Source organism: Thermothelomyces thermophilus, chromosome 3 (assembly GCF_000226095.1).
Source record: "Thermothelomyces thermophilus ATCC 42464 chromosome 3, complete sequence".
Lineage (NCBI taxonomy): Eukaryota > Fungi > Ascomycota > Sordariomycetes > Sordariales > Chaetomiaceae > Thermothelomyces > Thermothelomyces thermophilus.
Window position 1 is genome coordinate 271,983 of NC_016474.1, and position 60,948 is coordinate 332,930.

The window sequence follows — 60,948 nt, forward strand, 5'->3', positions numbered from 1 at the left end:
TAGGACTTAAACCTTAAAAAGAAAGTTATAGAGGCTAATGGCCCTTATATAGGCCTATACTAGTAGGGAGCTCTAGGTCTTTATTAGGCCCTAGTATCTTTATAGGCCCTCCCCTATAAAAACTAGGCATAGGGGGTCCTTATCCGACATATGCTATATCCTCCTACCGGCTTAGTTAACCCTCTAACGATTACTCTAGCTAGCTACTATAGCTAGCTCTATAGCCTATAGCCTCTTCTACTACGTCTATAGGGACGGTAGACCCCCTTTATAGCCCTCCTAAACCTACTACTAGACTATCGATCTTACTATCTCTAGGGCTATAGGCTTTGGCTCCTAGCCCCTTGCCCTAGTCCTTCTCTTCCGGAACCTCTAGCTTAGCCTATTATAGGCCTATTAGATAAGAGCCCTTATAGGGACCTAGGAAGCCCTTAGGCCTGCCCTAGTTTATAGGAGTAGCTAGTTAAGTTTAGCCTTAAAGTCGGCTAGCCTTTTATTAAGATAGAGATTAAGAGGTAAAACCTAGGCTTCTATTTCAAGGCACCGGATAAGGGTAGCTGTTATAGAAATATACATATAGGACGCCGCCTAAGCTGCCTCCCTAACAGGCCAATAAGATAACAGGAATAATAGGCTAATTAGAATAGGATTACACTTAGCAAGAAATGATCCTAGCAGAGGATTACTAGCTTACAATATAAGCTAGGTAAGCCAATATAGAGGATTACCATAACTATTAGTAATCCTAGGATTATATATACATATAGATAGTCACTCGTTATAATAGACTCTAGGAGTTTACTAGTAATAGTAACCTACAATTATAGTACTCCTACCAAGCATCGCTAACTACTATAAGAGATAACTCTAGTATTATTATAAACCCTTTAGCTTTACCAAATCCCTTAGACAACCTATACACTTGTCCCACTTAATTTATCTCCATCTAAACCCTTTTAGAAGAAGTCTAAGTTAGGTTCGTTATACGTTGCTATCACTCCCTTTGTTCTATTATAGCTTAGAATAGAGGTAATTTCGACCTCGACATTGACATAACTACTAACGTTATAGCCGAATAGCTACTTGCCTAGCTTGGTCAACTCTAGCAGCGGATCTAGGAGTTAGACTAGAGAGATAAGGTTGCTTAAGCTCGGATCAAGGAACTCGAGAACGGCGAAAAGCACTTATAGAAGCTGGTTAACGAGGCCTATACCAAAATCAAGGCACTCGAAGGCGCCAAAGTAAGCTATATCAAGATCGAACTACCTGGCAAATACGGAGGAACTAAGGAGGATCTTGTAGGATTCCTAACGAACCTCTGATCCTACTTCTGGCTTAATGACGACAAGTTTCTAGATAATAAAGCTAAAGTCCTCTATATAGCTATAAGACTAGAGGGCAAGGCATTTAGATAGTTTGAGCCTATATAGAATGATTATCTTATCAAGGAAGACAAAGATAACTAAGATGTATTTATATAAGTAGTCTTTCGATCTTATAACCGTTTTAAAGAAGAGCTTTAGAAGGTTTTTAGTGATAAAGATAAGAAGATTTATATATAAGAAAGACTTACTAGTCTCTAATGGACTAAGTTAATGACCTCTTATACTATATAGTTTAGATAGGATATACTTAAGTCTTAGTTTAATGATAAGGCGTTAATGTAACTATTCTATAATAGCTTAAAGAAAAAGGTTAAAGACAAGCTATATAAGTATAACTAGCTTAAGACCCTAGACGAATATATTATATAGGCTATTAGAATTGATAATCGACTTTATATACGAGAGTAGTAGAAACGAGGTCGGATAAATAGAACTATAGCTAAGGCTAATAATAAGAAAAAACAAATATACGTTAGTACCTCGTATAAGATATATCCTAGAGCTATAGATATAGATATAGCATAGAAGCAGGACCAAAAGAAGATAACTAAAGATAAGTCTAATATTACCTACTATAACTATAGAAAGAAAGGGTATTATAAGTAAGAATGTCAAAGCCCAAAGAAAGACTAGAAACTAGTCCCTAGAAAGGAAATTATAGCTATTAACAAAACTACTAAGGATATTATCAAAGTAGTGGCTATAAGCTACAAAAACAGGGATAGTGATACAGATAGTCTTAGATACAATAGCGATAGTAGAGACGAACAAGCACTATACTCCGAACTAGTCACTATAGACCTAGAGATAGGTCTTGCCAAATAGGATATAGCAGGAGAGTATATACTACTAATTTCGATTCTCCTAGCCTTAAGGCAGTAGGGTTTTATAGTTATATAGAGGCGGGATAGATCGTAGACGACCGATACCTAAGGAATCGAGAGATCCGGACCTAATGTTCTATTTCTCTAGGAACAAATCGAATAGTACCGTAACAAAGTTTTCCGGCTTAATATAGAACTGTACGAATAGGATAGACGCTTGACTCGACTTACCTAGTAGAGCGATAAGATAAGGGACGAGATAAGGGAACTCTAACATATCGTAGAAACTATTAAAGGGGAATAGCCTATGATATATAATAGGCCTGATAGTTACACCAAGTATTTTGACGATTAGCAACTTAGCTATAACGTACGGAACCCCGAGTACTAGTTTATATATACGAACTGTAGAAAAGACAAACGTATATAGGAAAACTACTAGAAGAAATACTCCTATCTTAGTATTGGAGTGCCTATAGTCTATATATAGTGGGAAGGATTTAGAAAAGAATTCTAATACCTTCTAAGTAACGCTATATAACTATACCTATAATATAAGGTATATATATAAATGCCTTGGTTCTAGTATATGTTATATAAATGCCGATACTACTTTCGCGACAAATTCGAAAACAATTACTAGCTAACCCGATAAAGAAATGAAGATAGAAGCCTCTACCCTATAAAATAGGTCTATAATATAGGAAATAGAGCGGCCGAATTGCTCTAGAAGATTAAAGCTTGCGATCTAGAAGGCATTACGGTAGTACTAAAACGAGCCTAGCCTAGGTACTATAGAATAGGACGAGACATATAGGACTTGTACTAGAGTAATGACTACGTCTACTACGCGGACGAAAAGAAATTGCGGATCTAGGAGCTTTAGATGAAGCTATGGCACGTATAATAGAAAGCAAAACAGACCTAACGATAGGAAGCTATAAGTACTTAATAGTTTATGGAAATGAATATAATCGACAAAGCTACTATTAGCTAAATAACTAAAGAGGTTAGCACTAACCTAGGAAACGGGTTAGAGCCCTTTGAAGGGCCTAAAAACCATTAACGCCTGTATAGTAGCAAGTGGTAGTATAATATAGGAGGAACTAGCGCAAGAGACCACTATATCGAGACCTCCCGGCAGAAACATAAGAAATCGCCGTAATCTTTAGACGATGGTAGTAAGACAAGCAATTATAGATAATAGTATAATAGAAATAGCATGAAATGCTTGTATTAGTAGATAGTAGAGCAGAGATAAACCTGATTTCGCCGACACTTGTAAATTAGCTACAGATACCTTAGAGAATGAAGTAGAAGTATAGCATAGTCAAAGGGCTATTTTCGATATAATAGGTATATAGGGAGACTAAACCGATTAATATCACTATAGTAGGGAAGACTATAGTAGTTATATTTAGTATCGTAAATATAGGTAATAATAAAGATATAATATTAGGGTTATTATAGTATAAAGATTATAACCTAGATATTAGCTAAAAGAATAGTAGCTACCTATGACCCCGAATAGAGTTATATTTAACTAGCGAGATAGGAAGCGTACAAGGATCGCGAGCAGACGATACTCAAGGGAAGGCATATCCTATAGATCTACTACAAGAGACAGACAATAGTAGGCAGACCAATATAGACTCTAGAAGAAGCGGTATAACGATACTAATGTTATAACAAGAGGAACGAGCTAAACCGCCGATAGCTATTCTCTCTATTAATAAATGTAGAACACTATAACTAGAGTAGTAGGTTAAGATGGAAGAAATTACTAGCATTGCTATAGATAGAACCAAGTTTATATACTATTAGAGAACTAAGAGACGAGATAAGACTAGGAAAGTACTAGAGGAATACGAAGGACACCTAACATTCGAACCGAAGCATCTAGAAGGATTACCGGAACACGGCCTATAGGATTACGAGATTAAGCTTAAGGAAAGAGTATAACTAAAGTTCTTTAAGATTTACTATATAAGCTAGATATAGAATAAAGAACTTAAGCGATACTTAAAGGAGAACCTTTAAAGAGAATATATCTACCTGTCGACATTGCTAGCAGGCTACCTAATCCTATTTATACCTAAGAAAGACAGAAAGCTATAATTATATGTCGATTATTAGTAACTTAATAAACAAACTATGAAAAACCAATACCTATTACTACTAATCTTATAGCTCTAAGATTAGTTAGCAGGAGCCTAATATTTTATATATCTTAACTTGCTATCGGCCTATAACTATATACAGATCAAAGAAGGCGACGAGTGGAAAACAGCCTTTAGGACACCCTATAGTCATTACAAGTACCTTATTATACCATTTGGACTTACAAACACGCTAGCAATGTTCTAAGCCCTAATTAATCAAGCTATTTAACCCTTTCTTAATAAATTTACAGTATGTTATCTCGATAATATACTTATCTTCTCTAAGACGATAGACAAATACTAGAAGTATGTAAAAGTAGTGCTAGACGTATTATATATATATAAGGTATTAGGTAACAAGGAAAAAAGTAAATTCTACGTTAGGAAAATAGTATTTTTAGGATACGAAATATCCCTAGGACAAATCCGGATAGAACCCTTAAAGGTTAAAGCTATTAAGGATTAGCTATAACTAACGTTAGTTATAGAAGTACGAAGTTTTATTAGGTTTACAAACTTCTACCAGATGTTTATTAGGAACTTTAGAGCGATCGTATAACCTTTATACGAATTTACCAAGAAGAACACTAAATTCTAATAGGAAGAGCAATACAAGCAAGCATTTACGTAGATCTATAACGCCATTACTAAAGATCTAGTACTAGTATTGCCAGACCCTAAAAAGCCATTCGAGGTAGAGATAGACGCTTCAGACTATGCTATCGGAGGATAGTTAGAATAACAAGACAAACAAAGGAAGCTATATCCTATAGCCTTCTTTTTAAAGAAGCTCGACAGACTACATCTTAATTATCCGATCTACAATAAAGAACTACTTACGATTGTCGAAGCTTTTAAGGAATGGTAACTATACCTTAATGGTATAATTAAACTAGTATAAGTATATACAGATTATAAGAATTTACGGTACTTTATAATAACAAAGGAGCTTAATAGATAACAAATATAATAGGCAGAATTCCTTATGGAATTTAATTTTAAGATCCGCTATAAGAAAGGTAAAGAGAATGTATAAGTAGATACCTTAAGCTGATAAATAGATCGTATAGAAGAATAAACGGAAATAACATTACCATTATTTAAGGAACAAATAAATAGAACGCTATATTACGAAACGTAGACACCTATAGAAGATAATCTACTTGACTCGTTCCTAGAATATTATATAATCTTTTAAAAAGAAAGGATTAACGAGGTATAGTATTAAGTAGTACCTAGACTAGTAATACCTAATGGAGTGGAAGAAAAAGATAGGAAACTCTAGTACCGAGGTAGAGCGTATATCTATAACAAAGATCAATAACTATAAATGATTTAAGAACTCTACGAGTCGAAACTCGGAGGACACAAAGGAGTTACAAAGACTATCGCATAAGTCAAGAAACACTATAACTTTCCATAGTTAACGGTACAAGTTAAGGAAGTCGTACGGAGCTACGACATCTGTAATCGAAGCAAAACGGTATAATACAAGCTATATAGGCTACTTTAGCTACTGCTAATAGCTAACAAACTATAGAGTTTAGTTACGATAGACTTTATTACAAAACTGCTAGAATCTAAGGATATAGCTATAGGAGTAATCTATAATAGTATTCTTACTATAATAGATCACCTAACTAAATAGGTATATTTCTTTCCCTATAAGGAGTCCTAGATAGCTAAACAGCTAGTAGACGTAATCTATCGGCAAGTCGTATTAATATACGCTTAGCTATAAGAATAGATTACCGATAGAGATACTAAGTTCATATCGAAGTTCTAGTAAGCGTTAATATAACAATTAGGCGTTAATAGTAAGCTATTAACGGTATATTACCTATAAACCAATAGATAAACGGAGCGACTAAACTAAGTTATTAAACAATACCTCCGTTCTTACGTTAACTACTAACAAGACGACTAGGTTATACTATTACTAATAGTATAACTTACCTATAATATAATACTAATAGAAACGACTAAAGTTATACTATTCTTTATAAACTATAGATACAAAGTAGACCTTAGGTAAGGACTAGAGGTTATAGTGCCGAGAGCAGTAGTCAAAGTAGAACAAATGTATATACTATATAAGAAGCTTAAAAAAGAACTTAAGTTTATTAGAACTAGAATAAAGAACTACTATAATAAATATAGGCTTAAGGGACCTTGCCTAGAGAAGGGAGATAAAGTCTACCTAATTATACGAAACTTACAAACTAAACGACTAAGTATAAAGCTAGACTTTAAGAAGGTCAGACCCTTTATTATTAAAGAACGAATCTCGACATTTAACTACCGACTATCGTTACCATCATCTATACGACTACAGATAGATGTTTTTCATATTTTACTTCTCGAACTAGCACTAAAGAACGCCAAGGTTGCTATGTATATTAAAGTAGAAGACAAAAAGGAAGAATAGGACGTTAAAGAAATCCTAGATTTATATATTATTAATAGAGAACTATAGTACCTAGTTAAATAGCTTGATTTTAGACTAGAAGATAACTTATAGGAACTAGTTAAGAACCTAAGTTACCCTAAGAAACTAGAGTAGTTCTACTAGTAGAATCCTAACTAGCTATAAGAATCGGCTCTAAAGCCTATTCCCTAATAGAGAAAGAAGGGAACCTGCTAGAATTAGGACCGGGATCTAACCCGATCGACTCCTAATCGAGCATATCAAAAGCACCTAACGCCTAAGCCTAACCCGCGAGGGTCTATATCTCTAATATTAGTAGAGGAGTATCTAGTTCTTCCTCCTCCTCTAAATGAGCTACGCTACGACGAAAAACTTCGGTACCACAATTGTATAGAGATTGCTATAAACGACGTAATCGACTTAAACGGCTTAGCGTCTAAGCGAGAAGCGCCTTAGTCTTAGTAATCTCTTTCAAAACCTTCTCCTGCTCTAATAAATTTAAAAGAACTAAGATAGTTAGTAACCTAAGACTATAAAGGAAAATAATAAAGAACCTATAGGTATCTATAATGTTTAGGCTATTATACTTCTTACTTATATAAATGTAGTTCTAATACTTGTTTAAACTCTCTATTATTATATAATGCTTTTATAGCTTTATATTCTAATAATGCTTATAAGGTATAGTAACCTTATAACCTTTTTATTTAATCTTAATCGTAATAATATATTATTTACGCTTAGAATCGTAATAGTTCCTAGAAATATAATTAGCTATAGCAGAAGGAAGCTAGTAGAAGAAGGATATTACCTATAGGGGAAAAAGGGGTATTAGTAATATTTAAAACAAGTCATAAGAAGCTTTTAGGTCAAAAGCCCTAAAGAGGGGGTATCATGTCACGAGCCAACTATATACCGCGACCCGGTAGGGTATAGCAGGCTAAACAAGCTACCAATCAAGAAGGGCACAGAGCAAGGCTAATACGGGATCACTAGGGAGCACGGGCTACCATAGGCGAACAATTACTAAAAGGGAAAGATAACGGAGGATAGCCAGCTACCAAAGGCAATCCTAAGGCAGGCTAGAAGGGGACTATAAGCAACTAACAAAAGTATATATACATGTAAATAATCACTCGTTATAGTAGACTTTAGGAGTTTACTAGTGATAGCAACCTACAATTACAGTACTTATACCAAGCATCGCTGGCTACTATGAGAGGCAACTCTAGTATTGTTGTAAACCCTTTGGCTTCACCGAATCCCTTAGACGACCTGTACGCTTGTCCCGCTTAATTTACCTTCGTCTGAACCCTTTTAGAAGAAGTCTAAGCTGGGTTTGTTACACCTAGCCTCTTCTCTAAAGGCTATAGCTACCTATTACTTATTAGCTAAATACTAATCCTTAGTAGCCTTATCCTTAAAGACTATTACTATATCCTTGCTTAGGAGCTTCCTAGCCGTAATAGCTCCCTAGCGATTAGAGGCCCTATTAATTACTTAGACTATCTTGGCTAGGGTTTAGGCTTTAAGGTCTTCCTATAGGCTTACATTCTATATTATAACCTCTTATAAGGCCTATAATGGCACTGCCTTAGCCGATAGTAGGCCTCCTTAAGGGCCTATTACCTCCTATTATAAGCTTATAACTACCTATACCTAGGTAGGGTAAGGGGTAGCCTTAAGGGCTTCTTTAAGCCCCTTTTTGACTTCCTTAGCTATAAGTTCCTATAGGTTTAGAACTAGGCCTATAATAATAGTTATAAAGCCCTATAAGAGCCTATTAGCAAGGTCCTATACTTTGCCCTATTTAGGGCTTAGCACTAGGTCGACTAGTTATATAACAAGACCCCTTAGTTCTTTAATATCTAAGGTAAGGTAGGCCTATAATAGGCCCCCCTTTAATTAGTTTAAAGCTATAAGCCTCCTTACTTAGTGGCTTGGCGGTAGGCTTTAAATTAACGTTACGTTTAGGGGCGCTAGGTGGTCTATACGGTAAAAATTTTGACGGGCGTACGAGGTAAGGTCGGATTACGGTTGGGTCCGGTTCCAGCGCTTGCGATGCCTGTTGTACACCCGCACCGGCTCGCGCGCGGTTGAAAGTGGTACCGTTAGATAGCGCTTTTCAAGAGCTTTCTAGCGATGGTAGTTTCGTGAGTTTTGGTAAGGTATTCGTAACGATGCAAGAGAGCCTCTTTTTTTTCTTTCTATTATAATATTATTATAAAACAAGGTACGTTTCAGAGCTATTTATAGCTATAGTATAGGCATTGCATTTTTCCTTCTAGGTAAGGGACTTGATATAGTACATTATCTATAGATATGTCTATCGTATAAGGTTAGATAAGATAAGCCCTATAGATTCTAGAAAACGGGCTGGCAAACAGAGGGTTCTTTGTTCCTATCCTCTACTTATATAGAGCTATAGGGCCAGTAAACGTAGGAAGAAGACATCGTGCTTTTGAACTATTTATAATACTACAACCTTTTCTTCTATCTATTGGAACCATCTTCTATCACTAGCCTTGGCATAGGATTGCAAAGTCTTCCCAGACCAACCTCCGTATAAAATACATGTGTTCTATGGACAAGACACGTGCGACCTGCTAGAATGCCCTCTAGAGCCCCCTCCCCACCGTCTAGAACAGCCTCGAGGCCAGCTCCTCTGCCTTCTCCTTGGACATGGGCCTGGCCTTTGGAGCCTCGGTGCCAGGAACCTTGAAGAACAAGCTGGGCGACTCGCCCGGCTTCAGGGTGTGGCTTAGGTAGCCTCTGTGCGCAGGATCGCGGTAGTACTCGATGTCGTCACGGCTCGTCGGGTCGGGCAGGCGATAGTAGTGTTTTTTGCTCGTCCGGACCTGCTCCAGCACGCTCTCGACGTGCTCCGGCCCCACGGGAAGCGGCTTGTCCGTGTTGATGCTCTGCCCTTTGACCAGCCGCTTAAGCGACTCCTTGGTGTAGAACCGCGTCACAATCTTACCGCCGGCGGCCTCGACCGCCTTGATCGCGGCGGCGGATGCGCGGGACACAAAGATGTCGACGGGTGTCTTTAATTTGTCTCCGCCGCGGGCCAGTATTTTGATCCCGTCCTTGATCGTGCTTCCTACAATGCCCGACTTGATGAGCTCGCGGGGGGTTATGGGCTTCGTCGGATCGAGGCGGCCGTTATCGATCCAGGTTTGGAGCTGGTCGATGTTGAATTCCATCATCTCGGGCGCACGGCTGTATTGTGTGAGCAGAGGCAGGCACGTGCGCTTGTAGTGAGGGCCCGAGACGGAAGACCTACTGGTTGACGAAGCCGTGACGGCCATGGCTGACGATGAGTGGTGTCTGGCCGCCCTGGAACCACGGCTTGATTCTAGAGTGCTGACCGGTACCCTTGTGACCGCGGCCGGCCGTCTTGCCGTAGCCGGACGAGGGACCACGGCCTCTGCGAATGCGCTTGTGGTAGGCGCCCTTGTTGTCCGAGAGGTTCGCGAGGATCGATGCGCTCCGTGTCTGTACTGAGAGGGCGGCAAAGAGGGAGACCAGGCTCGGTTGCCTCGCGGGGGCCTTAATCGCTGCAGCGCAGCATCGCGCCGCCTGCGCAAACGGTATCGGTGGCATGGTCGGCTTTGTGGTCGTGGCAGAGAGAGTGCTAAGGCTGCTACATCAAAAATTACGGAAGTCGCTATCACCATAATCCGCTCACCGCCTTCCATATACTGCCTGGCAGAATCGGCTAATTTAGACATGCAGGCCCGTGCCAAGGCTTGTCATATGACAACGTGTGAAGTGTACCAATGATCCTATTTGTACTGTGTGGTGGATCGGGCCCCACTAGGGTTCCCAACCCCACCAGGGTTGCAGCCACCCACATCTTCCTGCAGGATGGCCCTGGTCAGCATCGCGCCGCCTGCGCAAACGGTATCGGTGGCATGGTCGGCTTTGCGGTCGTGGCAGAGAGAGTGCTAAGGCTGCTTCTTCAAAAGTTATAGAAGTTGCTACCACCATAATGCGAAGTGTACCGATGATCCTATTTGTACTGTGTGGTGGACCGGGCCCCACTAGGGTTCCCGGCCCCACCAGGGTTGCAGCCACCCACATCTTCCTGCAGGGTGGCCCTCGTTAGCATCGCGCCGCCTGCGCAAACGGTAGTCTCGGTGGCATGGTCGGCTTTGCGGTCGTGGCAGAGAGAGTGCTAAGGCTGCTTCTTCAAAAGAGGCGGCCTCTTCGGACCGTACCACCTGGTCCCGCCGGACCGTACCACGTGACCCCGCCCACATATAACCCCAACCCTGACCAATCCCTTTTTTTTCACACTTTCGCAGACTAGCTCTCTGGCTCTCTAGCTCTCTGGCACTGGAACTGGCTGAATTGCTCAAAAACGCAATCAAATGAAGAGAGCCAAATCTTGTTTTTTCTGACTAAGCAATGCTGACTAAGCTGCGGCCTCTGCGCCCTTCCCATCGCCCTATATGGCGCCCTGCGTGGCGCGCGAGCCTCTAGCCGCCCTGCTTACGCGTGGCGTTCTAGTTATACTACCCTGCCCCGGGTGCCTGCATGCGAGCCTCTGGTAGTCCTGGCCCCCCTGGTCCCTATGCGCGAACCTCTTCCTCCCTAGGTAATAGGCTAGCTATTAGAGATGACCTCGTTATCATCTAACTAGCCTAGGTTATGACACCTCCTCCTATGCCGACAGGTGGTTATAGTGGATAGACGGCTGTAGCCCTGTCACGTACGTAGGCTAGGACCCTGGAACAATAGCTTGCGTGACGACTAAGCCTGGCATGGTGATTCTAACTACGAATTCATACGTAGCTAACTTTATAGATATAGAAGATTGAGAAATTAGGTAGATTAGTAAAGTGGTTGCATTGATAGATCAATTGAACTATAGAAAAAAAGGTATGGGGGTGGCCAGGGTTGGGGTTATATGTGGGTGGTGTCACGTGGTACGGTCCGGCGGGACGAGGTGGTACGGTCCGAAGAGGCCGCCTCCTCTTAGACACAAATGTATGGGAAATTTGGTGATGATATGTCTTAGCATGTCTGGGGGTTTTGGCCCAACCTGTCGAACAGGTGGGGGTACTTAACTAATTAGTCAGCCCCAACTCCACTGTTGTTTGATGGATTTCCTTCTCGAAACCTAACCCAAACCAAGATCAGGGCCGTGGACTTGGCCTCCTCCGTCAGGACGGATTGTGAGAAGCCTTCTCGCTCTCTTTCCACGCTTCCCTCACCGCGCCTTGGGGATACTGCGTCATGTCTCGTGAAGGCCTCCAAGAGACCCATGACCCTTGCCCTTCGAACGCTCGCCATTTAGGATCAAATGGCGAACGACCACTTCCAAGCTGGTGATACGAAGTGATGGTAATAAACCAATACTCCGTTACCAGCTTTCGCTCCCCATACTTGATCTCGGTAGATCGCCGTTCCACTGTCGTGTCGTAATCCGTGAGACACTGGTTGCACGATCCGATAGCGCCCCGGCATGGTACGATGAGGCAGGCAGAAGGAGAATCGGTGTGAAGCGCGCTAACGGTAAGCTTTGCAGACTTGTTCGTAGCGACGTGGGTACAAATGGAGTATAGGCAGTTATCAAGGTTGTCTCGTAGTGCTTGATCGGTTCCATGGAGCCAACTAAGGGTCCGCGTGCCAGATAAGAATAGCTCGTCCTTGAGTATCTTGGCCGACCACTTTTCTCTCCAGCGGAGGCTGGAATAGGAAGTGTTCTTGACTTCGAACTTATCCAGTGGCAGGCCGTTTGGTGGACCGAGAAAGTGTCGATTCATGACAAGGCGGACATGACGATAACGGACCCGAAAACTAGTTCCGGAGAGATAAGCAAATTCACGCCGGCAACTTTTCTCCCAAACTCTAACACAAAAGGTGCAGTTAATCGTGTGCTCTGAGGACCAGAACCGATGCAGAACAGAGCAGGTGTGGCAATAGTATCGATTGTGTCCAACATCCTTCTCAAGAAGAAGCAGAAAAGCCTCGCGGTCCGGGTCGTTGAGGCGCATTTTTGCCTTCGAAAATAGGAGGTCGAATAAGCTCTTGCATGTCAGCGAAAGCGCCAGGGCCGACTCCGGTGGTAGGTGTTCTCGGCAGAGGTAGACGATAATATCGGCCGGGTATTGCAAAATGAGGGATGGTGATCTGGCCTTGTGTCGACCTGCCTTCTGTCGACCTGCCAAGCGTGATAGCGAGCTACCCATTTGGCCCATTGTCAGCCACTCGAGTTTGTGCTTGGAAACCGTCAGATGGTGGTGGTTTGGGGGGGTGGGGGGGAGAAACTGCGGTTGCAGGTCGGAAGGACCAATTTATATTGAAGGGGCCGGATAACAGGTGCACGATGTAGAATGCGCGTGTGCTGGGTTGTGCCGCGTAATGGTCGTGCGGGCGAATCTCTGCATCACTGTACATACAAGGGGACCGAGGGTACTGTGTAGAAAGGAGTAATTAAACCTTGTGATAGCTGAAATGGGGTATTTTTGTGTGACGCAAGTGTGTTTGGGCCCGGCGTTCCGGCTCCTTGGGTCTTCGGCCGGCTACCCGAGCTCTAGGGGACTGACTGGCCCTGGGGCCTGGGGCTGGGTCTTTTCACCCCCCCTGGCCCAACGGTTAGTTGTTTGTTCATTGTTGCGTCAGTTGCGTCAGGCTGCCGGGTGACGAACGGATAATTATAGTGAAACTGCGGACAGGCCTTGGAAACCGACTTATACATACCTTCGCCACCTTCGCTAGCCGACGAAGAGCTTCATTCGTGGCTCATCCCCGTATACGCATTTAACTTCGCTCCATCTAACCTCTCCCTCTAGGTCGGGAGGAGGGCCAGGGCTCCTCCCGATTACGAAGCGATAGCTCGTGATCAGTCTCAGGTCCCTTGTTCGGAACTCGCGCTTGACGCCCTCGATCAGCAGCTGGACCTGCTCCCGAGGCCAAGCGAAGACCCTTGTGAAGAGGGCCGGGGCGTGCGAGGCGACCGACATCTGCATGTGCAGCTGCTCGAAGCGGCCTAGCTCCTTGAGTGTAGGGTCCTTGGCCCAGGGACCGATTGGAATCTGTCCGGACACGGTGAGCCTCTGATCTCCCTCCTCTGGCAAGTCTGTAATAACATACAACAGGCAATACGCTACCCGCCGACGAATTTGGCAGGAAATGGTGCATTGTCCGTCGGGTCTCTCTCGCGATGTTTTTTTTTTTTTTTTTTTTTTTTTTTTTTGCAGCAGGAGAACTCTTTGTTTGCTTTTGTGCGGAGGGATTTGAAAGTTCATGGGGGAACGGGACGTACGTCAACCTGCAGGGGAACGGGGACCTCGTCCCCTGCTTCCTGTTCGTGTACTTCATGTTCGTCTGCGTCATGCTCCTCTGCTCCCTTCTGCTATGTTGGATCCCGCGGCCGCTCCTCCTGTTGTTCCTGTTCTTGCTCCTGCGCAGCTGCTGCCTCCGGCGCTGGCGACATCGTACGAAGAGCTTGGCTCCCCGTCGAGGCAAGTTCAGAGAACGCCACGCTCTGATTCTTTCCTTGCCCGTCTTTTCTGCGTCTTAGCTAATCGCTCCCCTCCCCTTTTCTCTCACCCTTTCTACCAACCCCGGTTCCTGCCCCGGCACTCGGGGCAATCGGGAAAGGTACCCGCGGATTCGGGGAAGCGATTACAAGAGAACTGGAAATTCTGATGGCTGTATGGAGCTTCAGGGCCAATCGCACTACTCATTTAGATAATTAGTGTGAATGAATAATACGTATTCGGAGCGCAGGGAGAGGGTGACGAGATTACAGTAACTATGTTGATAACCGTGGGCCCGACTCCTCTGCACTGCGGTGGCTACACCAAAACCCGAGACCAAGTCCCTGGGCTACGCTAGTTTTGGGTGGGATGCCAAGGGGCTTGCTTTAGTTAACGAGTGTAAAACCATGTCGTCCCCGCGTCCCGAGGCCCGATCAACTGTCTTACCCGCCATTCCTGGACGAGACAACTATTGCAGGCCCGCTCGCAACACTGCTTCTTAGGTCTTATAATAAGTATTCACGGGACACCATGGGGAACACAGCAGGGGAACGTACCCGTTCCCGTACTCTTGTGGCACTCTGTGCTAAGGCGATCTCTGCCCGGACGAAGCAAAACTAGGCGGTTTCCGCGTTCTTGATGCGGTGCTCTCCCGGCCGGCTTCACGATCATTACGCCATTGAAAGAGTCGGGAAACGAAAAATACCCGGCGAATGCATGCATGTTTCAACGTTGCCAAGTTGAATTGAGACATAAGTTGGGTAAGCAGTGTACTCCGTGACCGAGGAACATCATGGTGTCAGAAGAGGGCAACACTATGGACAATACCGCTGCCGCCGTGGCGGAGTCGCTCGACGACAACGGCCTCCTGGCGTCGACGCTGAGCCACGCGGCCAAGTGCAGCGGCGGCAAGCTCAAGGACCTGTACCACTTCGACGCAAAGGCCGACGTCTTCCCCGACTACGTCGCCGCCGCACACCCGAAGCTCGCGGCTAAGATGTCGTGCATCCACACCGGCTTCTTCACGACAAGCCACCGGATCCTCCCGAGCGCCTACTTCAGCAAGGTCAGTCATCCGTGTTTGCGGAACCAATGTCTCCAATTAGGGGGAAAGAACAAAGGGCAAGAAGGATAAAGAAGAGGAGAGAAAAGGAGAGAGGAAAAAAAGAAAAAAAATGGGAAGGGGTTGATGCCGCCTCCGCTGTTTTTGATCGATGTGACAAAAAGGGGGATGGGGGGTGGGGGGTGGGAGAGAGGGAGAAAAGGGAAAACAAAAAAAAAAAAAAATAAATAACCACTTGGCCACAGCTCCCCAATGGGACGTTCGAGATGCGGCTTCCCATGCAGTCCCGATAAGCCGGTCCCGCACCTGGATGTCAACGCCGACACGGGCAGCTTCGTCTGCGCCGTCCACCAGATGCCACCCGGCGGGGCGTACATACATGGCGGCGGGCGAGTATACCTCAGCTGGCCCGAGTTCGCGGCGGCCTGGGCGCGCGTCACGGGCGCCGCGATCCGCTACCGGGAGATCAGCGTCGCCGAGATGGTCGACCATCTGATCCCCCACCCGGACCTCGGCCTCGAGGTCGCCCTGATGTTCGCCTACTCATCCGAGCCGGGCTACGACGGCGGGATGCGGCTGCTCCGGGCCGGGGACCTGCGAAAGGGGAGAGAGAGAGAGAGAGAGAGAGAGAGAAGCTCAAAACACGTCTGCTTTTCCCGAAGTCCACCCCTAAACCCCCCACCCCTTTTTTTTTTCGTCTTTTAAACGACATCACGGATATCGTAGGATTGTATTAATGCGACTTCTGCTGACTGGTTGACCTTACTTCCCTTTCTCCCTCTATTTCCAGGCGGACATCGACTGCCTAATGCTAACCGTGGAGGAGTCGCTGGCGCGGCAGGAGTGGGCTGCTGTGCTGGGCCAGCAATGATGGCTGGTTCATGCATAATTACTGAACCTAATCTCCACGCAAGTTGCCTTTTTTTCAGCCTACCTTACTTACCTTTATTAGGTGCTCATGATAATGTGTTGGCTTTGATGACCCGGGTTCGACAAGTTGTCATATTATGAAAGGGGTTTAATTAGCGAAGTCTCTCTTGACATGCCAGTTACAAAGGGGGGGCCCACTGTGTCCGTCCGTATTCTTTCGTACTTGCGATAGTAACAATAGTCAATGAAAATTATTAATTAGTTGATTAAGCGGGGATTCGAGACGGGTATACACAGCTAGGCCATTAAGAAACGTTGATAGGCAATCGTCGGACAACGCCGGCGATCTCGGGGTGAGTGACACTTGGCATTCAGCGCTTCTTTTCCAGCTCCTGTTTGATTCGGGCCTCGGCCCGCTTGAACCCGGGCTCTTCCTCGAGCCGCTTCAGGTAGGCCCAGACCTTTGGGAAGTTGTCTCCTAACGTCCCCTTGCCCTTGCCGGCGGTGACCTGGGCGAATCTCTGCTTGGCGGCCTGCAGGGGGTAGCTCATGAGGATGTCGGCCGCCGTCAGGCTGGGTCCGCAGAGGTACTGGCCGTTTCCGGGAGACGTCTCGAGCTGGGACTCGAGGAAAGCCAGGTGGTTGGCTATCTCTGGCCCTAGGTAGACGGCAAACAGCTTGTCCACCACGCTCGACGTGATGGGGCGGATGAAGAAGGGGACCTTAGGGCCGTGCAAGACTGGATAGGTAAGGAAGACACACGAGTTAGCAGGCCACTTTCTTCTCTCAAGAAGATCACGCCAAAACTCAAAAGAAGTTTTTTTTTTGGTGGGGGAGGGGAGACCCCCTTCTGGCAAAAGAAAAGAAAGAAAGAGAGCGGAATCGACTTACTACGCATGACGAGGCCCAGCACCAGCGGCGGCATCAGACTGCCCTCGGGGTAGTGCAGGTAGTACTGGTAGCGCATCCACTCGTCCGTCTCGCCGCCGAGCTGGCCCTCGCGCCCGTCGCGGTAGCGCTTCGGGGCGAGAGAGGTGTCGCGGCCCAGGTGCTCGGTGAGGTACTGGACGATGAGGCCGCTCTCGGCCAGCACAAGATGTTTCTCCTGCTTGGCCGGGTCCGCCGGGTGGTCGTCCGGGAGAGCGATGCTGACGAGGGGGGACTTTCCTAGGGGATGAACCTTCCGAAGCTCGTCAGGAGCCAGCATGTCGGCGTCACGGTAGAAGACCTTGACGTTGTACTCGAGGCCAAGCTCCTCCAACAGCCAGGCGATGCGTTGAGCACGTGAATCATTGAGCCTGCCATGTCAGTCAGGATGATGTTTCTTCTTATTATTCATAAAATTTTATCTGTGTTTTTTCTATTATGTTGAGTAAGGATATTATTCCTTCCACCCTTATTATTTTCTCCAGTGTGCGATCGGCTCTTGACTCTTACCAGTATAGCGTGATTTTAGGTTGCGCTGATGTTGCCTGGGATACCATGGTGCTGATGTTTTACGGGCACTTGGTTATTGATATTCACTCCTTCGATCGAGTTGCGGTTCAACGGGGTGGTAATAGTTATTAAATAAGTAATAGGGAATAGGTAGGCTCGGATGTTGTCGTGCGGTAACTATTATTCTTCACGCGGGATCATTTCGTTTCTTTTATATAATTACCTAGGCAGCTACCTAGGCAGGTGTAGGTAATTATACGAAGCAGTGAAGAGCAGTCCACACGACTCGGCTGACGTTGGGCCAGAGTGTGTCCGGTCTGCCACGATGGGAAGAAATCCCGGACTCGCACTCGCTTTGCTGACGTTGGCTTCTAGTGCTGGTCTGTACCCGTAAGCAGGGCACCCTGATTGGTGACCCAACCGGAGCATGGTCCTTTTGCAGCCCGACGCGTCAGATTGCCGCCAAAAAGACCTAATTATCATACTGGATCGAAGCAACCTAATTACTCCGTTCTCCGTGCTCCGTGCTCGTCCGGGAATTATGAGTGAACACCACGAATAATACGTGATCTCTGTTCACTCGCATCTAGAGTGTACCTTTCTGGCTCCGAAGGCGGCATTTTTATTTTTGTCTTATTTTTTTTTTCCGTAAGGCCCGCATTTTTTGAGCATTTTATTCTAACTGCGCGCCGAGCACGACCCCAACCCTGATGCTGTGCCTTGTGGTTTGACCTGGGAAAGACCACTCCCAGCGTGCAACTAGGTACAGAATTGGGCCCTGAGCTTCCTCCGTTCCTGAGGCATCATCATCTTTTCACCGTTTCTGCTGGTTCTATCCATACCTTAGCCATCAGGTCCCGCCGTGCCCACCATCGATCAAATCATTCGTTTCCGGCTGCAGGCTTCCCCTGCCATTTCTTGTCCGGGACTCCAACGAGTTGACATCTGGCAACTGCTCTGTTTAAGTAAATCAGATTGATGTCATCCTCTCCTTTCCATACTTAAAGGGCGGCTTTCTACCTGCCAAAGATTTCTCATTTTTTCCCTACAAGTTTGCCTTCCTCTCCATCGGACGGGCGCCGCTCCGCGCGACCCAACCTTGGCGCAGTTCCCGTGTCTTAACGGCTCATTCTGTAAAGACTCTGAGCTCGACTCTGCCGTCAGCGGTCACTATCGTGTTCAGGATCGCGGCAAACACCGAAACTCGAAAATATACGAGAGCAGAACGGGCGGCGATGGCAGCTAGCCGCTCTGTAGCGCGCATGGCCCTCTTCCGGGAGACCCTTTCCACGTCCATGCTGCATCATACGGGCAAGAGCCATAGTCATGACCCTTAAATTTCAGAGCACCTGAGATTCAGATACAGACCGAGTTTCCCTCTGATTCATCGTCCCACCCCCCACGCGGCCACTGAGCTAGGGTAGGTGTGGAGGTGGGTCACCTGTGAGGTATGCGCTCCGTTGGTGCCCTTCTTTTAGGTTACCCGCGCACGACCGCGGCGACGGTGCGGTCAGGTAATTAATCATGGTCACTATGAGCGTCATTTGAAATATTCTCGAGAGGGCATCAAGGTGCGTTCGATAACTTTCCACGGCTGTTTACTTGTAGAAATCGCGCGATGGAGAGATACCGCACTACGAGTGGATGTACTGACAGGGGAGTGCCACGAGGTTGGTTATCATAGATATCAAAAGGGTCAACAGTTCCTTGATTGACACGGGCCGCCAAGTCTCGGACGGATCGAGCACGATGCGCCTCTCGAGCGCTATCTGTTCAGCTGGGCCCGCACCCAGCTGCCAAGGTGCATACCAAGCCGCGGGGCCGCACCAATCATGCATTCTTGGCCCCCTGACCGGGAGCAGGATCCAGCTTCCTACTGGAACCCTCCAAACCGGAACAGGCTCCGTGGGGGGTTCCAGAGGCCAGGCCTGCCACCCCTGAACCAGTCTGGCTCGCGTCTGGGCGGTTGCCATTGCGCAAGGCAGCGACAGGGAGGCCCGAGAGCATTGCAGGCGGGGGTTGCCGCTGCTCCTCGAATACATACAAGTCCCCGCGGTCGGGTGGTGGTTGCTGCTGCAAGTCGATATGCTCTCACATCGGAGTAAGGAACGGAGTGAGTGCGTGTGGCGTCTGTTTGCATGCGTGTGTCAGGAGGCATAATCTGCATGTAAACACAGGTGCATGCGCTGTTCCTTTGGACACGCTCAACTACGGCGCTCTTCGCCCCATCATCACCACCCACCATGTTTGGGAAGAAAGTGCGGCGGAAACAGCAGTACCACCTGCTCCGCATTCCCGGCGAGATCCGCAACCAGATCTACTCGGACCTCCTCCTCTCCTCTCCACACGCTGTCCCGATCTACCGAGGCGGCGGCAAAAAGGCCGCGGCCCCGGGGACGGCAACCAGGACGACCGACGAGGTACTCTCGGCGCTGACGGTGCTGACGGCGCTGCTGCGCACCTGCCGCCAGATCCACCGCGAGGCCGGCACGCTCTTTTACTCGCGCGCCCGCTTCGCCCTGCCCCCGGACGCCTCGCGCGCCCCGCACCAGGCGCAGGTCAACCTCCTCTTCCGCGCCTTCCTCGACCGCATTGGTCCCCGCAACGCCGCCCTCATCCGCCACCTCGCCATCCCCTTCCCGGTCGACCCGGACCTCTTCCTCCAGCACGCCTCCCTCTTCCCTCGAAGGCGGCCGCCGGGGGGACAGGAGGGAAGGAGAGAGCCGGCGAGCGGACATACTGATGAGCAGCGGAGAGACGAGGATGAGTACGGCAATGAGTACGGCGATGAGTACGACGGTGACGACGACGACGAAGACGCGGCGTTGTTGCTGATCACAGCGCTGCGGCGGCGTTGCCCCGCCCTCGAGACGCTCACGTTCGACCTGCGGTGCAACAACAGCTGGGCGCGGCGGTTGCTGCTGCTGTTGAACGTGATGACGGAGGCGGCAACTAGGAAGACAACAAAGACAACAACAACGATGATAAGTATGACAACGACGGCGCAGGTGACGGGCGCCGCGCAGGCGGCAGCGCTGCGACTGTTTGGCCCGGTCGACTCCCTGCTTCGGGCGGCATTCCCGCGCCTCAAGCGCGTGGACCTGCTGCTGGGCGCCGGGGTGTACCGGAACCCCTGGGCGGATCCGATCACGCCGGCCGAGGCGGCATGGCTGCAGGCGGTGCTAGGGAGTGAAATGGAGGGGAAGGAGAAGGAGGACAAGCAGAAGATGATGATGAAGGAGAGGAAGAAGAAGGATAAGCGGGGGTTCAGTGCCAAGTGGGACGTGACGGTCGAGGATGGGAACAAGGAGGAAAGGGGGGGGAGCAATGCCGAAGCGGCAGGCAGCAGCTCCGCGAACAACTGGCGCTCCGGGGGGGGATGGGAATGGTGGGGGGTGGGCAAGTGGTACGGGACGCCACGGAGACCGCGGCACGCGATCGAGGTGCTCTACGGCCCGCCCGCGCACGCCGTCCGGTCCGAGATGCACGACCAGTGGACCAGCCTGGACGTGGGGCTAGCCTACCTCCGGCTTGCCATCGCCTGGCTGCGGTCGCCCACCCGGGCCGTCCTCGACCGGGAGGAGGCCGTCGAGTGGAAGCGCTGGAGGCGGGCCATGCTCGCCAACGCCGCCCCCCGCGGCCGCGGGACCCTCTCGCTCAAGAGTTTGCGAGTTGGCGGGGGGTCCGGGAGGCGGAGCCTGCGCTCACTGATATGTCGGAAACAGACCTAAGAGTGGCGGGGTCGTCATGCTGTTCTTCGCAATTGGGGTGTTTCCTTGGTTCAGGGCGTTTGAGGAGTCTTGCTCGCAGTATGCATGCATACCTAAGGGTTCTTTTTTTGTTCTCGTCTTGCTTCTTTTCTTTCTTTCTTTCTAAGGTTGGGGGCGTTTCTGGCCCAGAATTCGGACGTCTGTTCCGTCCACTTCATGATACTCATCCTCCCGTTTTCGGAGGTCTCTTGGCTTGTGTCACTTCTGGTTCCTTTTTTTTTTTTGTTTGTTTTCCTTGATGAGTTGTGAGTGCCACACCCGAGACGCTCTTCGGCTGCTACGTATGTTTGTATGTACAAGTCCCTAAATGGGACTCGGCCAGGAATTGCAAGTGCATCCGGTGAGCGTTCAGAAGGATCAAACTTGGGGGCCCCCCTTTGTGGATCTGATACCACTTGCTGTAGGATGTGGAGGGATCATAGCCGGGAGGTTGAAGTTGGACCTATGCTCTCCTTGTCGTGTCGAAACACTAGGTATGCCTTTCTGTATGTGCACAAACAAATCCGAACCGACAAGGGGGCGAGGGGTGAGAGGGGGGTTGAGTGTAGCTAGCTGTTAAGTCTAAGGAGAGTGCAGCTAGCTACTGATGAACTAAACTATACACTCACGGATTATATCCATTCACATTTACAAAATTGGAACAGTAAACTGGTACGGGTTAGAGAGGTTCATATGTGTCAATTCCCGCTGACTTCGGCGCCACATCTCGGGGTAGTACTAATAGAGTTACAAGTCCAAACCAGCACAAACCAATTGTACATACGGGGTAAAGTCGATAACCCACTGATTAGGTCTTTAGCCATCACAAGCGGGGCAGGCAGTGAGTGGTTGGCTGATGTCGGCCGTCGATGACGAGAGCGTCGTCCAGGTGACATCATATCTTCTTCAATATATAATTGTTGGTATTGATGAAATACCGTGAGGGAACAGAGGCATACACATGATCTGGTCTGATATTTGTCGCGTTGGTTGTCGTTAATTATCAAGCAAAAAGACCAGAGTTTCGGTGCTCAGCAGCCTGATAATGCCTCTATTGCATCTCTCCCAAGGACATTTCTCTCTGCAAATGTAACGAAACATAATTAACGGTCGCATCAGCACCGCCAGAAAATGGCCGCCAGGCTCGTCTCCCATCCGGCCCCGAAGCCGCACTCGATCTACGAGTACGCCGGGCTCGCGAGACCGCCCCATCTCGGCCGTCTCGAGAGGGCCACGCACAAGAGCGGCGTGGTCGAGTCGCTCAGCATCGGCGTCGACGACGAGGACGACGGGTACGTCCCTGGCTTCTTGCACCTCCCGCCCGACATTTTCACCACCGACGCTCCGCCGCCCTCCGCCGCTGCTGTTTCGACCAAGTCATCCGACCAAGAAGAAGAAGGAGGAGGAGGAGGAGGAGGACCGGGAGCCCCGACGGCCGAGCAGACGAGCCAACAACAAGAACAACAACAACAGGAACAGCAGCAGCAGCAGCATTATCAGCGGCCGGCCACCGCGCAGCCGCCGCACCACCACCGCACGGCCGCGATCCTGCTGTCGGGGGCGGGAGGCGGGGTGACGGGGCCGAGCTCGATGTACCTGTCGCTGGCGTGCAAGCTGGCGACGCTGGGGCGGGGGATCCCGACGCTGCGGCTGGACTACCGGGCGGCCGGGCGGCGGGAATCGTGCGCGGCCGACGCGCGCGCCGGCATGGCCTACCTGCGGGACCTGTACGGGCTCGACCGGTTCGTGCTGGTGGGCTGGTCGCTCGGGGGCGCCGTCGCCCTCTCGGCCGCCGCCGACGACCCGCGCGTGGTCGGTTGCGCCGCCGTGGCCAGCCAGATGCCGCTGCCGGTGCCGCTGCCCGGTACCGAGGGCGAGGGTACCCTCGCCCTCGACCTCGCCCTCACCGACGCCGACGCCGATGCCGTCGCCGCCTGCCTGCCGCCCCGACCGCTGCTGTTGCTGCACGGCAGCGACGACAGCACGGTCGGGGTCGAGTGCTCGCGGCGCCTATTCGACGCATACGGGACCCGAGACGGGGCCGGGGCGGGCGACCGGGCGCTCGAGATCTTCGAGGGCGACAACCACGCGCTGAGTGGCAACGCGGAGCGCGCCGAGGAGCTGCTGTGCGAGTTCGTCGCCCGGTGCGCCGGCGTCCGCGTCGGCCCGCGCGAGAGGGAGGACGTGGTGGCGGCCGAGCTGGTCGAGGGCGGGGAGCGCCACGCGCTCATGGAGCGGGGAGGGGATCTCCGGCAGCCGGAGCGCGAGGACTAATTATTATTAATAATCCAAAAAAAAAAAAAAAAACAAGAAACCAAGAAAACAGAGAATCGGCAGATCTGCAACTGACACACCAAAATGGCCACAGGTAACGCAGTAGACTAGCGCGCCTGCTTGCCTATCGTTTAGGGGGTTTACCAAGGCGTGACTTAGTTTCATCATGTATATATATATATATATATATCTTTCACCAGTTGCGGGGGGAAGGGGGGGGGGAGAAGGGGATGGGCAAGTTGCCATGTTTTTCGGGTCAGGGGTAATCAATTAATTAGGTATTAATTAATTACCTACATCTGAGCAAGCTATCTTGCATTACCTAAAATAACATCGAGAAAGTGCCCACTTGTAGCAGTTGTTTATAACCCCTTTTTCTGTTTTCTTTCTTCTTTTCGAGTCCTGACTAGTTCGAACGAACGCACTTCCGGGGAATAAGTAAACCCACCGTTCCGAAGCCGAAGCCGAAGCCGAAGCCGACTCTGACGCCAACGAAGGAGCTGCGGGGAAATGGAGCCGGAGCATCTTCCGGTCCCACTTCCCCAGCCCTACCACCCAGTCTACACTACGCTCCCTTTTGGCTGGCCGAGAGACGGGGGTAGACCCCAGACATCGTGGAACGGGACCAAGAGATGAAAAGTAAGGACGATTTGTGATTCTGCCTTCCGGGGAGGCCCCTGGACGCCAGTTCGCGGTCCCGGCAAACAAACCGCGAGTTGCGATGGTCATGTCTAATTAATGTAGCTTCATGTGCTAAGTATTATGTATGGCATATTACTCTACAAATGTTTCCTCGACATCTCAGAGCGTAACCGATCCAGTTCCGACCCCGCCGTTGGCGTTCGTCACTAACAAACCATTCCCCCCCTCTCCGCCCCCTTCCCCAAACCTTCTCCACGCCCCGAGGTTTGTGGGGTATAATGATCTAATTAGTATCATTCCCACCCGTACCTTAACAACGTCGAGTTTGCTTTCTTTGAACGGCTGCAGTCGGAGACGACGGTACAAGTATGACGACGACGGAAGCCGAGAAGGTGGACGTGCTCATCTGCGGCAGCGGGTCGGCCGGGCTGTGCGCGGCCGTGTGGCTCGCCCGGTTCGGCGTCAACTACCGGATCCTCGAGCGGCGGGACGGGCCGCTGAAGACGGGGCAGGCCGACGGGGTGCAGACGCGGACGGTCGAGATTTTCGACAGCTTCGGCATTGCCGAGGAGCTGCTCCGGGAGGCCTACCACGTCCTCGAGGTCGCCTTCTGGGCGCCGGACCCGCGCGACCCCGGCGAGATCGCCCGGACGCGGTACGCCGCCGACAAGGAGACGGCCATCAGCCACCAGCCCCACGTGATCCTCAACCAGGCCCGCCTGAATGCGCTCATGACGGGGCTGTTGGGGCCGGAGCCGCCGGTCGAGTACGGCTGCGAGGTGAGGGAGGTCCGGGTCGACGACGGGGCCGCCGCCGAGGACCCGGACGCGTACGCCGTGACGGTGACGGCGGTCAAGGACGGGGTAGAGAGGACCTACAGGGCCAAATACGTCCTGGTAAGACACAATCACCGACATTTTCTTTGCCTTCCCCTGACTGGATCTACAAATAATAAACATAGCACTCGATGTTTCCTATATATGTATATATCTGTATATATATATATATGTAGACAGACAGATACTACCTAATTATTCATTATATTTCTCGATACGCATCAGCTAACGGGTTGACTCCCAGGGCTGCGACGGGGCGCACAGCACGGTCCGGCGGTCGCTCGGGTTCAAGATGGTGGGCGACAGCAGCGACGCGGTCTGGGGCGTCATGGACGTGTACCCGCGGACGGATTTCCCCGACATCCGCAAGAAGTGCGTCATCAACTCGGCGGCCGGCAGCATCCTCGTGGTGCCGCGCGAGGGCGACGCGCTGGTCCGCCTCTACACGGAGCTGCCGGCGGGCACGCGCGTGGCCGACGTGAGCCTCGAGGGCCTGCAGGCGCACGCGCGCCGCGTCTTTGGCGGCCGCTACCCGCTCGACTTTGCCGAGACGGCCTGGTGGTCGGCCTACTCCATCGGCCAGCGCCTCGCCGACCGCTTCCACCGCGCCCACCGCGTCTTCCTCACCGGCGACGCCTGCCACACCCACTCGCCCAAGGCCGGCCAGGGCATGAACGTCAGCCTGCAGGACGGCCACAACGTCGGCTGGAAGCTCGGAATGGTCCTGCGCCGCCTCGCCCGCCCGGACGTCCTGCTGCCCACGTACGTGCTCGAGCGCGAGCGCACCGCCGCCGATCTCATCGACTTCGACCGCGCCTTTGCCCGCCTCTTCGACTCGCGCTACCGCCGAGAGAACCACGTGTCGCCCCGGGACGTCGCCGACCACTTCGTCCGCGCCGGCCGCTACACCGCGGGGCAGGCCGTCCGCTACGACCCCTCCGTCATCACGGCCGCCACCCCTTCCTCTTCTTCTTCTTCTTCTTCTGTAGCCTCGGGCCTCACCGTCGGCATGGCCTTCCGCAGCGCCCAGGTCGTCCGCTTCTGCGACGCCAAGGCCATGCAGCTCGTCAAGGGCATGCCCGCCAACGGCCAGTGGTACCTCGTCGTCTTTGCCGGCGACCTGGCCCGGCCCGAGTCCGCGGCGCGCCTGAGAGAGGTTAGTAGTCTGTTCTCTTTTTTTTTTTCCTTCTTCTTCTTCTTCTTTTTTCCCCCTTATCTCTATCTCTACTTCAAAACGAGCTTCCTCCACTGACATCTTCTTATTTCTGTCTACAGGTCACCCGCTCGCTCGAGCGCATCGCCTACCGCTTCACCCCGCCGGGGGCCGACCCGGACAGCGTCATCGACCGGATCTTGGTCCTCGCGTCCGACCGGAAAACGGTCGAGCAGGACGAGATCCCTGCATTCTTCACCCCCGTGACGGGCAAACGGGGCATGAAATGTGCGTCTTGTTGCGCCCCCCCCCCCCTTCTCCCCGGGTCCTCCCTTCTCCTCACCGAGAGCCTCACCGCTGACTTGGGCAATCAGGCCTGACCAAGGTGTTTGCCGACGAGGAGAGCTACAACTCGGGACACGGGCACGCATACGAGGCGTACGGGGTCCATCCCGAGAGAGGAGCGCTGGTGGTCGTGCGGCCGGATCACTGTAAGTTCCCCCCCCCCCCCCCCAACCCCTTCTTATTAAATAACATGATGCTCCTACTTCTCGGGGAAACCGGTGGTTACTAACTCGGTTCGTGAAATAGACGTGTCCAAGATCGCTTCCCTGGACGAGGCCGACTCGTTAGAGCAGTTTTTCGAAGGGTTTATGATTCCGCAGCGGACCTGAGCTGTCATCGTTTGTTTAAATATTTAATTAATTGGTATTTTCCTACTTACAATATTATGTCCATGGTCCAACGGCACCAAGCATCGACAAAAGTGTCGAGGAGAGAGAGAGAGAGAGAGCACTTACAAATATATGAGCACTAAGAATACCAGAAACCTAAGTCTCGTCTCATGATGCTGCTCTGCTCTGCGCTGCGTAAAGAGGGTGATTAAAGGACGTCACGGACAAGGCGTCAGGGGGAAGATTACAGGGATCCAGAGATGATGGTATCCGGTCCAGATAATCTGGGATACTTCAATATTTCTTTTTTAGAATCATCCCATCTGACTCCCTGGGCTGCCGCTCCCGTCCTTGCCGCCGTCGATGTCGTGATTGGCTCAGGGGGCGGCACAGGGAAACTACGGAAGTATTGTATTGTATGTATGTAATACATGATAAGGTAGTATTGTATTGTATGTATGTCCAAGAACATAGGCGCGTAGTTACCTGTAGGCCTCCGTGCAGGGTGCACACAGGAAAGGACGCTCGGTTGTCTGCCGTGGGCCTCAATTTCTGGCCAAACCGGGGGGGAAGCCTCGTTAGGTGGTTGGGTCTGGGCAGCGGCCGCTGAGGTCGCCTGCCGAGTGCCGACCAACCGACCAAATTCGATTTGCGCGCGCAGGCCTCATATGAAGTTCAGCTCAGCCCGACCGTGGTTGTTGTTGGGTCTGCCGCGTACGGAGGCATCCGATTGAGGCAGGCTCTCACAACATGGAGGCAGCACTGTGGGAGGGCTTTGAGCCTGCCCGTTGGGTGCAAAGTGGCCCGTCTGTCACGTCGAAACAGGCTCAGAACCCAGGGGGATGACAACAAAAAGCCGACCGTCACCCCAGCTTGAGGATTAATTAATTATTTACGAGACAACGAGCATCATATTTAGTTTTTGTTTTCCTATTTTAATTAACTCCTCGAGCACATGAATATCGAAACTTATTGGAAATTTTTAACTCTTAATTACTAATTACCTATCGAGTATTCTACAACTGGCTCACCTTGCCATGTCGCGCAAAGTCTACGTGTGCCCGTTTCTGATCAACGGCCGACCATGCCTAGACAAGACCAGGGGCTGCCCGTGCTCGCACAAGGGGGCCGACATTCGGGAGTGGAAGGAGACCCGCAGGCAGACACCCTGCGACCACGGCCGGAGATGCCGCTATCTCGATACCGACACCTGCCTCTGGTATCCACCCACCGGAACACCGACAACGGGTGCACCGACGGCGGGCCGAGCGGGTTGCTGCCGTGTTCCGCGGGCTCGAGGACCGGGAGGCCGTGGCCGTCGAGTCTTTCGAAGCCCCCGCTGGGCCGGTCACCATCACGGGCGTCCAAGCCCTCGCGAGCTTCAACAAGGTCTCGGACGGCGAAATAGCTGTTCCAGGTTCGCAGTTTTTTTTTTTTTTTTTTTTTTTTTTTTTTTTTTTTTTTTTTTTTTTTTTTTTTTTCCCTTTCTTTCTTCGTTCTTTCTTCCTCTCGTTATTGTTTCTTCAGAGATACGCCCATAACCATAACCAGGTCATTTCTCAGCTCTACCCCTAATTTTTTCCCCTAATTATCACATCACTAAACGCCCTCCGTCCGATCGCAGGTGCTCCTCCAAGGCTATACCCACTGACGTAGCCGCTGAGGATCGCGGCCAAGTCCGAAAAGAACGGGCCCGGCGACGGCGGCGATAACGATAACGACGACGCCCGGTACCCGCAGTACGCGCACATCTTCGACTGCGGCACCCGCTTCGAGCGCGCGACGTGCCGCCACGACCCGGGCGACAGCGCGGCGTCGGCAGGGTGAGCCTGGTCTGCGAGTCGGATGGGTCCGGTAGGGACGAGGGGATCAAGCTGAGGCTGTGTGAGCGGGTGCGGGAGGGGATGGGGGAGGAGGAGGAAGGGGAGGACGGAAGGTGGTTGTTGTTGTTGCCGCCTTGTTTGTGTTTGCAGGGCTCTGGCAATCTCTGCAACAGGGGATTCTGAGAAAGCGTTGCGGGTAGGAACAGGGCCCATAAGTCATGTAGGAATAATAACCAACAGAGTCATACGGTAGATTAATGCTTCCTTTCCCGGCCCCACGCCCCCTCCCCCCAATTCTAGATATAATATATAACCAAAGACACTGCCTACTATAGCGCAGTAGGAGATCATAGCGGCCTTGCCGACCCACTTGTTGCCGCCCTCGATGCACTCCTCAAACAGCCACTTCCCCACGTCCTCGCGGCTGATGGTGTAGCCGGGGGCAGCCGCCACCTCGACGACGCGGCGGACGGGGTCCTCCATACCCGCGCGGACGCGGCCCTCGGTGGCCGGGCCGTCCGTGTACAGGCTGCCGCGCACCAGCGTCCAGTCGGCCAGCTCGCCCGCCTCCTGCACCACCAGCCGCTCCATCGCCCGCTTGTCCCGGTGCGGCGCCGACAGCATCGCCCAGTACAGCGGCATCATCACCAGCGGCACGTCGCGCTCCGCCTCGGAGATGCCCGTCGTGCTGACCACCACGAGCCGCGGTTTTTTCCCCTCGCCTCTTCCTCTTTCTTGTCGGGTTCGGATTTCTTCCTCCCCTCGTTCCGTCGTCGTAGCCGAGGCTGCCGCCTCTCTCTTGGCTTTGGTCTCGCGGAGGGCGGCCAGCAGCGTCGCCATGCCGCGCTCGCACACCTGCGGCTCCGACAGGCCGCGCAGGGTCGGGCGGCCGCCGAGGGAGAAGACGATGGCGTCGACGGGGCGGGCGAGGCAGCGGGCCAGCGCGGCGGCGTCGTGCGCGTCGCCCTGCACGATGTCCAGGTTGGGCGGGACGGTCCCGCTGCCGCCGTCGGGCTGCTGCAGCTGCGAGGTGAGCTTGGAGGGGGTCCGGCAGAGGGCGATGCAGCTGTGGCCGGCCGCGAGGGAGCGCCGGAGGGCCGAGAGCCCGACGCCGCCGGTGGCGCCGAGGAAGAGAATCGTCTTGGTATCGGTCTTGGCGGGAGGGGAAGACATTGTCAGGGTGTTTTGTGTATTATATTGATGTCTGTTGCTGTGGATCAAAATGATGATGATGCGCTCCTGGATTAATAAATAAATAATCAATAAATCCAATCCAACAAAGGGATCGCCTCGACCGCCTTGACAAGACGCTGCTTTCTCAAGGCTTTCCTCTGCTTTGCTTTGTTTGCTTTAAGTAGTTTGTCTGCGCACAGCGAATGATGCCTCGAGCCATCGTAAGCGGCCTCGTTTTAAGGCCTCTCTTGAGGAGCCCATGTTGATTGCTATCGTCATCAGAAGGATTCATCGCTGACGACGCCGGTGACGAAAGCTTTGGAGCCACGTTCACAGACAAGATTGGGTCTCTGGATCAAAGCCACCGAGTATTTGGTTGCCTGACCAAGCCCCGCCTTAAGCGAGCGTTACGTAATACGCATCCATACAATCTGAAATATATAATCCTATAATCTTATTATAAATTAAGAATGGTATTTACTTTTAATATAAAATCTTAAGCTAAAAATACTTAAAAAGTTAAGTTTTAAATTTATTAGTCTATTTTAAGTACTTAAGGTATGGTGGTAACATGTAGACCCACTGGACCTCTTTTGTCATCACCGCCTCACACCGTCATCCTCCTTCTGAATCCTAGCGTGGTACGTGGGTCCTGCGCCAAAAAAGCCACTTGCGGCAAGTACCGCGCTAGGATTCAGAATCCTGGAGGAGGGTGTATTGTCGTCTTTCTCTTGATGGTTGTCCTGCGGAAGCGAAGGCCCTTTGCCAAGCGAAGTTCCCCGATTAGGTACCCCGCAGAGCCCATCGTGGCGCTCTGGGAGTGCGACCATTGGGCGCCATACGGTAGTCTTCCCGGGCCCGACTTGGCGCACGCCGCGGCTCAGGCCACGCGGGCCATTAATCCGACCAGGGAAGGAGGTGGCCCCCAAATGGCCCCAAATCGTTTGATCTCGAAAACCTCTTATAGTGAATGTACAGTATGTATGTACGGATTACTATGTACATACTCCGTACACTACAACTGAATGCTTGCGGTTGGGTCTGCACCAGGTTACACGTGTATATACACACAAAATAAAGTGCATGGCGGGAAACAAGGATTATGGATTACACAGGGCATTTTGCATGTATGGAATAAGTCCACTGTATACGGATTACTATATATAAACGGAACCCGGACGTCACACGTACACTCATTGAGGACTACTGAAATTTTACTCTCCGACCGCCCCCCCCCCCCCCCTTTCTCTCGGTCAGGTAACACGAAACAACCCTCCTAAACGCCCAGCGCGCTCTTCCCTTCAATACGGAGTACATACTTGCCATCAAAAACGTTTCGTGTCGGCGGGCCAAGATGGAACTGCTTGCAGGAACTTACCGCTGTATTGCATTCTGCGATTACCACGTCAGGGAGCATCAGGGAGCGCAGCTGAGCTGCGGGAGAAATCTCCTTTCCCTGGTTCTGTCGGTCTTGTGGACACTGATTCGCTGCTCGAGACCCTGCATGGAGACATTGAGCCGCCTTGACATGGTCCATCCCCGGAAAAATCGGAACTTGTGAGATGCCTTTGGCAGCCCTACTAACGTAAGCAGCAAAGTGGATTGCCTCTTTGGATTCCCTGCAGAGGCCCCTGCATCGTGCAAAATCCACTATGGGCCATTATCGAGCAAGTGCAAGCATTCAAGGGAAGGGAGAGGAGCTGGCAGGTGCTCATGATGACTCCGTCTATCATGGCTTCCTTTTCCTGTCACCGTCGGTTACACAGGTGCAACTGCATACAGCGTGTAGCGTACCCGTACATACTAGTACATGTACATACATACATACCTGCAGCCAAAGTCATTCAACATGCCTGGCATACCACTTAACTACTCCGTACCTTACCCAATATACGCTGCTTTGTGCTACATACACAAGTGTTTGCACAAGGAAGGATAACCCAGCTTCGGCCAGTCAGATAAGATGGGCTTTTGCGGCACAAGCCCGTAATAACTAACGAGCCCCGCCAAATGAGCCGATGGAACCCACTGACCACGCGTCGCCATTTTCGAAGAGTACCTGGAAAGCTAAACGCGAACGTGGGCGAACCGACCTACTACACATTTCGTACATAATGTATGGTGTATGGCATCTGCGACCTGCTCGTTTGTGTTGCTGTCTGTTTGTCTGCATTCATGTTCATACATTCGGTATGTACAGTACGAATTACCTACCCTACGCACATACGTACACTACATACAATACCTCCATATCATCCGTATACAGTACATACATACACACACACACACACACACACCCCACACACACACACACACGCACACACACACACACACACGCACATACATATTCGAGCGGACCCAGCTGTATGTTGTATGTACATACATACGGTACATACAGAACATAAAAGAACGGGAACCTTATCGGCTTCAGCGCTCTCCTGTACAACACAATTATAGAGTGAGCTGAAGCAGAGGGCAAATCACGTCACCCGTCAGCTCAGCCCCCCAACCCTGTTGTCCACAGGGGAAGGGAAGGGCAAGAGGTCAAGTGAGTTAATAGTTGTAACTCCACACAGAAACAAACGGAAAAAAAAGGTAGGAATAATTACAATAAGTTGCATAATTAAGAAGAGCCGCTGACGCCACTGCCCTGTTCGGTTTACAGGAACACCACAGCTCGCTCATTCTAGGTAACTTTGCCTGACCCAACTGATTCCCCAGTGACCTCGTGTCTTCCACATGTACATACATACACGCCTGCGAGTAATACAATGAGACGGGTAAGCAGCCAAGGCAAAAGGTGCAGTCCGGATTCCGCACCCTGCAGATATCTACCGCGACGTTGCCAGAACCGGTGTTGTCTGCATACAAAAGGTAGTACGTAGCGGCCGGTTGGTTCCATGTTAGGTCCGGGTGCAAGTCCGAGTATATCATCCTCCACATGCATACAACAATTGGGGCGAAGCTTGGGGTCTCGAACGTTCAGTCACGCCTCCCAACCCTCCCCGTCTGCCAATCACTGCGCTAGGGGCCGCTGCCGGAGAAATTGCCAATTTCGATCGCTGGAGAATTTACCACTCCAACGGGTCCAGCCCACCCAACATCGCAGTGCCGTGTTGTCTGTGTTAATGTAGTGGATGTATGTCCACATCACGCATCATCCCGTGGGGGGGGGGGGGGGAAAAGATGATGGGGTGAGAAAGAGAGAGCGGGAGGGTCAGGGAGGGGGGGTGAGGAGACCAACAACGGCGCCCGAGCATGCCGTGACCATCCTGGTGCTGCCATCCCGTTGGATGACGGCGACGGGAATCTTTGTTTGTACAACACCAAGTCCCACGCCAAGGTTCACACGCTACACTTGCACTACTAGCATCTTCGTTTTTTTGTTTTTTTTGTTTCCCTTCCTTGTGCCGTACCCATGCATCTTAGAGGCATGGCTTCATTTTCTTCAATCTCCTCCTTCTCCTCCTCCACCACCACCACCGTCTTCTTTTTCTACTTTTTCCATCTTCTCTCGTCCTCGGTCTTAGTACTTGAAAAACCAGCAAGACCGCCCAAGCCCACAAAGGGGAGGGGGGCGGCAGGCTCCATGGCAATGGTGGCATCTTTTCCTGCCATTCCTCCCAAACCACCACAGCTTCACAAGGCCTCGGGGTCCGGCTATTATTTAAAATGTCAGTCACCGTGCTCACCTCGCCGCCGCCCCCGCCGGTGCGCTACCCTTCGCTGGCCTGGCCCGAGATACCGCCACTACGACAGATCCCCGGCCTTGCAAGTGCCAAATCCTCTCCCGCGGCCTTCAGCGCGCCTGACGAGAACCGGATCAAACCGCATCATACGACTGCTGCTGTTTCTGCTGCTACCACTACTGCTGCTACTACTACTACTGCTACCACTACGCGAGGCGCCAGCATGCGGCTGACACGCCCGTCAGAGAGCAGGAGCTTCGGCCTGCTGCACATTGCGGGGGAGGCCCAGGTCGTAGACCTCGACGCTCCCGGTCCCCAGGGCGGCCGGAGCCAGGGCCACGGCGGGGTGAGCGGCCAGACGGAGGCGGGCGGGACGGCGACGGTGTGCTGCTCGCGAGAGGCCCTCGACGCCGTCCTGTCCGACATGGTCATCGTGGTCCCCTGCAAGGACGAGGAGCTGGCCGTCATCCGGGGCGTCATCTCGGCCATCCCGGCCCTCTGCCTCGTCATCCTCGTCTCCAACTGCGCCAGGGGCGAGGGAGACGAGTACGCGCAGCAGGTCGCCATGGCCAGGGCCTTCGGCCGGGCGGGGAGGCAGGTTCTCACCGTCCACCAGAGGGATCCCGCCGCCGCGGCCGCGTTGCGGGCGGCGGGAATGGAGGAGCTCTGCGAGTCGGGCGCCGACGGCGGTGGCGCCGTCATCCGCAACGGCAAGGGCGAGGGCATGGTGCTCGGCATCGCGCTGGCGGCCGCCTTCTGCCCGGGGCGGCGGTACATAGGCTTCGTCGACGCCGACAACCTCTGCGCCGCCTCCGTGACCGAGTACTGCCGCGTCTTCGCCGCCGGGTTCGCCATGTCTCCGCCCCCCGAACGGGGGGACTGCATGGTCCGGCTCCGGTGGCGGTCCAAGCCCAAGGTGCGCAACGGGCGCGTCGAGTTCGTCAGCGAGGGCAGGTGCTCCAGGGTCGTCAACTCGTGGCTCAGCAGGCTGTTCGCCGCGCCGGCGACGAAGGAGGACAACAATACTGATAATAACAGCAACAGCAACAGCAACAGCAACAATAACAACAACAATAACAACAACAATAACAACAACAATAACAACAACAATAACAATAACAATAACAATAACAATAACAGCAACAGCACTATGAAGAATATGAGAGCGGCGCCCGGCACGGGGCCCGATACCCACTTCATAACGACGGGAAACGCCGGCGAGCACGCCATGACCATCGGCCTCGCCCTGAAGCTCCGGATGGCGGCCGGCTACGCGATCGAGCCCTTCCACTTTGTCGACCTGCTGGAGCGCGCCCACCTCTCGGCTCCCTCGGGTGGTGGTAGCAAGGCCTCGGAGGAGACTCCGGGGGGCCGTAATGATAAGAACAACAACAACAACAACGGCAGCGGCAGCGACGGCAGCAGCAATGGCAACAACAACTCGCGGAGCCACCCCCACCCCCATCCACGGAAGCCGCTGAGCCGGCCGGTGCGGGTGCTGCAGATCCGCACGCTGAGCCCGCACTACCACCGGCCGTCGGACGGCGAGCACATCCGGCGCATGTGGGCGGCCGGGCTGGGGTCGGTCTTCCACGGGCTGGCGGCGCACGCGGGGGGGGAGCTGCTGCCCGGGCCGGACGGGGCGCCGGACGGGGCGGCGGACGGGGCGGCCATGGCCATCTCGGAGCTGCGGCGCGACATGCACGACTTCGCCGTCCGCCAGGCCAACGTCGACCGCGCCACCGGCGAGCTGCCATGCCCCCGGACCTACCCGGCCCTCGAGACCATCGACTTGGACAAGTTCCGCGACCTCATGCTGCGCCACAGCCTCGGCCGCGGCTCCCTCCGCTCCTTTGGTTGGCCCGCCGACAAGGACCACCCGGCCTGGGCTCAATCTTGATTTATTATTACGATATTAGAGGTTTGCATTGGGCCGCCGGTTGGCTTTTGCTATTCTTTTTTCCCCTTCTTTACTTCGCTCTTCTCCTCGCTTTGTTCTTTTTTTTTTTTTTTTTTTTCACACTCGTCCTGCATCATAGATAAGAGAGACGGTGTCGCAAGACCTCCCTGGGGTGCCTTCAACAGATATCCGGTAGACAGCTACTTACTTATTAGTCCCTAATTAATGGATAATCAGGGATCACACAAGCGAACTAGGAGCAGCGGTGCAGTGATGGATGCTATGATAACGAAACTGTCTGATTTTTTCTCATTTTTCATTTTTCTTTTTTTTCTACTTTGCAACCACGAGTTCATGTCAACGGATTCTTCTATTTCATACGAAGTCGATTACCAGTGTGTTCATTCATCGGAGGCCCCGTGAACAGATACAATAGAGTCTGTAGCAACCGAAATACTCTCAACGACTCTCCCCGACTAATTTCCTCGATGTGAGAACTGCCCTGTTACAGCATCGAAACAGAACACGAACCAGTGCCCCGAGAGCTGAATGAATCAGAACTCAAAACTTGCTCACCAACGCCGACTAATTATTAGCAGTTGGTTGGTGCATGCGGCCGCGGGCGGGCAGTGCAATCGATCATCAGCCTCCAACATAATTATGTGTCTTCGATGTGCTCAATAGTCTCCTCCCGATACCACTATGATGTCTCGCATTTCTAAGTGCATTAGTTGGTTGTTGAACTCTCATCAAGATAGGCAAGTACCAGAGTAATTAATACTATTATCCAAATACGTTAGTCTACATTAGCATTATTCACACCACACCCGCATTATTATGGGGAAATGCTCCTATTTGCATCTCTTCCCTCTTCTCTCCTCTGTAATTCACTAGGTACTTACGATCACTGCCTGACTGTAGCCGGCCCAAACCAAGCCCTACACCACTCCACGTCTTCTTTCGTGCGCTCATAACCCCGCTAACCCCGCTGAGTGAGTACTTTACATACTCGGGTCTCACCGTGGGCCCCGGGGTTGCCGGGAGCTTAGGGGTTCCGGGAGCAGAGCACACAGTGTCGCTGGAAAACCCGGCAGTCAGGCCGGAGATGGTTTGCAGCGTGAAGGGTGCTGTTGGTGGCGTCGGTGCCTGAGAACCGAGCTAAGGTATGAACCTAGGCATGTAGGTATATAGTGCATAGATTGTAATTATTCCGTACTTACGTAGACTGCATGTACTGTACTGTATGTACGTGCTGCTGCAGGGCGGAAGTAGCTCCCCCGCTCCCCTACTGCTAACCCGCGGGGGCCACCGTGTTGATGCCTTCGCCCTGCAGAGAGGGGCCTTCGTTCTTCCAGCCAACCTTTCTCGAATGTTTCTAACTAGTGTCCGTCGAGGTCTCCTGCACCTCGTCCCTCCCGCCGTTCCTCGTCAATTCCTGACATATGTGCATATGACTGATGATTGTATTATCTGACGGATGTATGTACGCCTCTCAGACCTTGGAGACCCGAATACCCTTTTGGGGTTGTAAAACGGAGTCTAGCCCATCGGGTAGAAGGCGGTGCACAGAGACCATCTGCCTTGTTGACGCAGTGCATTGCATCGACGGCCGGTTCGGCCGCGCTTTACGGCACCTGTCACAGCGGTCTGGGGACGCCACAGCCCGTCTGGGGTTTGTTTGAGGAGGGTTCGTGGACTTCTGGAAGGTTGCCTCTTGCAGACGCCTGCATCATTCCAAATACACACAAACACACACACAAACAAACGCACGCACGCACACACCCCCAAGTATAGGGTACCGACATGCTGTAGCGAATAGGGTTAGCACTCGAACCAGGAGTTATTGTTTCGGCCTTTCACCGATTTTTTGTCTTGTCGTACGGCCTTCTTGCTCTCCTCTTCCTCCCCGATCATTAATTATTGACTCGTATATTTGTATTTCTATTTATCTTCTTCTATCTTCTCTAGGTTTTCTTTCTCTTCTTGTTTTCCTTGTTTCTTGCTTTTTTTTTTTCGGTGCGTCCGTTTCTGCGGCAGAACGGGAGGTGCAGCCGATCGCAAGCCACCGGCAGTTGCAAGTGCTGTCGGTGTCGCATGGGCATCGCTCCTGGTTGGTGGGTTGGCGGCAAATGGACCAATCCGGTGCCTCGAAAACAGCGACTGACCTCCAGGGTCGGCCTTCCGAGCGAAGTTGCCCAAGGTTAGTCATAGCACTTTCTGCCTAATTCTTGAGAGATCAATCTGGGAAAACCAACAGTGAACCTCGTTTGACTGAGAGGTCAGTCGAGGAGCGGCGCCGGAGGGAGCTCATCGCGATCACATTTCTTTTCTTTTCGAAAAAATTTTTTTTGCCTACAGGTTCGCCAAAAGTGACAATGTTCACTGTACGAGCTGCACAGCCACGCCATCGATTGGTAGCAAAGTGTTTGGACGAGATATGCGGCCGAAACGGAGGCCCGGCCGGCAGGCTTAGATGGTTATAAAGTATACGGCACCCACACCAGAGCAAGCTGGCACCTCGCTCCAACCTAGCCGGACGCTGGTTATCTAACAAGATCTATGCCGGGGGTGGCACCGCCGTGGCGTGTAGGTGCACAGGCACAGCCCGACTGACGCGATCTCGAAATGCAGGAGCACCAACAGTTCTCACAGTGTCTGGGTGGGAGAAAGCCTACTCAGGTAGGGCTATACACAGACTTGGGCGGGGCCTGCCATCAAACCATCATCGGGTCCCGGGGCCGTTTGCTTTGCCGGACTGCGGGTTGAGTTCCTTGGAAGACTCTCGGCCAGAATACGGGTGGAGGTGTCATGAGATCCCGCATGCATCGGTCGACTCCGAATCTGACTTGTGCGTAAGTATCGGCAATCAGCCAGAGTCTGCGCCATTGATTTTCCATCACCGGTTCAGTTCGGACTTATCCGCGAGCCATGCGATGCACTTGGGACATGGGTACCTACCTCCAGGTATCTAAACTGAATCTGGTTGTCTACCTACCGATGTACTATTTAATACACATCCGTTGCTGACTGTATGGCCATACCTACCCAGAGACGTGGAGCGAGCTGCTGAGCCAAAACGGCGAACAGCTTATTAGAGTGATAATTTCAAGCGGCTCTGCCCATTGGTCTGTCTCGTCATCTCGTCTCGTCTTTCTGTGCTACGTTGACTAATTCATGATAACACATCGCACAGAATCCAAAGATCATGGGGCTGAACACTTTGACCGATCTAATCGCAACGGGACTCGAGAGTAACACGGCAGTTAGGCATCACCGGGTATACCCGGTTCTTGGCCAGTTCAAATGTCTAAGGCATTTCAATAAGGCAGTGCGGGTCGTGTGGCCTGGAATTGAGTAAGTCATCCGCGGCCGACGAGTACAGTCACGGCGGGAACGATAAACATTGTTGGCTGCAGGTGGTCCGCCGCGGTCATCGGTCACGGGCAAACCAAAAAAAAAAATAAAAAAAAAAAAAAAACATGACATGCAAGTTCGTCGGCATTGACCGCAGAAACAGCCTGATTGTCCAACAATCGAGCAGTGTTGTTGCAGTGTTCTTGTCGTTTCTTTCCTTCGTTTGTGTAGAACCCCTCCCACTTTGCTCGTCCCGGTAGTCGGGAACGATGTGCTGCAAGGGTCGAAAACCGGCTGCGTGCCAATCAGGGGCCCACAAACCAGCCGGCGCTTAAACGCGTTTAATCTGATACGTACCCAGAGTACCTTACAGTTCGCCTGCTCGGCCGTCGCCCGGCCGGCCAATGGGATCGAGGGCGCAGTCGGTCTACATATGTATGTACATACATTGGACTAGGTCGGCAGCCGGCAGGCCGTCCTCCCCCAACATTGCGGCTGCCATGAGTACGTACAGTACACTATTTCGGCCTAACATTCTCTGGCCCCAACGGCGCACCGCCCCCCTCTGCTCCCGCCGTAGCAGGGTGTGCGGCCCGGCGGTGGCGGAGAGGTTTGTGAAGGAGACCGTACCACACACTGCGTAGCTTAGTGCCGTTGTCTTTCCCTCCGATCTCCCTGGTGGTTTTGGCACAAAAAGATGGATGGGATACCCCACCCTCCCTCTTTGTCCCCCCTCCAATTCGCCTTTCGACCCAACAGTCTGGTTTTCACCGGCCAGGGGGGCTCTGCTGCTGCATGCTGCATGCTGCATAAAGGACCATCAAACTTGACCACCCACGGCTCTATAGGAGTCACCTGCCCCAGGTCGATGCCGGTTACTGCTCTCTGGTAACATGGCCTAGGCGGTCATCTCCTTTATTCCTCGCCGTGTCGTGCAGGCCGAGGCACCCTTGGGTTCTCTTCCCGCCCTCCCCTTGAGCCAGAAGACATCTGGCCAACGTCGAGACTTTCCTATAAAGGACATTCAGACCTCGACGGAGCATCCCATCTCCAAATCACAAAAGCACAAACAACGCACACAACATCAGACGAGCGAGCAATCGCCCTCGGCAGACTAAAAAGCGAGCAGCCCCGACACCACACAGGCGCTCTTTAGCACTAACCACTCCCTCCACACGACCTCTCGCCGACGCCTCGAGCGGGCCCGGTTCGACAATGTGCCAGTGGGAGGAGATCATCTATGCCTGCGACAGCAGCCAGCACTACGGCCGAAAAGTCCAGAAGATGGCCTACTCCTGCGACATCTACAGACGCCACGTCTACGGACCCTGCCGGTACGATAAGCGGTACGACCGGCCCATGACTCTGGTCTACAGCGACGAGTACTGCGACGAGTGCCAGAGGATGTTCGAGTACATCAACTACCACTAGCAATCGCCAGCTCGTCTCATCCTAAGGACTTGTACATAGGACCCCAAGGTAAGTTGGTTCCTGCTCTGTTAGAATCGCTCTTTGCTAACTTAACTGGCACAGGATACATCTTTTTTTCTTCTCTGATTCATACTTCTCTTCCCGTTCTCTTATTTCTTCTTCCGTTCGGGTTTCGCATTTCAAGCCACAAACCACAGCGAGGAGCAGAGTTTTTGTCTCTCGGCATCTTAGAAGGATAAACTGGACTGGTGTTACATTCTTTTTGGGACGGCTCATCACATACAAGGGTTGGATTACACGGGGATATCAGACGGGATTTTGGTTTAGACAGCATGGGCGGCATCACTGCCTCGGAAATGGGGGAATTGACACTTGATACCATGTATTCTCACTGGCATGTTTTCTTCACTAGATAGATAGACTCAATTCTTTTTATTCCACAAATGTAGATAGCCGCTAAGAGCACCTCAAGCTCTTGACCACCTGAATACAAACGTACAACTTGTCGTGGTCGTCCCGAAGTTCCAACGCCAACTCAGTGTGCTCTGTGCATGATCGCCACATAATTACAGTATGTTAATTACAGTATGTGTAGTGATGCAAAGGCAGTATCTATTTTGGGTGAGTCAACATGTCGTCTGATCTCTTTCCGTGATTTTGTTTCCCGCGTTCCCAAGCCACTTCGTTTCCGAACCAACAGGGTAGCACAAGTCGTCCGATCATGCGATGCCCCAGAAAACGGAAGAAATGGGGAAGGGGGGAAAAAGGGGGGGCCAGAAATCCTTCCCGGCCCAGCACGACGATGGCCACACTTGAACTCCAGCTCAGATGATGCAATTGTGTTGGGTCTAATCCTCCCGTCGGCTTCGCCGCTCATAGGGTTGCATGTTTGCATCTAACAAGCACCAACAAGGTTTCGACGCGGCGCCCCGGAATTGACAGGGTGCGGGTCGCGGCCCCGCCCGGGAGGAAAGTGGGGATCTCGAGGGCCGGTGCAGTTAGGTTCTCGGGTCCGAATCCGACTCTTATTGGCACTTCCTCCTTCCGTTCTTGTTTATGTTTTCCCTTTGTTGCGATCGCTCTTTCTTTATTTGTCCGGTCAGTCCATTTTTTTCGGACCCGAAACGAAATTTCTTGCCCGCACCCTACTGCATGGACTAGAAGCCGTCGAATACAGGAGCCGACAATAGACCCGGCCTTGCATAGAGGTATGCACCGTACTTCGCGACACACATTGTTAGTGGGCGGTAGGTTTGAATGAAATTGCCAAATTTGGCAGTTGCCGTCAAACAGCGGATGCTCTAGAGTAGCGCCCCAGGTCACAGACAAGGGGCTGAAACGCGTGCAAAGCTCCCCGCGCCGCGCCCCAGCATCGTCGACCCGAATCACACACAGCAGAACCGTACTGCGTATGTATGTAAGGTATCGATCAGCCGCAGCGCTGATGCAAACAGCAGCGACCCACGAAAGCCCTGTCCTCGGGACCGCGCAACACGCGCGACTTGGTGTCTCCGAGGATCACTTGCAGGTGGTCGGGCCGGCAAGGATGGCCTCTTCCAATTTGGGAGCTTCGGGGCGGCCCTGTCCCAGTAACTATGCACTGTGAGTGCTGTCGGCGCCGCGTGCTTTGACTGGCCTGACGGCCCAATGGCGCTTGAGCGCGCAAACGCCCTTAAGCGCTGGCTGCCGAGCTGATCATCACCGAGCTGCAGACGAGAAGAGACCGGAGATACCGAGACACTATGTTGGTTCCTTTTTTTTTGCTTTTGCGGGAGAAGAGCTGCAATAATCCTTCTCGAACAATGCCGGAACCGGGAGGACAGCTCAGAGTTGCATGCGAGGCGGTTTGCCACGGGCAGCTCCGCAGCAAACAGCATATGCCAGAGGCAATCTGGGAGCTGCAAGCAAAAGTAGAACCGAACCGATGCGCAAGAAAGTAATGGTCATACAGAATACCTCAAATGGTTCGGAATCAATAGGATACACTTGACGCCCCAGCTTTCCGATAAGCGTACCGACCTTGATACGCATAGGGCTGGCGGCAGACAGCCTTTTGCCAGAAAAGGAAACTCCAGATCTGTGCAGTGTAGCCTGTTGTATGTATGCATGTGCGTATATATGTACATACATACCTACACACGCAGCAGGGCAGCTCTGAAAGGTACAAGCTTTGGAAGGCCAGAACAGGGCTGCGTGCTTTCCCCCGTAGGCAGAGAGAGCTTGTCTTGTTTCATCGTCACCCTTTGTGGAACTATTATCCCCTCCCACTGCCGTCACACCATCTTCTTTCTCATCAGAATTAAATAGAGGGCTACCAAGATCCCGATTTAGCACACAGTAACCAACCAGGCTAGCGGGGGCATTGCCTGCCATTACCCCGCGAAATGGCCCCCACAGGCAAGTACCGAAGCTGAGGCGCGCCTCCCGGAAAACGACACGAAGGTCGGCGGCACGGTTGAAGAATATGTGGCACAGAAATATCAAGATAACAGAGAACCGATGAGAAAGGGGAAAAAAGAGAGAAAAAAAGTAGGGAAAACGAAACAGAAGAAACGTGAATTGACGAGGGTTCATACAAGAGGATGAGGTCATTAATTAGTTAATAATAATTAACGAAAGATTTCCTTCTCGTCATGGTGCCAACGACCTCACACTTCCCAAGACTTAATAGCTACTACCTACATTCCCACCTCATCAGGCCGGATGCGGCTCGTGCTGCTGAGAGTTTGGTGCTACCTATAACCACGCTCCTAGCTGGGGAATCCCCAGCGGTGATTGAACTGTGCCGCTCGTCTCATCATATCCCGCCCTGCAATGGTCCGATCCGGCACAGTCCGGTACGAGCTCTGTCTCACTTGGTGTGAACAATTGGTGTGAACAAAAGCTCGGTCACACGACGTAGAACGGGTGATTCGGATCATTTGAAGCATTCCCTCCTCAGTGGAACTGCAAAGTCAGCCAGGAATCCGAAAAGAATATACTTAGAAATAAATGACTATGCTACCTTGCAGCCTCGTCAAGGAGTCGAAGGGAATGGGGGCGCTATTGTTGCATGCCGAGTATGGGGATCTGGCCAGGGAAAAGCCGGGGAATGGTTGGGTGAAGTTTGGAGATGGGTGAGAGACACGAAATCGAATGGTCACAACAGGGCATGTAGTCTAAGTACTGAGTAATTAAATCGAAGCTTCCATAACCTTATGCAGCTGAGTGAGCGCGTGAGTTGAGCTCGCGAGAAACAGAGCTTTCACGCCTCGGGCAAGCTTCGAACGACTTCCACCATCTACCTACACCGAGGTAATTAGCCAAGAGAGACGAGCAGGTGTTCTTGGGCAAATCAAGACAATGCCATATTGCAATGACATGCACGGAACTGTCGAACCCAAGTTCTGCTGAGATGCACGTCGCCGACAATGAAGTCTCACTCCTCATTCAATAATGAATATGTACATGTCCCTGTCTTGCCGTCTTGCTGTATGTAGGTAACTACTCGGGACATACAGGACCACCTGGCTGAGCTTGCCTCGGATAGTGACTACCTTATCCAACAACGAGCGTACGTTCTCTGAATGCTCAGGTCTTCAAAATCCGCCGCCGCCTTGGGGGATTAATACCGATACTAATAGTTAAAAACATATAAACTCAACACGGAACGGGTTCTTCCGACAACGAGCAACGAGCTCTTTTGGCGAAAACATAGCACGCTTGGATGGGATCACATAATTACTCCTTAACTGGCATTAGTATCAACAACGAGCTAATAAGGGGCTTGTAGTGCTTTCGGTTTATTATTATAGAAATGTGTCGGAACCCGAAACGGAGAACCGGCTCCCGTTAGGGAACCATGATCAGGATAGTAGGTTATAAGGGCGCCTAAGCCGGTCCACAAAATGCGATGGTGTTTTTTGATTGATCATAAGCAGAGCTTGGCTATATATCCTCCAATATTTCCCGTACTGACAACAAGAGCTTAGAGGGCTTGTGGCGCAACGGTAGCGCGTTCGACTCCAGCTACCATTGAGGCTATCGAAAGGTTATCCGTTCAAATCGGGTCAGGCTCAAAGCTCCTCTCTTTCTTTTTTCCCCCCTTGCCTGTGATTTGACTTGCAGCCTATCTCATGTCGACGGTGTTTCTAGGCTCTTTCTTTTTTTATTCCAAGGCTGCGCCGGTTGTTCCTTCCCACATTCCTCTCTTTTTTTTATGGGTACCCAGCTACCATTAGTGCCAAAGGCTAGCTGTTCGAGTCGGGTGGAGATCAATCAAGGTTAACTTTTTTGCCGGTTGCATCTTGCTCCTTTCCCATCGCCAAATTAATTGATTGTATGTACGGATTACATACGTACATACTGTAGGTCTCCACCATTCCCCAAAATCCACCCAGCTGGTCGCTGCGGAAGCACAGCCAGAGCGCAATCAGATGAATAAAAATGACGGGAAGCAGGAGTCCAGAGCGGAGAGGGGCCATATCAGCCCGATAACGAAATCGTTACGATACCGAGGAACCGAGGAGATATTAATAATTAGACTGTATGTACGGAATAATTAATAATAGTTCATGGCATGATTCATGACAGAATCTCCAGCCCGATGATCGACGAGCTAGACGGCTTCAAACTCACTGATGGGAGGAGAGAATCGACTATGAGAGAACCCGGGTGGATTGGCGAAAGTCGACGCCGATCGCTAAGATTGCAAAGGTCGGTCTCTCTTGCTATTTAATCCAACCCCCCTTGAATGAAGCCTTCCGTCTGTTGCGTGGGAGAGGGAATGCTTGTTTTAATTTTTTTTATTGTTTCGCTTTCTTGGCCCTGAATAACAGTTGCAGTGTTTTGATCTTGCTTCTCTCGCCAGCCATCTCGAAATATTATAATTAACTAATATAACACAAGCATAAGAGAGGGAATCCCTTTCCTTTCCCGCCTGCCCCCCCCCCCCCCTCCCCTCCTTAACCCCTGAATACCATCCCGTCGCCGATTCTCACACCTGGACCGTCACAGCATAGACGCCCTGGCCGGCACCGACGTAGGCCACGTTGGCGTCGGCGTCGGTCCGGCCAAAGGCGCACGAGGTCGAGCCGGTGACGGAGCCGACGGTCCTGGGGGTGCCGACGGCCGGGTCGACCTCGACGAGCGAGTTACCGGCGTTGGTGGCGACGTAGATGAGGCCGTCGGGGCCGAAGCAGAGGTCGTCGCCCATCAGGTTGGTCCAGAGGGTCTCGTAGGGGCCGACGGCCTCGGCCGTGTGCGGGTCGACGGCGACGCGGTGGAAGCTGTTCTTGAAGATGTTGGTGTACCACACCACGCCGTCGCGGTACTTGATGCCGTCGATGCCGAAGGGGATCCCCCCCGACGGCGCCATGGTCGCGTCCTGCAGCGCCACCGCGTACTCGCCCGTGCCCACGTCGAGCCGGTACACAAGCCCCCGTCCGGCGTCGGCGACGAGGACGGTCGAGTTGGACAGGACGGCCAGGCCGTTGAGGTTGGACGCCTCCGCGATGGTCGCGATCGCGCTCGACGCCGGCGGGCTCGCCGTGAAGTCGACCGAGTAGACGGCCTTGCCGCCGATGACGGCGAACACGTCGGGCGCGTACTCGCCGATGCCCGACAGCCCCCTCGCGCCCGAGACCGTCAGCGCCGTCGCCGACGTCTTGGCCACCGGGTCGATCGAGTACAGGTTGGCCGAGTTCATGTTGGTCGCCAGGATCTCGCCCGTCGACCGCACCGCCACGTTCTCGACCGAGCTGAGCCGGACCACTTGGTTCACGTTCTGCCGGGCCACGAGGGCCACGCCGTTGGCCGAGGCGGCCAGGAGAGAGGCGAGGAGGAGAAGCATGGTTTTCGCTTTGCGAAGGACGGGGGGAAGGGATGTACGTCGGCGCCGGTGGCGAACCTATATTTGGTAGCTGATGTGTTGGGATGTGATGCCCCTGATGTACGAACGATGAAGGAGTTGTTGTTGTTGTTGTTGTTGTTGTTGTTGAGAGCAACGGGACCGACGGTGAGCAGACTTGGCCTTCCTTTTCTCCCGGAATCGTGGAATCACCAAACATGGAGAGCACGGGAAGGCCCTGGTTCCCCTTTTTCAAGGAACTTGCAAAGGGGCAGCCCCGCGCCGTACCCTAATTATTAGCCCTTCTCCCCTGCTTGAACCGTCGACACCAAGCAATCCCCCGACTCCTCCCATCGATTACACGCCAGTCTTGGCAGCTTGCTCTTGACGAGATTGGGGAGCTGCGCCTAAATACTGAGCTTGGTGCTAAAACGCGATGGTTTAATGGGACCGGCCCCTGGCCAGCAATCTGGGTATTCACGAACGTCGCCGTCTCTTGCCAAATGGGGTAACACGGCTCCGCGGCTCGATCCGAGCACGCTATATTCCGGCGCCAGTATTGTACCCCGACAGCGGGGATTGTCATCTCCCCTGACGTGCCAAGACGGTAGTCAAGAGCAACCTGATTGCGTGCCACGCCGGCAGTCGAATTAGAGTTTCGAAACATGATCCTGGTTGGCCTGTGCAATACCGATCCCCCAAAGATCGGATGAACGTGACGAATGGGCAGAATGAGTCCTTTACAACGCTGTGTGATACAGAAGGGGGGATCAAGGTGTGGTCGAAGAACGGTCACAGAAGGCGGCGCGGAGGAGAGCACAACTATAATATAGGCAACTATCAAGAGTTAGCAGGTACCTTGAGCGTCGAGACGACCGAACAGGCCTTATCTTCGCGAGGATCTAATCATCTACCGATTGGGCGGGGTGGAGGCAGGGCAAATGCACGACATCAGGCGTTTTGAGTTTATTTGTTTTATATATGCGTAATCGAGCACTAGGTACAAGAAAGGACGGGCAGCCATGGCATGCCTCGACAGAAATATCCTTAACGCCTGCCTCGGGCAACCAACCCAGACAACCAAGGCCACCCCCCAAGAAAAACAAAAAGAAAAAAAAGGAAATGTCTTCAAAGAAAAGAACGCTTTCCCCCATGCACCGGCGCTCCCCAAATGGTATTTGTACACATACACACATGCCGATATTGATGATCCAAAGAGGAAGAACCAAAAGAACGAACCGTGATGCTTCTCGGAACGTGGGAACTTTCAGGTGGCCACTCGAGAAGTGAGCGCCGACGTCTGGAACGTCATCGACATTCCTGCGCCCGTGCCCCTCGCAGTTGCCGCCCCGCCGTTACTCTCGCTGCCCCTCCTCTGCTGCTCGTATCCGTCATACCCAAGGTACCCACCATTCTGCCCATCCGACCCGTAGTCCCTCTCCAGATCCTCCAGATACCTCGGGCTATGATGCCTCACCGACGAGGTGAGCAGGTGGAGACCACGACATTGGCTGGCGACGCCCTGCCTGACAAGGTTGCTGATGGACCGCTCACTGCCGTCGAAGACGTCGTAGGCGGAGATGACGGAGCGCTCGCTGACCAGCTTGCTCTGATCGAAGGCGCCCTGCTCGAGCAGCAGGACGGCGCAGCGCAGGTAGCGGGCCTCCATGTGGATGTCGGAGCGCACGTCGGTGCGCTGGATGGCGTACTTGACCAGCTGCAGCGGCGTGTTGCCGCAGTTGTTGAACACGTTGACCGATGCGCCCTTGGCGCAGAGAAACTGCACGGCCGGGACGAGCCCGAACTCGGCGGCGTAATGCAGCGCCGTGTTACCCTCGGTATCGCGCTTGCTGAGGAAGCTCTGCATATCGAAATCGGCTGCCTTGGCGGCCGACTCCAAAACGTGCTCGAGTTTGGCCGTCAGCTCGGCGTCTGTAACCCCAGCCCTGCTGGCGGCGGCGCGGCGGAGGAGCTTCATGACGGGCGTGCGGCGGACATTCTGAGCGTTGCTCTCATTGGGGTCGAAGACGAGGCCGAGGGTGGGGACCTCGGTCGGGTGAATGGAGGCGAGGCTATCGGAACCGATGGTTGACGTGTCGGCGGTCGACGGGGCCTTGCCTTCGGAACCGAACTCGGGAAGATAACGGCGGATGAACTCGACCTCGTCGCCAAAGATGCGGTGCAACTTTGGCGCGGCCTGCTCCAGATTCCGACGGACGCTGTGCCATAACCGCTCGCCATTGGCCGACTTGTTGGCGACCAGAAAGCGGGCGGTGCCGTAGCCGACCTCCCTAAATACATAATATAGCGTCTCGATGGGGAAGGCCTTCTTCGCGACGAGGTGGTGCAAGAACGTGTGCTTGTCGACGTCTCTGTGGCAAAAGTCGAAGCCCCGCGCCCGCAGGGTGCGGATCAGGTTGAGGAAGGATACCGGCCTCATGCGAGGGTTTTCCGGTGGGTCGTAGACATGGAGGAAGGTCTCGCCGCGATGATTGATCATCTGAACATCATCAGTGCGCTTTAGGATCATGAGAAGGATGGAGATGCGGGCGCCCCATCTCGCCGCCACGTGAAGCAGCGAGTTGCCGTACTTGTCCACCATGTTGGCCTCCTCCTCAGTGACGCGGAAGTGAGTAAAGTCGTAACCGTCCGTCTTTTGGGCGTCTATCGCTTTGGATAACCGCTCGTGCACGCACCCAGGGGGGCCGCGGCCGATACGGGCGGCGCAACACATCCGGACCAGTGCAGCGTTGAGGTCCTCGGTTGTGGGGTTGACGGTCGAGTACTTGGACTTGAACAGGTTTCCCACGGCTGCCGCGCCGCTCGGTTTAGTAGGTTTCCGCGGCCTCTCTTGGAGCATCGCCAAGAACTCTTCGCGAGTCATCTTGCTGAGCGCCGTGTTGCCGCCGGACGGGTTGAAGTTGACGTTTTTGGAAGACGCGGAGGAAGAAGACCGCGCCAAGCTGGAGATTCCGGACGAGATGCTCGAGAGGACCGAGGCCCATGACCTGCGCTTGGCCGATTTCGTCGAGGGCGTCGTCGAGGATGCTCGAGAGGGCGACTTGTCCCGGTGGTTTGTGTCGGAAGAGCCGGTGCTGACGGCCTGCGGCGTGGACCCGGCAGATTCGGACTGCTTGACCGTGGACGGGCTGTCGGTGCTGGGGCTTTCGGCGAAAAATCCGGCCTGCTGTTCGACTTGTTGTCGGTCAACCGACATGCGAGTTCCCACTGGCTCGAGCATGTCGTGGGCTATGGGATTGCGAGATTGTGCTTCGAGCCGCCTGCGGACCCTGCGATTCCTGATCCTCCGCTCTGCCCGCACCGACCTCAGAAACCGCACGCGCACCAGCATGGTGGCCAGATCCCGGGGCCTCCAGTCATCGATCCTGCGGTCAGGGAGGAGGTTCTTGAGATGCTTGTGCGAGTTGCGCTGCCTGTTCCCCCATTTCGTCCCAGAGCAATTAGCGACCGCTGTACTGCACGTTTTGTTGGGGGGGGGGGGGGGGGGGAGGGTTAGGTTGCGCACCTTGGATCGAAGGAGCCATCTTTGAGGCGCTCGAGGATGCGAATGAGGGGCAGGCGCTCGCTCTGGGTGCAAACATAAAGCCGCAACAGTTTCTTCTGCTTGCCCGGCGGCCATGGTTTTTCTCGTCTCCCCCGCCGGGGAGCTGGCGGCGACACAGCACCGCCGGTGCTGGCCACGAGCTCCATCGTTCAAAGCTCAGTGCACCCGGTCCGACGGTGGGAAGCACAAGCAACTGACGCTCTCACGGCTCGTCTCGAATTCACTCGGTTCGGAATCGGTTCGATAACCGGCTTCGCAACGTGGGCAAACTCGTCGTAACAGGCGTGGGCGTGGGCGTGGGCGCGGGCGCGCAATGCCTTTGCTTCTGTTCGGCTACGTTATCGGTCATTCAATGTTGGGGATTGTCGGATCATGGCTACCGTTATCGACGATGACTATTCGCGGCGACTGCGTGGTGGCATAGTGGCATGACGATTGACGCTTTCGGGAGCGGCAGCTGTTTTAAGAGGTCAGCTCCGGGGGGGCAGGCTCAGCGAAACCACTGGGTTTTGGTCCGGGCATCGTTCGCGGGGGGGGGGGCGTCTCCTTCCCCAATTGGTTCTAGAAGGTGTCCACGGCCAATCGCTGGGCATCAGGTATCCCGCTCCAACTAGCTCCCACTCGTTCCCACTTGCCATCCCCGGACGAAGCGATCCCCGGACCCTGGGATTGCAATTTCCACTCGCGAGAATGGACAACGGTGAACAAAACAAAAAGCCCTGGTGCGCTGAGCATCTCCGTGGTCGTTGCTGTTACATGTTACAGCACTGCATTGTCACGGCCAGCGGGACGGGCATTGCGAGGGTACACTAGTGTAGGCGAGAGGAGCATCCATGGGACGGGCCATGGTTGAAGGGTCTGCCCTCTCTGTTTCCTCGGGCGGGGCCTGACTCGAGCCGGAAAATAGGGATCAATTGCTGGGGCCATTCAGAAATAGTTATCGTACATACAATAGCTATCGGCACATTCGTTCCTATCGCCTACAGAGCCCGAAGCAGAAAGGGAATGCCCAGAGCATACTTCCGTTGTTTTTCGGATACGCACAGTCGTACCAATTGTATGTCTGTACTGGATTACACTACGAAGTACGGATTACACGGCAGATTCCACACACGCTGGGACGCAGAACGATGGTCCCGCCAACACGCAGGGGCCATCTTTGGTCGCAACAGAATAGCGATGGCAGGCCTTCCATCCATGACCAGTGATTGACAAAGCGACTAGAACGAAGAAGGCAAAAGCAGCGAGCGAGGGATGGGCGGGCCGACAAGAGGTTCCTGCCAGCTGCCAGCTATATCGGCCGCCTGGTCAAGGGAAGGCAACTTATCCAATCGCGGATCGCGGATTGCATTGCTGCGCCCCACATAGCCCGAGCGCAATGCAAGCCGTTGCCCAATCCCAACCAAATTCTCCTTTTGGCTGGAACTGTCATCCATCCAGAGGTGCCTTATTCGTAGTGTACACTTCACTGCACTAGGGTACACTAGTGTACCGTACTAGTAGTGTACACTAGGGGACGGCAGCCCGGAACGAATGACCCGCATGAGCCCCCTGGCAGCAGCGACCGAGTCTCAGGTTGCAACCGCCGATCGGGGATTTCTTTCGCCTTTTCGCTGCCGGACCGGCATTGTCGACCGACCGTCCGGCGTCCCCATCCCGTCGGAACACTCCGATCGTGAGGTTCTGCGCACGGGTTATTTTTCTCCTTCGTGTATCAGAGGCTTACACTAGCGGCGCCCTTGTGGGGGCAGTTGCAACAAGCAGACGCAGGTACGGATGCACGACCTAGTCTGTAGTGTACCGGCAGCCGGCAGTCACTACAAACGGATCGTCTCCACAAGGGCACCTTTTTGCACAATTCGGGCTGCACGGTTGGTCCCGTCAACAAAAGCGAGATGCGCGCGTTCAAAACGCGCGGTCAAGTCCTGCATCAACCTTCTACAAGGGCCGCCAAACAACAAACGGTTTACACTAACGAACTTAGTGTACATCCGGATTACTGCAAGCAGTGTATTACATAACCAAGCCAACGTCGGCCGAACTTTGTAGTTACTCGCACCCTGGTCTCATCCGCAGCAAGCTACACTACCTGTGGCCCTGGTCGTTCGTCAGCTTCGTGCCGAACCCTGGGGTGACGAGATTCTATAGCCTTGGCCGCATGGAAAAGAAGTCTCAAGTACACTACACTACGGAGCTGCCGAATACACTACGCCCTTGGATATCGCGAAGCGTTTAGCAACAGGGATCCCGGTCGTTATCTCGAGATGCCTCGCCTGTGTGGGGCCATCGATGCTACGAGTCGAGCCGAGACTCTCCTGATTTAAAGGCTAGCATTGACGAATGGTCATTGCCCCCTACAACTCATAGATCGATATCGCCACCCTGCAGACAAAAAAAGAAGAAAGGGGGGGGGGGAAAGCCATTCGCGAGCGGCTGTGCCTTAAGCTAGCATCCACAATGTGGAACGGGACGGGACGGATACCGCGGCATTCGAATCTCTCGACTCGTGCGCCATGAACTAGTTATCTCGGACGACATGCAGAGCTTAACTTAATATTGCGAGCAGTCGCCAAACTCGGCTCGCAGGACGGTTAACGTTTTTCTTGTTCGATTGCTGCAGTGGACAGCCGTCCCGTCCCCTCGCGCGCTTCTACGCAGGCAATCGATTAACAGGTACGGTCATCAGGCCTGAAACGTGTTATGTCGAGACAATTGGCAGTGGAGGCTTTTTGGGCGTTTCTCGTATACTGCGTACGTTGCAAAGTAATCGGTGGGGTCGCCACGCGAGGTGCCGGACCATCGGGATAACGATCTCGTATCGGGTGGTGCCCTGTTAAGGTCTATTATAGCTCTGTTTGCGCTCTTTAACCCTTCTCTGCTCCTCTTGCTGGTTTTGTCCCAACCACGCTCGCTTCCAGTCGCTCGTTCACTGTCAACTTTGAACATCTTCCTTCGTTACTCAACACCAAATTTATAATCCAACCGCCCAGGACAAAATAGGTCAAAATGCGCGCCCAGATTGCCACCCTCCTGGCGCTCGCCGCCCCGCTCTACGCTATCGAGATCACGTCGCCGTCCAAGAACGACGTAGTGGACCCTTCCAAGGGCGTGACCGTCAAGTGGACCACTGTCAGCACCGATCCGGACCGCGCGCACCTCGTGCTGGTCAACATGGCAGCTGGCCACACCCCTTTCACCAAGGACCTCGGCGAGGTGGACCTGTCGACTGGCAGCTACACCGTCAAGGAGAAGGACATTCCCAACGACGGCGGCTACCAGTTCAACTTTGAGAGCGACGAGCCCCAGAACACGGGGATCCTTGCCCAGTCGGCGCAGTTCGAGGTCAAGTCGTCGTCGTCGGCCCAGGATGAAGACGAGAAGTCCTCCTCCTCCGCCGCCTCTGCCTCCACCACCGTCCAGAGCGTGACGTCCGCCGACACCAGCACCGGCTCCGAGACCACCGTCACCGGTACCGCCACCACCCTGACCACCTCCACCGGCAGCGCCTCCGAGACCACCGGTGCGTCCAGGACCGCGTCCGCCTCTTCTGTTACCAGCACCGCCGCTGCCGCCCCGACTGGCATGGCCGCCCACAGCGGCAGCCTGTTCGCCTTGATGGTCGGCGCCGCTGCTGTCCTTGCTTAAATAGAGGACATTGGGCAAAGGAAGCAGTGTATCATCGGGCGTCAAAGGCTAGGGAACGAATTATGGACGAGAAATTGGGTCGGTGTTTCAAACTCGAGATGGGAAATGACGATCCATGTAGGAACGTTTTTTTTTCTTCTTTCCTTCTTTCCTTTCCCCTTGTTGTTATTCGGCTCGGCACATGGCGAAAGGGGAACTACAAAGATATAGAGGGTTAGAAATTAAGGGTACAAACACGTGGGATTTTCCTAGATCTTTGGGCCGGTCTCGGCTGTGACAAAGTCTCTTTTTTTTTTTTCTGTCCTCTGGGTGCGACTGCCAGTGTGATGACACGGCTGGCTTGGACATGTTTCTCGTCCACAAGATTTGCTACCAGGGGGCTACGCAGCATCTGGCCAAGTGAGGTTTAGGGAAATGTACCCGTGAGAAATCGGCGAAAGTTGTACCATAGCTCAAGTGTTGTGGTTGTACTTCATACATCCGGATCAATCACATACAATACAAGTACTTCCTACTCCGTATAGCCTTGTCACGTTTTCGGGCAGGCCGAATGTTGGCTGTTGTTCTTGGTTCGTGTACGTACTACAGTCCCAAAGGGATATATCTCCCGGATTCTCGGTACCGCAATTGCCTTGTCTCACATCCTGGTCAGACAGGGCACGCAGCCAATGTATCAGCGGTCCAGATGCCGAAGCAGACATTTCCACCGATTGGTCGAACCAGAGCTAGCCGGTGAATGAATGTCAGCTTCAGCTCTGCATATTACCTCGGGACTAGGCTAGACTGCGCCAGCACAGCGGGGAACAGAGGAGGATCGACGCAAGACGTGCAAAACGTGGACAGTAGATCGCGGGTGAGTTTGTCCCCATGTCTCGGTTTCCTCAATCTGCGAAACTTCTAGAGTCCAAGCCACCCGCTGCCTTAAACTCTGCAATGCAACCATGTGTGTGAGTGTGTGTAAGTACAGTACAAGACGGGATTTGACGCAGTGTGTACGGAGCTGATGTAACCTACACCACTATACAAGCGTTGATCGCTTCCTAGGTTGCGAGGTGTGATGCTTAGTGTGCTGTGCAAACGTACATCTAGATTTGGAAAGACCATAATAGTACGTTTGTTTTTCTCCATTACTTACTTCCCGCTCGGCGTGGTCCAGAATCTCCAATTCTACTGCCGGCCCGCGCCTAGAACGATGGAGACTCGCCGACTTGGTGCATGAGACAAGTCGGCGACCAAAAGGTCCCGATGATGCACGTGGGATATCCCTGTCAAGATCGGGCACGCTGCGTTATCGGGCTTCAAATCAACGACAACTATCGTGAATAGTGTTTACTGTCTTGCCTAGTAAGAAGAAAAAAGGAAAAAAAAGACAGGGTTGTTTTCATACCAATGGTCGAGACGTGCCTACATCCTCTGCCCGTGCCAGATACGCGATGATGTGAGGGGTTCATTAAGGGGCGCATTCATCATGTCGAGGCAAGCTAGGTGCTGCATGTGCTGGATAATTAAGTCAAACAAGAGAAGAGCAATAAAAAAAAGGCTACATGGGCCGTAGGCATTCTCTGTTCTCAAAGGAGGCGAAGATATATGCCCTCTTAAACACGGAAAGCCGCTCGCGCTTTAGCGGAAACACAAGGGGCGGGGCTAAGCCGACGCCGACATATTCGCGCGGTTCTTCTGCTTTCCCATCGTCCGGATCTGGCTCTTCACGCGCCGTGGCAGGCGGAGACTCAGGAGTCGATCCCTCGGAGGGGGATGATTCGCCTTCCCCCGTCTTCTCGCACTCCGAACTCCCCTCGCACGGAACCTGCTCGCTGGACCCTCTGGATCTTATCTCATCGGCATACCAGTCCCAGATCCCGTCCGAGTTGGCGGCCGCCTGCGCTTGCCCGTCCTCTCTTTGCCCTTCCTCCTCTTCCTCGTCCTTGCTGGGTAGGAAAAGCCAAGCGATGGAACTCTGGTCAGAACCGGGGTCTTCGTCATGGTTGTCAAAAAAAAGTGGCACGCCACATTCCAGATCGGATTCCACGCAGCCGAACAGGCTGGAACAGGGGGGGGCTCCCAGGATATTGGCCGCCGCCTCATCTTCCGCGCAGTACGAGCCCGGTGCGCCCCGTGAGCCTGGGGGGGAGACCTCGGTCAGCCAGGTCAAGGGGTCCACAAGCAGACCCGACAAGGCCAGATGGTCCTTTTTCTTCATGTCTCCTTTTTCTCCTTGATGATCAGCTTTGAGTGGTCAGTTTGCTGGGCGAAATCGGTGCCTGGAGCGAATTTTCATTCATCATGATGACAGGCGGCCTTGGTTGATATGTGTGTGCGACTTACTCGAGGCTGCAGGCTCACTGACAAAGCTATTGTTTTCGAACAAGGCAGTCCTTTGGACATTTGATTCGTGTTTCCCAAGGCCGAAGGGAACAAGAGGATTGTTCATCTAGTAGCTGAGAGAGCCGAGCCCATTGTCTGGCAGCACAAAGGGAACTTTGGAGCTCATAGACTTCTCCCTCGGCTAATAAAGACATGGCATTGTTGGGTGATGGTGGCCGGACGAACAGAGTAAAACTTTGAGAAGGTGGACACGCGCTTGCCTTGGCTGCTTTCACTGCTGATTCCATTGCTGCTTATATTGCTGCTGCTCCGTGAATGCCCGGGAACCAGACCTGCTTCAGGTTGGTGGTGCTGTCCGGGAGGCGCTCCCACAGTGACGGGCGAAAGGCGTGACGCGACTCGTCGAGGGCCAGCGCTTGGAATGAACGCATTCTCTACCTTGTTGGAGATTTTGGTGTTGGTGAAGACCCATGTGCAGTCCTGTTTGTTAGTCCTTGTTTCACACACACACACACACACACACACACCATAGCGCCATTGCTCAGGGGTAGGTAACGTGGTGTATTAGTGGAGAAAAAAAAGACTGGGGAAGACCTGCGGAGCATCACGCTACCCACGGGACCGGGATACGGCAGCAGGGCTCAGATCTTGGCACGCCCAGCCAGGAGGAAGCATCAAAAAACCTAGGAGGTCAAGTGCAGGCCAAGTGGAATGCCATCGTTCCTGCAAGGAGGTTGTTCGTCCACCACCCTTCGCCGCATCGTGGAAGGACTGTGGCTGCGAATCTCACATGCAGTTCGAGGTAGTGCGGATCTGCGAACGGAATCACAGAACTTTGTCTCGGGTAGTCCGCTCAGAGACAGGCCCCCCCGCTGCCGGCGCCAGTCTGCGCCTGACACGACTGCCAACCTAATCTCGATCCCGGACCGACGCAGAAATTTCCAAGGACCTCAGGTATCCCCCGAATCCCAACGAGCTACAAAACCGGACGCTCTTTCAAGGCATTGTTGTTCCCCAGGACTCGTGTCTGGAGGGAGAGGAGTGATAAGGAAAATGAAAAGGACACCCCCAATGTCAGCATAACTCTATAATCAATGAGAGGAGTTTGAAACCCTCCCAGACTCTAAAGCTAGTAATCAATCGTGTCTATTGTTGAAAAAGGGCAGAGCTGTCAACTGAGTCTCACGTCAGGTGTTATTACTACCCACAAAGGAAGGGGAAGGGGCTGATTAGAGGCTATGAATATCACTCAGACGTATGTACGTCCGTACATACCAGACTGGGCAAACATCGCGTACGGCTGGCTAGGCGCTCTCACCTCCACGAGCGTTGTGCGCAGCCGGCTGAGCAATCAAATCAGCCTTGGTCAATCCTCGGCATCTCAGAGACCTCGAGGCAGCCTAAGTAATAGTCGTAATAGTAGTAGTGGTGCTGGTGGTGCTGGTGCTAGTGGCTAATTAGTGTATTTACAACAACCGAAATCATGTTCTACAAGGGGGGCGTGTCATTAAACTCGTCCAACAGGCCCGGAGGCACCCGCAGGCCGGCGATCCCGACGTCCTCGATCCAGCCCCTGATGACCCGCTCCTCCCCGCTGCTCACGCTGACGTGAAGCGCCCCGACGTTCTCCTCGAGGTACTTGACGTTCTTGGTCCCCGGGATGGGGATCACGTCGGGTCCCTGGGCCAGCAGCCAGGCCATGGCCAGCTGCCCCGGCATGCAGCCCTTCTGGGCGGCCAGCTGCTTGAACCGGGCGACCAGCTCGAGGTTCTTGGGGAAGTTCTCCTTGCTGAAGCGCGGGAGGAGCCGCCGCAGGTCGCCGGGCTCGAAGTCGTCGGGTGACCGGATCTGGCCGGTCAAGAAGCCGCGCCCGAGCGGCGAGTAGGCGAACACGGACACGCCCAGCTCCCGACAGGCCGCCAGCACGTGGCCGCTCTCGGGCCCTTCGATGTCGAGCGCCCAGGGGGAGTACTCGACCTGGTAGGCGTGCACGGGGCCCACGGCACAGGCCCGCCGGAGCGTGGCCGCCGAGCAGGCCGAGATGCCAATGTACTTGATCTTGCCCTCTCTTTTGTCATGGAAACGGGTATTAGAACTGGTTAGCGTCATACACTCATGTAGTAAAGATAAAAAAAGAAAAAAAAGAAAAGCGAGAAAAAGGGGGTTTTTTAAGGGGGGGGGTGGACACACTCCTTCAGTTTGACCAGCTCGGCCATGGTCTTCTCAATAGGCGTCTTCCCGTCCACGCGATGGACGTAGTACAGGTCGATGGAGTCGACGCCGAGTCTCCGCAGGCTCTTCTCGCACCGGGCCCGGCAGTACTCGGGCGAGCTGTCGATGACCAGGCCGCGGCTGCCGTCGGCGCGCACGCCCGGCGACAGCCCGAACTTGGTGGCCAGGAAGACGTCGGCTCGGCGTTCCGGGTGCAGGGCGAACCACTTGCCCACCAGATCCTCGCTGTCGCCGTACATGTCGGCCGAGTCCCAGTTGGTGCACCCGAGCTCCCACGCGCGGTCGAGCACCCGGAGCCGCTCCTCGTCGGACCTGCATTTTATTCGCGACGGTCAGAATCCGTTCGTCCATCGTCCAGGGATGGAGGAGCAAAGGCGGTCCGTTCCCGGTGCATAATTAGAATGTAATTACATAATCGAGGCATGGAGACAGTGGCTTGTACGTATAATACTCACCCTACTGATCCGTAGGCGGTACTCAACCCCATGAGGCCGAATCCGAGAGCCGTGATTTCAGGGCCATCTTTGCCCAACTTACGTGTTGGTAGCTTTGCCGGGGGTGCCATCAGGCTGTTGTTTGTTTTCTTTCCTTTCTTTCTTCTCTCTCTTTCTTTCTTTCAACAAAAAGTGGTCCGTGGCAAGTGAGGAGAAGTAGAAACGAGAACATTCAAGCAAACAATATTTAGCGGTTAATTAATTAATTCTGAGCTTGAGGTTCTCCTTGCAAGGTTAGACCTCCGGATAAGCATATCCCGCGCGGCCCATCCCGTTTCCGCATCTGCGACTGCCCCGTGCCGGCCACTGATAAACGCCCGGATGCACTCAGGCTCCGGGTAAATAGTCGCGAAAACCTGGAAACGCATAATTAATAACCTCGGGTCTGTTACTTTCGCAGGAAGTTGAGAGATTCCACTTTTGAATTCTAGAGGATTCCATACAGTGGGCGGCTGTTTACTGTAGAGAGATGATTCGCAGAGTTAAGGCAGCACGACACATTCAGACATGATAGCATCTCCTTTCTGATTCTACAGTCAACGCTGTCTTGAGCCCCCACGACTCTGTGAAGCTGGCCATTTCAGAAACCCTCAAGGGATCTCTAATATCTGTGCGTCGGATTGAAGCACCAGAACAGAACCGACTTTCGGCACCCAACTTCTCGGCTCTTCAGGCTCTCCACGACCGAATTACTCGGCCGACTTTTGCAGCAGCTTGCGAGCCCGATCCGCCGCAATGTCGCACATGGCCTAAAGCAAGCCAGACCCAGGTCATTATTCGCAACAATACTGTAGGCATGGCCAGGTCACGCGCAGCAAATTAAAAGACAAGGAGGGAAAAAAAAAGGAAGAGAGGCAAAAAAAAAAAAAAATAGCTTACTTACCTCAATGATGGTCCTCACCTCGGCCTTCATGTCCCCCCTCTGGATCCTCCGCCGCATGTCCTCCAGCACCTCGGCGCGCGGGCGGCCGTTGACCCAGACGACGTAGCGCAGCCCGGGGAACCGGGCCTCGTACTCGCGGTTCAGCCGCGCCAGCTCCTCGTCCTCGGCGCTCAGGTGGCTCTGCTCCGCCGCGCTCAGCGCGCTCAGCGCGCTCTCGTCCTGACCCTCTCCTCCCTCTCCTCCTCCTTCTCCTCCTCCTTCTCCTCCAGGACCCCGGCTCCCCGCCTTCGTCTCCGTCTCCGTGACCTCGACCTCAACCTCGGCCTTGGCCTCCTCCTTCTTCTTCTTTTTCTCTCCCAGCCGCGGATGGCTTCCGAGAACCGAGAACAGCCGCCGCCGCGCTTCCGCACCGACCTTTTCCGTTTCCTCTTCCTCCGCCTCCGCCTCCGTCTCCGCGGCGTCCGCCAGCTCGAGCAGCCGCGCGCGCACGGCCGCGACCAGGTCGTCGTAGGACCCGAGCGGGCGCGCGCGCTGGAGGGCCGGCAAGGCTACTGCGTGCAGGTCCGCCGACGGCTCGAACAGCAGGTCCAGCGTGGCCGCCTGCGCCGCCGGCGGGAGCGTCGGCAGGGAGGCGGCCGGGGGGAGCGAGGCCGCTGTCGTCGTCGTCATGGGTCACTTTCAGCTCAGCGGGGCCAGATGGAGGAATGCTCGCTCTCTCTCTCTCTCTCTCTCTCTCTCTCTCTCTCGTCGAGGTGTATGTATGTAATAGTTCAAGTTGTTGAGATGGTGAATTTCTTGAACCGAAGGAGGGTTGAACTAGAACAAGGACTGTCTGCAATCCAATAACGAATTGGTGAGTTGGGTCCAGCACCGAGGGGTGTTGGTGTTTCGTCTTCTATTGTCTCCTTATCTTGATGGTGTGTATGTAATCCGCCATCCGTACGGATTATTTGTATCAGCGCATTCGCAGTCATTCAAGATTTCGGGGCGCCTGTGGGGCAGTGTAGTTACAACTGCGGCCCCGCAGACTGGACCCCTCCCTCCCTCAAGTGACGTACTGTACGGAGGTTGGCTTCAAAAGATATTACAGCCCTGTGCCAAGGCTTGGCATATGACAACATGCAAAATGCACTAATGATCCTATTTGTACTATAATTTCTATAGTTTAGTGATCTCCCCTGCACATCTAGGGTTTATTCCTACCTAACCTTTTACCCAAGTCCACCAAGTCTTCCAGATCTAGTAGTTACGATACTTTCAGAGCGTTTTGGTAAGCTTTCTTTTGTCGATTTAATAGATCTGACTAACTAGTTATTAGCCTTTATAGTGCCTTCTATATAATGGTACCAACCGAGTCTATCCTAACTAAGTCTATCCTGACCGAGTCTTTAATGCCTACTAAATTAAGCCGTAAATATACGACTCCTACCTAACGGGTATAGGCTCTGATTCTCTATTTAAAGGGAGCTAAGATATCGGAAATCGAGGCTATAACTAGGATAAAAGAGAGGACATTCTATATAATATTAAAAAGAGTAAAAGAGTAGGGATATATATTAGGTAGCCTTATTAAGGATAAGTATATTATAAATGCTCTAAAATATAGAAGGCCGAAAG

At 52.8% G+C, this 60,948-nt stretch overlaps 20 protein-coding genes and 1 non-coding gene across 21 annotated transcripts; 9 read left to right on the forward strand and 12 right to left on the reverse strand.

Annotated features, from left to right (window-relative positions):
- Positions 1–9,246: 9,246 nt before the first annotated feature.
- On the reverse strand, positions 9,247–10,445 carry MYCTH_2303153 (uncharacterized protein). Its single transcript, XM_003662436.1, has 2 exons — positions 10,086–10,445; positions 9,247–10,021 (listed from the first exon to the last, which is right to left on the reverse strand). The coding sequence occupies exons 1-2, from the start codon at positions 10,403–10,405 to the stop codon at positions 9,439–9,441; spliced, it is 903 nt and encodes a 300-aa protein (XP_003662484.1). The 5' UTR covers positions 10,406–10,445; the 3' UTR covers positions 9,247–9,438.
- Positions 10,446–11,970: 1,525 nt separating this feature from the next.
- Positions 11,971–13,008, reverse strand: MYCTH_94484 (uncharacterized protein; the record flags this gene model as incomplete). The annotated part of the gene is made up of 1 exon (XM_003662437.1): positions 11,971–13,008. One exon carries the CDS (start codon positions 13,006–13,008, stop codon positions 11,971–11,973), a length of 1,038 nt encoding a protein of 345 aa, XP_003662485.1.
- A 609-nt stretch (positions 13,009–13,617) lies between these two features.
- MYCTH_2019378 (uncharacterized protein) lies at positions 13,618–13,848 on the reverse strand (the record flags this gene model as incomplete). The annotated part of the gene is made up of 1 exon (XM_003662438.1): positions 13,618–13,848. A coding segment is annotated over one exon (231 nt), but the record flags the coding sequence as incomplete, so codon positions are not given.
- Positions 13,849–13,882: 34 nt separating this feature from the next.
- On the forward strand, positions 13,883–14,369 carry MYCTH_2303155 (uncharacterized protein). Its single transcript, XM_003662439.1, has one exon. It carries the CDS (start codon positions 14,145–14,147, stop codon positions 14,331–14,333), a length of 189 nt encoding a protein of 62 aa, XP_003662487.1. The 5' UTR covers positions 13,883–14,144; the 3' UTR covers positions 14,334–14,369.
- A 716-nt stretch (positions 14,370–15,085) lies between these two features.
- On the forward strand, positions 15,086–16,226 carry MYCTH_2126239 (uncharacterized protein; the record flags this gene model as incomplete). Its single annotated transcript, XM_003662440.1, has 3 exons — positions 15,086–15,358; positions 15,650–16,000; positions 16,146–16,226. 3 exons carry the CDS (start codon positions 15,086–15,088, stop codon positions 16,224–16,226), a joined length of 705 nt encoding a protein of 234 aa, XP_003662488.1.
- Positions 16,227–16,338: 112 nt separating this feature from the next.
- MYCTH_2303157 (uncharacterized protein) lies at positions 16,339–17,977 on the reverse strand. Its single transcript, XM_003662441.1, has 3 exons — positions 17,663–17,977; positions 17,117–17,523; positions 16,339–16,964 (listed from the first exon to the last, which is right to left on the reverse strand). The coding sequence occupies exons 1-3, from the start codon at positions 17,707–17,709 to the stop codon at positions 16,597–16,599; spliced, it is 822 nt and encodes a 273-aa protein (XP_003662489.1). The 5' UTR covers positions 17,710–17,977; the 3' UTR covers positions 16,339–16,596.
- Positions 17,978–18,297: 320 nt separating this feature from the next.
- Positions 18,298–19,254, reverse strand: MYCTH_2303158 (uncharacterized protein). The gene is made up of 2 exons (XM_003662442.1): positions 18,683–19,254; positions 18,298–18,619 (listed from the first exon to the last, which is right to left on the reverse strand). The coding sequence occupies exon 1, from the start codon at positions 18,957–18,959 to the stop codon at positions 18,789–18,791; it is 171 nt and encodes a 56-aa protein (XP_003662490.1). The 5' UTR covers positions 18,960–19,254; the 3' UTR covers positions 18,298–18,619; positions 18,683–18,788.
- Positions 19,255–19,671: 417 nt separating this feature from the next.
- On the forward strand, positions 19,672–21,558 carry MYCTH_2303159 (uncharacterized protein). Its single transcript, XM_003662443.1, has one exon. The coding sequence runs from the start codon at positions 19,906–19,908 to the stop codon at positions 21,391–21,393; it is 1,488 nt and encodes a 495-aa protein (XP_003662491.1). The 5' UTR covers positions 19,672–19,905; the 3' UTR covers positions 21,394–21,558.
- A 579-nt stretch (positions 21,559–22,137) lies between these two features.
- Positions 22,138–23,701, forward strand: MYCTH_2143478 (uncharacterized protein). Its single transcript, XM_003662444.1, has one exon. It carries the CDS (start codon positions 22,543–22,545, stop codon positions 23,683–23,685), a length of 1,143 nt encoding a protein of 380 aa, XP_003662492.1. The 5' UTR covers positions 22,138–22,542; the 3' UTR covers positions 23,686–23,701.
- An 835-nt stretch (positions 23,702–24,536) lies between these two features.
- Positions 24,537–27,112, forward strand: MYCTH_2303163 (uncharacterized protein). The gene is made up of 5 exons (XM_003662445.1): positions 24,537–25,223; positions 25,408–26,319; positions 26,439–26,604; positions 26,691–26,807; positions 26,908–27,112. The coding sequence occupies exons 1-5, from the start codon at positions 24,696–24,698 to the stop codon at positions 26,988–26,990; spliced, it is 1,806 nt and encodes a 601-aa protein (XP_003662493.1). The 5' UTR covers positions 24,537–24,695; the 3' UTR covers positions 26,991–27,112.
- Positions 27,113–28,865: 1,753 nt separating this feature from the next.
- On the reverse strand, positions 28,866–30,308 carry MYCTH_2303165 (uncharacterized protein). Its single transcript, XM_003662446.1, has one exon. It carries the CDS (start codon positions 29,984–29,986, stop codon positions 29,030–29,032), a length of 957 nt encoding a protein of 318 aa, XP_003662494.1. The 5' UTR covers positions 29,987–30,308; the 3' UTR covers positions 28,866–29,029.
- Positions 30,309–33,337: 3,029 nt separating this feature from the next.
- MYCTH_2303166 (glycosyltransferase family 55 protein) lies at positions 33,338–35,688 on the forward strand. The gene has a single exon (XM_003662447.1). It carries the CDS (start codon positions 33,659–33,661, stop codon positions 35,573–35,575), a length of 1,917 nt encoding a protein of 638 aa, XP_003662495.1. The 5' UTR covers positions 33,338–33,658; the 3' UTR covers positions 35,576–35,688.
- A 614-nt stretch (positions 35,689–36,302) lies between these two features.
- Positions 36,303–37,380, reverse strand: MYCTH_94476 (uncharacterized protein; the record flags this gene model as incomplete). The annotated part of the gene is made up of 6 exons (XM_003662448.1): positions 36,303–36,355; positions 36,478–36,733; positions 36,796–36,809; positions 36,872–36,935; positions 37,074–37,299; positions 37,358–37,380. The coding sequence occupies 6 exons, from the start codon at positions 37,378–37,380 to the stop codon at positions 36,303–36,305; spliced, it is 636 nt and encodes a 211-aa protein (XP_003662496.1).
- A 1,674-nt stretch (positions 37,381–39,054) lies between these two features.
- On the forward strand, positions 39,055–40,360 carry MYCTH_2126246 (uncharacterized protein; the record flags this gene model as incomplete). The annotated part of the gene is made up of 2 exons (XM_003662449.1): positions 39,055–39,115; positions 40,086–40,360. 2 exons carry the CDS (start codon positions 39,055–39,057, stop codon positions 40,358–40,360), a joined length of 336 nt encoding a protein of 111 aa, XP_003662497.1.
- A 3,972-nt stretch (positions 40,361–44,332) lies between these two features.
- MYCTH_t78 lies at positions 44,333–44,418 on the forward strand. The gene has a single exon. It is a non-coding gene; the product is annotated as a tRNA-Trp (tRNA).
- Positions 44,419–45,335: 917 nt separating this feature from the next.
- MYCTH_2109689 (uncharacterized protein) lies at positions 45,336–46,190 on the reverse strand (the record flags this gene model as incomplete). The annotated part of the gene is made up of 1 exon (XM_003662450.1): positions 45,336–46,190. The coding sequence occupies one exon, from the start codon at positions 46,188–46,190 to the stop codon at positions 45,336–45,338; it is 855 nt and encodes a 284-aa protein (XP_003662498.1).
- A 941-nt stretch (positions 46,191–47,131) lies between these two features.
- MYCTH_2303167 (uncharacterized protein) lies at positions 47,132–50,214 on the reverse strand. Its single transcript, XM_003662451.1, has 2 exons — positions 49,714–50,214; positions 47,132–49,621 (listed from the first exon to the last, which is right to left on the reverse strand). The coding sequence occupies exons 1-2, from the start codon at positions 49,896–49,898 to the stop codon at positions 47,455–47,457; spliced, it is 2,352 nt and encodes a 783-aa protein (XP_003662499.1). The 5' UTR covers positions 49,899–50,214; the 3' UTR covers positions 47,132–47,454.
- Positions 50,215–52,683: 2,469 nt separating this feature from the next.
- On the forward strand, positions 52,684–53,649 carry MYCTH_2314976 (uncharacterized protein). Its single transcript, XM_003662452.1, has one exon. The coding sequence runs from the start codon at positions 52,759–52,761 to the stop codon at positions 53,395–53,397; it is 639 nt and encodes a 212-aa protein (XP_003662500.1). The 5' UTR covers positions 52,684–52,758; the 3' UTR covers positions 53,398–53,649.
- A 1,095-nt stretch (positions 53,650–54,744) lies between these two features.
- MYCTH_2303170 (uncharacterized protein) lies at positions 54,745–55,710 on the reverse strand. Its single transcript, XM_003662453.1, has one exon. It carries the CDS (start codon positions 55,595–55,597, stop codon positions 54,938–54,940), a length of 660 nt encoding a protein of 219 aa, XP_003662501.1. The 5' UTR covers positions 55,598–55,710; the 3' UTR covers positions 54,745–54,937.
- A 1,500-nt stretch (positions 55,711–57,210) lies between these two features.
- Positions 57,211–58,519, reverse strand: MYCTH_102172 (Aldo/keto reductase-like protein; the record flags this gene model as incomplete). Its single annotated transcript, XM_003662454.1, has 3 exons — positions 57,211–57,790; positions 57,913–58,266; positions 58,410–58,519. The coding sequence occupies 3 exons, from the start codon at positions 58,517–58,519 to the stop codon at positions 57,211–57,213; spliced, it is 1,044 nt and encodes a 347-aa protein (XP_003662502.1).
- Positions 58,520–58,886: 367 nt separating this feature from the next.
- MYCTH_2303173 (uncharacterized protein) lies at positions 58,887–60,455 on the reverse strand. The gene has a single exon (XM_003662455.1). The coding sequence runs from the start codon at positions 59,998–60,000 to the stop codon at positions 59,254–59,256; it is 747 nt and encodes a 248-aa protein (XP_003662503.1). The 5' UTR covers positions 60,001–60,455; the 3' UTR covers positions 58,887–59,253.
- Positions 60,456–60,948: the final 493 nt, after the last annotated feature.

What these genes read in the sequence shown, in the direction of transcription:
- MYCTH_2303163 (XM_003662445.1), top strand. Translation starts at nt 24,696, where the DNA reads ATGACGACGACGGAAGCCGAGAAGGTGGACGTGCTCATCTGCGGCAGC. An exon ending in CCGCGGCGCGCCTGAGAGAG is followed by an intron (nt 26,320 to 26,438) that starts GTTAGTAGTCTG and finishes TTCTGTCTACAG; the next exon opens with GTCACCCGCTCGCTCGAGCG. An exon ending in GGTCGTGCGGCCGGATCACT is followed by an intron (nt 26,808 to 26,907) that starts GTAAGTTCCCCC and finishes TTCGTGAAATAG; the next exon opens with ACGTGTCCAAGATCGCTTCC.
- MYCTH_2314976 (XM_003662452.1), top strand. Translation starts at nt 52,759, where the DNA reads ATGCGCGCCCAGATTGCCACCCTCCTGGCGCTCGCCGCCCCGCTCTAC.
- MYCTH_2303157 (XM_003662441.1), bottom strand. Translation starts at nt 17,709, where the DNA reads ATGGTATCCCAGGCAACATCAGCGCAACCTAAAATCACGCTATACTG. An exon ending in CCTAAAATCACGCTATACTG is followed by an intron (nt 17,524 to 17,662) that starts GTAAGAGTCAAG and finishes CTGACATGGCAG; the next exon opens with GCTCAATGATTCACGTGCTC. An exon ending in GCTGGGCCTCGTCATGCGTA is followed by an intron (nt 16,965 to 17,116) that starts GTAAGTCGATTC and finishes TTACCTATCCAG; the next exon opens with TCTTGCACGGCCCTAAGGTC.
- MYCTH_2303167 (XM_003662451.1), bottom strand. Translation starts at nt 49,898, where the DNA reads ATGGAGCTCGTGGCCAGCACCGGCGGTGCTGTGTCGCCGCCAGCTCCC. An exon ending in GATGGCTCCTTCGATCCAAG is followed by an intron (nt 49,622 to 49,713) that starts GTGCGCAACCTA and finishes ATGGGGGAACAG; the next exon opens with GCAGCGCAACTCGCACAAGC.
- MYCTH_2303159 (XM_003662443.1), top strand. Translation starts at nt 19,906, where the DNA reads ATGTTTGGGAAGAAAGTGCGGCGGAAACAGCAGTACCACCTGCTCCGC.
- MYCTH_2303165 (XM_003662446.1), bottom strand. Translation starts at nt 29,986, where the DNA reads ATGTCTTCCCCTCCCGCCAAGACCGATACCAAGACGATTCTCTTCCTC.
- MYCTH_2303153 (XM_003662436.1), bottom strand. Translation starts at nt 10,405, where the DNA reads ATGCCACCGATACCGTTTGCGCAGGCGGCGCGATGCTGCGCTGCAGCG. An exon ending in CGTCACGGCTTCGTCAACCA is followed by an intron (nt 10,022 to 10,085) that starts GTAGGTCTTCCG and finishes CACACAATACAG; the next exon opens with CCGTGCGCCCGAGATGATGG.
- MYCTH_2303170 (XM_003662453.1), bottom strand. Translation starts at nt 55,597, where the DNA reads ATGAAGAAAAAGGACCATCTGGCCTTGTCGGGTCTGCTTGTGGACCCC.
- MYCTH_2143478 (XM_003662444.1), top strand. Translation starts at nt 22,543, where the DNA reads ATGGCCGCCAGGCTCGTCTCCCATCCGGCCCCGAAGCCGCACTCGATC.
- MYCTH_2303173 (XM_003662455.1), bottom strand. Translation starts at nt 60,000, where the DNA reads ATGACGACGACGACAGCGGCCTCGCTCCCCCCGGCCGCCTCCCTGCCG.
- MYCTH_2303158 (XM_003662442.1), bottom strand. Translation starts at nt 18,959, where the DNA reads ATGGACGTGGAAAGGGTCTCCCGGAAGAGGGCCATGCGCGCTACAGAG.
- MYCTH_2303166 (XM_003662447.1), top strand. Translation starts at nt 33,659, where the DNA reads ATGTCAGTCACCGTGCTCACCTCGCCGCCGCCCCCGCCGGTGCGCTAC.
- MYCTH_2303155 (XM_003662439.1), top strand. Translation starts at nt 14,145, where the DNA reads ATGCTCCTCTGCTCCCTTCTGCTATGTTGGATCCCGCGGCCGCTCCTC.